Source organism: Hyperolius riggenbachi, chromosome 4 (genome assembly GCF_040937935.1).
Source record: "Hyperolius riggenbachi isolate aHypRig1 chromosome 4, aHypRig1.pri, whole genome shotgun sequence".
Lineage (NCBI taxonomy): Eukaryota > Metazoa > Chordata > Amphibia > Anura > Hyperoliidae > Hyperolius > Hyperolius riggenbachi.
This window is the reverse complement of record NC_090649.1, coordinates 92,816,551-92,888,639: the sequence shown is the minus strand read 5'-3', so window position 1 is coordinate 92,888,639 and position 72,089 is coordinate 92,816,551. Positions and strand designations below refer to the sequence as shown.

At 44.8% G+C, this 72,089-nt stretch overlaps 1 protein-coding gene across 1 annotated transcript; it reads left to right on the top strand.

The window, feature by feature from the left end:
• The first annotated feature begins 44,271 nt into the window (after positions 1–44,271).
• On the top strand, positions 44,272–61,227 carry HPCAL1 (hippocalcin like 1). The gene is made up of 3 exons (XM_068280304.1): positions 44,272–44,674; positions 49,990–50,095; positions 60,632–61,227. Exons 1-3 carry the CDS (start codon positions 44,297–44,299, stop codon positions 60,727–60,729), a joined length of 582 nt encoding a protein of 193 aa, XP_068136405.1. The 5' UTR covers positions 44,272–44,296; the 3' UTR covers positions 60,730–61,227.
• The last annotated feature ends 10,862 nt before the right edge of the window (positions 61,228–72,089 follow it).

Sequence of the window (72,089 nt, the reverse complement as noted above, 5' to 3'; positions counted from 1 at the left end):
TTTCTGCCAATCTCCTTTTATCTCTGCAGGGAAATCTTTGTCCTATCGCTTGTAAGCAGAGATATTGTCCGATTGTGCTGTGTTTAGACAGAGGTCTCATTCTACAAGGAGGGAATGTAATAAAAGAATAGGGTGTATTCCCTGGTAAGCGTCCATGCTTCCACGCTTATAGCCAAGATGCTTAGTGGTGATAATGATAATAGCGCTGTTACATCTGTGCGCTCTGCTCTCATAGGCTGTCACGTGAAATATGGCTTGTGTACAGAGAGATCTCGCAGGCATGCCTTTGAAGACTGTTGTCTAAAGGAAACGTTTTATTTCTTAAAATAAATGCTTGCCTCTTCCCAGCGGACGTGTCCCTCATATCTCACTTCCTTTTGGCCGCTCTAGGCAAAGTTCACTGCCGTTACCAAAATATGATCTATGAAGAGGCAACGCGCTCGTCGTGCAGAGACATTGGTCAATAATTCCAGCACACTGTCTTCTCTTACTATTTCACATTCATTCCAGCATTGTCAGTTTATTAAATGTCACTGACATTTTTCATTTACCGTTGCCTCTATCAGAACAACCCCTTGTTAGATATGTAATGTGTAGTAGTAAAACCTCTCGCCCATCAGTCAGAAAATGAAATACAGCCAGCAGCATCATAAAGATTATTTCTTAGACGGCATCCTAGTACGCTTCTCCGCCACTGGTAACATACCGTAATATGCCTTTCAACATGGCAGGAAATCCTCCTGATTCAACAGCAGCATTATACCTCACCTGCCAGCTGCAGCATGACCCCCTCTATACCTCACCTGCCAGCTGCAGCATGACCCCTCTATACCTCACCTGCCAGCTGCAGCATGACCCCTCTATACCTCACCCGCCAGCTGCAGCATGACTCCCTTTGTACCTCACCTGCCAGCTGCAGCATGACCTTCTCTATACCTCACCTGCCAGCTGCAGCATGACCTTCTCTGTACCTCACCTGCCAGCTGCAGCATGACCCCTCTATACCTCACCTGCCAGCTGCAGCATGACCCCTCTATACCTCACCTGCCAGCTGCAGCATGACCCCTCTATACCTCACCTGCCAGCTGCAGCATGACCCCTCTATACCTCACCTGCCAGCTGCAGCATGACCCCTCTATACCTCACCTGCCAGCTGCAGCATGACCCCTCTATACCTCACCTGCCAGCTGCAGCATGACCCCCTTTGTACCTCACCTGCCAGCTGCAGCATGACCCCTCTATACCTCAGCTGCAGCATGACCTCCTCTATACCTCACCTGCCAGCTGCAGCATGACCTCCTCTGTACCTCGCCTGCCAGCAGCAGCATGACCTCTCTATACCCCTTCTGCCAGCAGCAGCATGACCTCTCTATACCCCTTCTGCCAACAGCAGCAACCCCCCATACCTCATCTGCCAGCAGCAGCATAACCCCCTCTATACCGGATCTGCCAGCACACCGGCAGAACTCCCTCTGTACCTTACCTGCCAGCAGCAGCATGACCTCGCTATACCTCATCTGCCAGCAGCAGCAACCCTCCACCCCCCCTCTATACCTCATCTGCAGGCAGCAGCATGACCTCTCTATACCACATCTGCCAGCAGCAGCACGAGTCCTCTATACTTCACCTGCCAGCAGCAGCATGCCCCTCTATACCACATCTTCCAGCAGCAGCATGCCCCCCTCTATACCACATTTGCCAGCAGCAACCATACATAAAGAAGGGAGACTGCTACACTCACATAATATCCCAAATGGGAGCAGGGAGTTCCAAAAGTCCAGAAGTCGTGATAAAAATACCGCTGCTCTTTAATCATAGCATAACATGCTATGATTAAGGAGCCGTCTACTGCTCTGATACGCGTGAGCTTTTATCTGCAACATTTGACATGGATTAACAAAATAAAGAATTTTTCACTTTGCCCTACCATTTGGTGCAGCGGGATTTTTCACTACTTCACACCCTGAGGAAGTACGCAAGCGTGGGACCAGTCGGTGAGCGGAACTAGGAGACCCCCGACTTCACACCCCTGTCCGGCAGGCTGAATGGACATTTGGAATGGAGACTTTTTTTTTTTGCGTCCCACGCTATTCCATAGCCTGCAAGTAACACTGTTGCTGATAACTTATGCGAATGGGACTTGCAGATTATATTCATGATTACCTCTGCATGGATCCAGCTCTCCTTAGGAGTCTGCGAGTGGGACCCTTTTGTGCCTGGATTCAGTACACCCTATGGTTGTGCAACATTTAAATCCAATATATTTACTGAGGACTGAGGCTTGTATACCATAATTACCATTACAGCAACAGTATTCATTATTCTGGGGTGTGACCACATTTGTTGCGGGGCAGTCTCCCTGTTTTTAAGGTTTTGTGGGGGTGGGTGTTTTTATGGGCTTGACTCATCTATTTTGTATTAACACATTTTCTACTGGAACCTTATATACCAGATTGCACTCTTCTTCAGAAGTCTTAATATGGTTTGAGGTCCAAAAAATATGCACAATTACTAATTTTGTCTGATGTCCACCTCTATACCTCATCTGCCAGCAGAAACATTATCACTCACCTGCCAGCAGCAGTGTGAAACCTCTATACCACATCTGACAGAAGCAGCAGGACCCACCTCTATACCACATCTGCCAGCAGCAGCACGACCCCCTCTATACCTCATCTGCCAGCAGCAGCATGATCAGTCAATGACTGCAAACAGGAAAATACTGAACCAACCTTTTCTAATGGAGAAATTATTGTAAAAGTCAGTGTGGCTGGCTCATGTTAAACTTGACTCCAATCCTGGCTCTCATTCTTAATGTTACGGTGACTCCTGTGTCAAACATTATCCAGAATACCCATGTCCAAGAATCAACATAGTTCAATCCAAGTTCCAAGACCAGATGTGGAGGCTAATATCAAAAGATCAGCAAGTATTAATCCAAAGACCCATAACCTTGCCAAGAGCTGTTTATGTAAGGTGTTTTCTTTTTCTGCGGTAAAAGTACACTCTGTGTACACGGAGTGTTGTGGTAGCATGTTGAATATCCCTATAGATGTGCACATAACTTTATTTGGGGGGGGTGCTCCCTCCTGTTCAGGTACTGATGGAGAGAGGTCTTGGGGTTAGGTATCGGTAGAGGGAGGTCTTGGGTATCAGTAGAGGAATGTCTTAGGGTTAGGTATTGGTAGACTGAGCTCTTAGGGTTAGGCATTGATAGAGGGAGCTCTTAGGGTTAGGCATTGGTAGAGGGTGGTCTTGAGGTTAGGCATTGGTAAAGGGAGGTCTTGAGGTTAGGTATCAGTAGGAGGAGGTCTTAGGGTTAGGCATTGGTAGAGGGAGCTCTTAGGGTTAGGCATTGGTAGAGGGAGCTCTTAGGGTTAGGCATTGGTAGAGGGAGCTCTTAGGGTTAGGCATTGGTAGAGGGAGCTCTTAGGGTTAGGCATTGGTAGAGGGAGCTCTTAGGGTTAGGCATTGGTAGAGGGAGCTCTTAGGGTTAGGCATTGGTAGAGGGAGCTCTTAGGGTTAGGCATTGGTAGAGGGAGCTCTTAGGGTTAGGCATTGGTAGAGGGAGCTCTTAGGGTTAGGCATTGGTAGAGGGAGCTCTTATGGTTAGGCATTGGTAGAGGGAGCTCTTAGGGTTAGGCATTGGTAGAGGGAGCTCTTAGGGTTAGGCATTGGTAGAGGGAGCTCTTAGGGTTAGGCATTGGTAGAGGGAGCTCTTAGGGTTAGGCATTGGTAGAGGGAGCTCTTAGGGTTAGGCATTGGTAGAGGGAGCTCTTAGGGTTAGGCATTGGTAGAGGGAGCTCTTAGGGTTAGGCATTGGTAGAGGGAGCTCTTAGGGTTAGGCATTGGTAGAGGGAGCTCTTAGGGTTAGGCATTGGTAGAGGGAGCTCTTAGGGTTAGGCATTGGTAGAGGGAGCACTTAGGGTTAGGCATTGGTAGAGGGAGCTCTTGAGTTTAGATATCGGTAGAGGGAGGTCTTAGGGTTAGGCATCAGTAGAGGAAGGTCTGAGCTTTAGGCATTGGTAGAGGGAGGGTTCTGTATGAGAGTAGGGATAGGTTAAGACATAGTAAAATATCATATCGCAGTAGAGTATTGTACTGTGTTGGCCATCAGTAAAAGCAAAAAGTTTTGAATTGGGAGGATGCCCTTTATTGGCTAACTAACTTAAAAGAATAAAAGTAAGCTTTCACAAGTGCAGACTTCGTCAGACTTCACATGTGTTTGCATGCTATGGTCTATATATGTACTTGCAGTATTTTGGGTCCCCTTTCCATCGGTTTTGGATTTTCCCTGGGGGTCTATTTAGCAGCTAGTTTATATGCCGCATTCTGGTGTAGTTTTTTTGCCACTCCAGGCTCTTAATATTTGCTCTAAACTTTGTTGTCTGCAAGCTTTTTGGATCTACAACTCTTTATAATTTATAAATAAATTTATTTACATTTTTTGCTCATGTTATACCTGATCCATACAGGTTTGTACGTGCTTTGTTGTTATGTTTCACAGGCGCTCCAGTTTCAGGGCCCCTCTCCTCCTCTCCCGTGGTGTGTGCGCAGGTGGATGTATTTCCTGCGTTCCACGCGGCGGAGGCATATGGATGGTGTCCCTTTCGCCTTCCCTCCTTGGCCCCTCCCCCTCCTAGCCGCGTTTGGTCCATTGGTCCTCGTGTCTGGGTCGGGCGGGAGCTGGTGGGCACTGGAGCTGGTGGACACTGGAGCATGCTGTGCGTGTTATGGATGCATGACGGCATCCTATAAGGCAGTCCACTGGTTAGTTTGTTGCATTTACCACGCCTCCCTTGAGAAAGCTGGCCGCTTGCCAGCGAAACATGTTGGGTTTCCCGGCGTGGTGACTCTGAATCTGCTGCTGGCGCCTTACTCCCCCTAGTCGCTGCCACAGACCGCTCACGGCAACATTACTGGGTGCTCCAGTTTCCCTGCACGGACCACCGACCAGTTAGATGGGGACTTTTTTGCAACTGTAACCTGATGCTTATACACAGGACCATTTGACAACCCACTGGACGGTAGCCACTTATGGCTGGATCCTACGCATAGGCAACTACAGGATTTCCGGAGCTAATCACGGCATGCCATCTTGATTCAACTTGATATACCAGCGGAGGGTAAGAGCTATGCTTCTTGCATAGCATACCGACTGAACGTTATCGGCATTGCATCACTGTTTGCCTGCTTTGCTATTTACCATCTCCATATGGGCTGTTGCATGTTGGCTTCATCTGCATTGTGCTTGTTTCTTCTGCTACGTTGCATGGAGCACCTTTGAATTGATTCATCTCTGCTATTACGACCTGCATGTGCTACATGATGTTCATGTGCTGTTGCTATCTACATTAACTACCTTAAGTGACGACATCAGTCTGACGCTAATCAACTTAGTATCAATATATTATCCTGGATATTACCTGCGCTATGCGCTGGACTTTCATGGTCTATATTTGATAACAGGTCTAGTTAGTTGTATGAATGAGCGGTGTGTTTGGCGGTGCCTGGGGAGGATAGGTGGCCACCTGGCAGTTTTTTATATATATGTTTGTTAGTGTCTGTGTGTGTTTTGATAATAATAAGCAATTCATATTTGATATTTTTACATTCAGAAAAACCTTTTGTGGTCGTTTTTGATTCATATTGCCTCATTTTTCTATCCTTGACCTTTTGCCTTTGTCAGACTTCAGTCAACAGGATTGAAGTCTGACAAAGGCTGCACAGTCGAAAGCTCACGCTTATTATTTTAAGTTAGTAAAATATTAGTAATCGTAACCAATATTTTACTATTGGAATTCAGTCGTAGAATATCGGTAGTTTTACCGATTTACTCTAGGGGCTGTATGAGTTGTAGGAAGTCATGGAGGTCACACTTTTGATATGGCATTAATGGTATGTGGGGGCACCATGGGTGATGAGGATGTGGAAGGTAGAGGGCAAAATCAACATTTTGCTGTGGGTTTTTATTTTATGACCCTGGCTGGGTAGCCTATTGAGATGCTGGTGTTGCTAGACACCAAGTAAATGTCTCCTTCTAATAACACAACAGAGGATTCATGCAGTGAGATAATTATGGGCACTGCAAGCTTTACTCAAGTACTTGCCCTGCAGTGCTGCAGACTCTCTGAACCTAATGCTTTCAGTCACTGGCACAAAACTGGCATACATATTGGATTGTGTGATTTAGAAGCTGCTTTTACAAGTAAATCGGCCTTACAGCCAGATATTTGAGGTTTTTGAAAGGGAGTTTGCATGGCAGTCCATGGTGTTTCCTTACTGCAGGTTTCTCTAATATCTTGAGGAAGCCTGGTTATTCAAGTGTGACAGCCCAATGGCATGGAAAGCTGAGAAATGCCTGTCAGCTGCTCCCGTGCATTGTCCAGGTGATTCCTTGCACTTGGCACGAGTGGTGGAGAGGCAGCCACCACATAGTCACATCTGAGAGTGGTCAAAGCCATGTACAGATGTGTAACAGTTTTTAGTGCATATGAACACACTGCCCATATGTATGGCTCTATGACTATGTTTATATGTCTGCTTTGCATTATCCTAACATGTTTCCTACAGTGGCTTTCTATCGGTGTGTCAGTCTTATAAATGCGTTACAACTGATGGTTTGTCCATTGAAGTAAGTGCGCGTTACCCAGTGTTTACACTTGAGGCCCCTTGCAGACTAAGTCACACCTTGTAACTCTTCCCCACTGCATGGGCCATGCAAGTGTATGGAGACTTGCGTACTTCACGTTACCGCAGGATTCGTGCGTACCGCAGGGGTAATGCAGAATCAGAATCCTGTTTATTCGCCAAGCATGACTGGGTCGTGTCCGGCAATGGTTTTGGCATACAAGACTAAAAGGTGTGCAGTAGGATACGCGCAATATTCATACAGTAACCAACAAAGCAAAGTAGTACAATAAAATTTCTTTAAAAGGTAGTAGATATAAAAACCATAACTCACATACGGGGCCCATAAACTGGGAACCCCGGAAAATTAGCGCGCATGTAATGGTCAATCGTAGATCAATAGACAATGGTGCCGACTGTTACCTTCCCGACCGGTTTCGCAGTCTTGCGTCATCATGGGAGAAAAACTTTTTGATATATTGTAAAGAATTTATCATTCCCTATATACAATGACTTTCTAAACCTGCACTGACCTTTTGATGTATGCCTGACTTCTGAACTTTTGGTCATTGTTCTTCTCAGCGGCGGTTCCATTGTTCCTTGGCGCCGATATATTTGCTATTATAAAGTAGTACAATATACATCAAATACACAATATACAGATCTGTAATGTAAAATACGGTCTGTCGGTAAAAAGGAAAACCTAAAGGGGGTGAGTTCTTGTCTTGAGGCATTGGTGCAGCACTAACATAAACAAGAATGTTCTGGCTTTTTGTATCCAGTATGTCAACAATCTTCCTGCTTGCAAGTTAAAATAATCTTATAAGCTTTACAGCCTGGAATATGCTGAGATGTCACAAAGCAATATATTACAGAAGTAACCCAACTTTACAGTTTACAATGAAATTTTGCATAGAACATTAAAATTTAAAACCTATACATATGACCGCTTTTCCTGCATAAATAAAACCGCTAGAATTCTGACAGCCCCAAACCTCCAGGCTGATGGTAGCCAGCTAAAGAAGCAGTGGCCTGGATGTGAGGGAATGCAAGTCAATGGGTGACTCAGTGTGCATGACAGGAGCAGAGTACAGTGTGCATATGCGTGGATAGACTGGAATCCCAGTAACTTACTTCCTGCCCAGCAGGGAGTACGTCACTAGCCGGGGGTGGAGCTATGCATATGACCCTGGCGAAGGGTCGTATGTAAGCGGTTTTCTGCGGTGCTTACACCGCTTAGGTTGTCCACCTGGCATCAAAGATCGAACACTTTCATTCCAGCGCAGGAGACTTGGGCGCAGCAGTGAGTAACTTCAGTGCCGTCAGAAGACTGAGCTGAAGTTGCTCTTAAAACACTATAATTCAGCCTCCAGCAATTGCTGGAAACCGAATCATTTCATTCCCCACCATCCATAGCGGCCTGGAGGGGGAATAGTATTTAATACGGCCAGGACTTGTGCAGCAGCACGATCAGCCATATACGGGCTGTATCCTGCGCCCAAGTCTCCTGCGCTGATTCCTCTCATATGCTCAAAGATTCCTCTGGTTTTGTAAAGCAAGCGTACACCCAGAGCAGGAAACAATAAAACCATGATTTTTTTATGTATTTGCTTGTACCTTCCCTTGGTATTTTACTATGGGCTCGATTCACAAAGCGGTGATAACCCAGTTAAAGACTTTAGGCGTGATAACCATTTTATCATGCCTAAACTCAGTTTAGGCATGATGAGTTTAGGTGTGATAAGTTTAGAGAAGTGTAGATCGCAAAGTCCCGTACGCAAAGCAGCGCCATTAAACTCTATGCGACGTTTCGCGCACCAGACTTTGCTAGCGCAAAACTTTTGATCAGCTGTGCACTGTGGTGCTAACCCAGTTGGTGCTAAACTTATCACGCCTAAACGTATCACGCCTAAACTGAGTTTAGGCGTGATAAGGGGCATTTCACCAGCGTGCTAACAGTTTGCACCGCTTTGTGAATAAGGCCCTATTCCTGTAACCGCACGCCAGGTTCCTCTTGTCCTGCCGCATTCTGCATATGTTACAAATAAAGTAAACTTTCAACAAAGATTGGAACTAACTGTCCCAGGTGTGCAGACACTGTTAAAGTGTACCAGAGATGGTACACTGGCCATTATTTATACTTACCTGGGGCTTCCTCCAGCACCGGGGCTTTCCTCCTTGGGTCCCCCATTCTGGTGCTAGGACTGCCGATAATCCGGTCAGTCGCCGCCAGTCCTTGCCTTCTGCGCATGTGTGGTTTGGCCCCTGCCGCGTTCACGTCCTCTGGAGCATTCTGTGCCTGTGCAGAACGCTTTCGAGGACGGGAACGCGGTGAGGGGGTACGCGCGCGGCCAAGCCACACATGCACGGAAAGCCGTGACTTCCTGGATTATTGGGATTTAGGGCGGCAGAACGGGGGACTTGATGAGGATGGTGAGGGAAGCCCCATTGCTCATAGGGCTGGAGGAAGACCCAGGTAAGTATAAATAAGTGCTAGGAAACCATCTCTGGTTTCCTTTAAAGGGAAGGTCCAAGCAAAAAAAAAAAAAATGAGTTTAACTTACCTGGGGCTTCTACCAGCCCCATGTAGCCATCCTGTACCCTTGTAGTCACTCACTGCTGCTCCAGTCCCCCGCTGGCAGCTTTCTGACCTCGGAGGTCAGGGCCACATTGCATACATTTTTACGCATTCCAGCTAGTGCAGGAACAAAAATTTACGCGTTGCACCACTAATGCGTAAAAATGTATGCGTTAATGTTCCTGCACTAGCGGGAATGCGTAAAAATGTACGCAATGCGGCCCTGACCTCCGAGGTCAGAAAGCTGCCAGCGGGGGACTGGAGCAGCAGTGAGTGACTACGAGGGCACAGGATGGCTGCATGGGGCTGGTAGAAGCCCCAGGTAAGTGAAACTCATTTTTTTTTTTTGCTTGGACCTTCCCTTTAAACAATGGCTTGTTCTCTAATCTCATAAAGACCGAGGTGTCAGTTTGGGGTGGGCTGACTCTTATTTGTCACTCCGCCAGGATAAGCGTTCTGGAAATAAGATTTGTAACACAAAAGAAGTTTTATTAACTTAAAGTTTGTGATTGTTGAGCATTCACTGTGTCTGTATCTTTTTTTAGTCTCTGGTTTACATTCCATGGACAAGGTAGTCAGTTGGTATGACAACTTCAGTGTTTGACTCAGAACAAAACTACAAAACAAACTGGCCATCGCCACTCATCACATCGTGTTTTGTGATGCTGTAATCACACAGGATCCTGTGAGACGCCACCAGGCTGTGGATTCTTTTGTAAATTGGGTGGTTGTATCTTGTTGCTATAACATGCTTGGGTCAAGCTTGTGGCTGTCTGGGAGATAGGCAGAGGAGCTCCATGTGTCCCTGCTGCTTTATCCAGAATATTCAGGAGAATATTTGTCAGATACTGGAAAGAAAAAGTGAATTGAGGGAGGAGGATCGCTTGTAAAAGTGAACTCCATAGCTTAGTATTGACAGACCACCTCTTCTGCCATATTTCTGATGCTCTGGGACTTGTCATGCATCATATCCCATTCGTTGAAGGGGCACTGCGGCGAAAAAATGTAAAATTAGAAATTTATATACCGGTACTGTATAGACGTAAGTATAAGATGCACACTTTTTTTTCCCCCCCAATAAATGCTTATTTTTTCTCTCTTTTAATGTAAATGACCTTTTCAATGGGCCCCCAGAGTGCTGCATACGTTTGTCCCCCTTGGCGGTATCCCGCGTGTAGCTCAGGGTTACTTTTAGCAGAACTTAGTGTTAACTGCAAGCTGCACTAGTGGAGACCACTGTCTGACTAGCCAAACGGGGGGGGGGGGAGGGGGGAGGGCACTGTCAGGCTGCCTATGCTCTGAGGGCCTCTGTGGCTATCTGGGGGGGGGGGGGGGGGGGGAGTGCTGCCAGGCTTCATATACTCCAGGGACCTCTCTGGCTATATGGGGGGGGGCACTACCTATAATGGGGGGCACACTCTGGCTACGTAAACTCGGGGCTGCACTCAGACTACCTACACTTTTGCTGCCTGTGCTGTGGTCACACTCTGACTACCTGTATGGGGGTGCACTCTGCTACCAACTCTCAGGGTCACTCTGGCTGCCTAAACTTGGGGGGGGGGGTTCTGGCTCACTCCAGAGAAAACATTGTATCTCTTTTAGAAACTAAAATCTGCAAAGAATCATACCGATAAGGAGGTTAATAGAGCGTGCCTATGATTTGCAGCTTCTTAGAAATCCACACCAAGGCCGCTGAGCTTAGGCTCTTAATATCTGTGCTTCACCTATCATTTTTCCATCCCTGCTTTCCCAAGGGTATGGATTCCAATAATGTGGCTGTAACATAGCAAAGATCAATACACATCCACGAAGCACATACAGCCTGTCACATGACCTTCACAGATTTCAGAACCGCCCCACAATGGACACAGCATAACTGTATTCATTGGTGCAATTAACGTGATTCACTGCAACTCTGCACTGCCATCACTCACCAGTACACCAGTATGGCACCCATGCTAGCCTCATAGTTGCACTCTACGGTAGACTTTACGGCACTGTGTATAGTCTTGCTTTTTTCAGCGGCAGTATGAATGAGAGGTTTTCTGGGCGGAGCTGCTTATGACTAATAGAGCAGGTGTCACATTCATAATGGTGTCTCCATAAGCCTTGCTGGCTGCTGAAGTGCTCTCATCTCCTGCAGTACTGTAAATCCTCTGAGACAAGCAATGTAAAGGTTTGTTAGCACTCAACCATTACAGTCAGAATAGAAATTAATCACATCATTAATGGGACTTCCTGGACAGCATCTTCCTCTGCCAGCTGATACCCACTAGAACAAGGTTTGATCCTGAAGGATTAATTTTAGCTCCAGCGTGACCTTTCAGATTCATTTACATTTAGCTCCCTTTTGTCAATGTCTATTATTGGTGGTGATGCCTTAACAGACTATGTAGAGGAATGTCTCATATTTAAAGTGACCCTGCAGCGAGAGGGACATGGAGGCTGCCACATTTATTTCCTTTTAAACAGTTGTATACTTCCCAGTTGCCCTGCTGATCCATTGCCTTTTAATAGTCCAAGCCACTGGCCCCTAAATATGCAGATCAGATGCTTTGACTAGTGTCTGACCACATTGGTCACATGCTTGTTTCAGGTGTGTGATTTAGGCATTACCGACCACAAAAGATCTGCAGGACAACCAGGCAGCTGATTTGTTGAAAAGGAAATGTAATATGGCAGCCTCCATGTCCTGCTCAGGATCACTTTGAAGTATCAAGCTACCCATAAAATATTGTTTCATTGTAGATTTAAAGTGCACCCAAGGTGGCACATAAGTTATACTTGCATAGATAGAGGAAAGCCCATGGGTTGACCAGAGCCTTCCCAGGTCCTCCTCGTCTCCCCCCTCACTGTTGCCATGCACAGCCCCTCAGAACATTTCCAACAAGAGTTTGTCTGATATCAAGTGGCCCTGCTCCCCCTGCCTGTGCAATAAGCCGAATCTCACATGTGCAGTGTGGCCACACTCAAGCACTGTGGATAGCATGGCTGTGATCTTGGGTCCTGGGCAGTGGTCTTGAGGACACAGGAAGCCTCAGGAAGATTTAGAGGTCTCCTTCTGCACAGGCAGGGATTGCCTGATGCTGGATGTGTGTGCTTGCCAGTTACTTGAAGTCAAGCAACCGGCCCAAAAACAATACTAACAAAGACCTCACAGAGGCGCTCTGGCTCTTTGAATGATCAGTTTGGTGTTCTCCACACTTGATTGCCTGATGAAGCGGGCTGTTGGCCCGTGAAACGCGTTGCACATTTGGAGACTTGTTTTAATAAATGTTACTGTTATATTTATAATGGCTCATTTGGCCTGATCATTATTTACTTGAGGGAGGTGAGTCTACCCACCCCCTTCCTTTTAAACGCTTTTTAGACGTTTTTATCCTACATTGGCACCTCTGTTGTTCTCGTATTTATCATATATTTAGTCCATCCTTGGGTGGAGGGGGGTTTCCCCATCCTTTTTCTATCTACAGAGAGCAACTATTTTAGACCTGAGTGGGGTCAGGCTCTAATTCTCCCCACCTGCCTGATCAGTGGTTGCCTTTGAGGTGACCCACACTTGTGAGTATATTTCTTATACACAATTTTTTCAGTTTTATCAAAAATACTACGTTAGATCGGGCGCTTGGTTTCCATTTTTTTTGTCATTTAAGCATATATGATAAGGAAAAAAGCACATCTTAATGTATTCATATTCCAGTGCATCAGTGTGAACCAGCCCTTACTGGGAAAGCACATTTGTATGCATAAATATTCGGTGGTGTTGGCTTGGGCAAATTTATATTTATGGAAATTCTGAGAAATGTCAGCCCCATGTCAGAGAAAACAGTGAGTTCTCTCCCATCTGCTCCCTCCTGGAAATAATGCTTTTACTCTGGAGAAGCCCAGGAGAGACTGCTGGGTGTAGTTTAGTTTGGCTTTGGGATAATGCGAGGCTGGGTGTATTGACTGTAATTGCTTCATGTTGTGTACATTAGCAGTTGCATCTGTGTTTTGTGAATGGTGCTGCAGAGATACGTCTCTGCTTCCCTCCGCTAACAAGGTGAGGTGACTTTGTTCCGCTGATCTCTCCGCTCCCCCATTGTGTAATGCATTCCTTGCTGCATTATCTGCGCTGGATGTAAATAGAACTCTATTGGTCCGGGCATGAGAACGTTAAGCCTTAAAGAAGCTTTGTGTTGACAGTTAAAGGACATCTGGCATGAAAGGGATACTAAGATAACTATGACCTACTGAACAGATTATATTTGTACAGAAAAGTGATGCTCTGTGTGCGCCGGACGCTGCTGTTTGCTGGGAAAGGGTTTCCTTGGTCTTAAAATAATTTCTTGACCCCTCCGTGATGCTACGAGGGAATCAACCCTCTGGGTCTATTTACCTGACCCCACAGATCTTTTCAACATGTAGTCTCCCTTGCTGAGAAACACCTTGCTGCAAATTGGGAGACTAAGGCTTTGTTCACATCTGCAATCGCTGACGCCAGTGTTTTGCGATTTTGTGTGGGTTTTTTCGTTTTTCAGTGCCTCCCGGCACTTACTTGCCTGCTACAGTTTTTGTAAAAGCGCTTTTCTAAATGCTTTTGCAGAGCAATTAGATTTTTACTTACGGACACAAGTCAGGAAGTGAACTCTTTGATCCATAAAAGAATAAATACAATGTATACAATTCTTAAAAGCGCTGGGGAAATCGCTATACAAAGCGCTATAGATTTCCCTATACCTTCCATTGAGGCAAATCACCAAATGGTACGTGATGTGAACACTCTCTAAGGGCCCTTTCCACTAGCAGTCACTAGCGTTCACGCTGAACGCTAGCGATTGCTGAATCGCAATTACTGGCGATTCCCCGACGTTTGCGGCCGCGATTTTGCTATGCTATGCACTGCATAGCAAAATCGCGCCAAATATCGCTCCGCCACGCGTTTGCGTTCCCGTAAAAAACGAATCGCGGTAGTGGAAATGACCTACCGCGATTCCTATGTTAAAAAACAAACCGTAGCGATTGTAAAATCGCTAGCGGTTTGCGTCTTTGCGATTCAGCCAGCGCAAAGAAAAGGGCCCTCATAGGGAATCCTTGCACAAACGCTTTAAAGGGAAGGTTCAAGCAAAATAAAAAAAATGAGTTTCACTTACCTGGGGATTCTACCAGCCCCATGCAGCCATCCTGTGCCCTCGTAGTCACTCACTGCTGCTCCAGTCCCCCGCTGGCAGCTTGCCGACCTCGGAGGTCGGCAGACCGCATTGCGTACATTTTTACGCATTCCCGCTAGTGCAGGAACATTATCACATACATTTTTACGTGTTACTGGTTTAATGCGTACATTTTTACGCATTGAACCAGTAACGCGTAAAAATGTATGTGTTAATGTTCCTGCACTAGCGGTGAATGTGTAAAAATGTACGCAATGCTTCCCGCCGACCTCCGAGGTCGGCAAGCTTGCCAGCGGGGGACTGGAGCAGCAGTGAGTGACTACGAGGGCACAGGATGGCTGCATGGGGCTGGCAGAAGCCCCAGGTAAGTGAAACTCATTTTTTTATTTTGCTTGGACATTCCCTTTAAGGGCGATTTTGAAAATCGATAGCGCTTAAAAAAAGGCCCTAATAGTAGATAATGTCTTCGCTGACTTAAACAGGGTTTTGCTTTATAAACATCTTTTGGCAAAAAATGAACACCTCTGCCAACTTTATAAATCATGGAACCTTTGGGTAGCGTGTAAGGCCTCTTTCCCACCAGGACGTTGCATTTTAGGGGACGTTATAGGTCGCATAACGTGCCCCTAACGCAACGCCTGGTGGTGTTGGTGGAGGACGCTACCAAGAGCCGCGTTATGCAGCTCTTGGTGCGCCTTTTTTAAGCTATGGGATGCGGAGACCACATGATCCGCATCATGTTGTCCCGCCGGCCAATCGCCACACAGAGCGGCCGCTCCAGGAAGTAAACACTGCACGTCACTGAGTGCAGTGAATATTAATTAGCCATGTGGCTGGCCGCGGAGGAGGAGGGGAGACCTCCTCCTCCAACATTACTGAGCATGTGCAAACAGTCTCACGCTGCTTAGCCGCGTATGACACACAGCATGCAGCACTTTGTTTGAACATGCAGTGTTACCGTGTAACGCAACGTGGGCACTGTGAACAGCCCATTGATTTTTCATTACTGTGAGTTGGGCTGCGTTACAGGCTGCTCTAACGTGCGCCTGTAACGTCCCACTGTGAAAGCAGCCTAAAGGTATAAAGGTCACTCCTATGTCTTAAATTCCTTTTAACCTAATCCCCTGGTGGTAGTTTTAATTTTTATCAGCATTTTATGACTTTCATGAGCTGGCCTTGGAGACGTGTACATAATGCCCTACTGTAGTATGAAGACTACTTGCCTTAACTGCTTTTCTCTGCTTTCCTTTGATAGCCTTGGGCTCAATTGGCAGAAAGTTATTACACCCCAGAGCCTAACCCACGTACCCTTACCCCCTGTTGCATATACTGTGCTTTCTTTACAGTGTGCATTTGCTTATTGATATCTTTTGTGTGTGTGTGGTTGGGGGGGACAAAGGAAATAAATATGGCAGCCTCCATTTACCTCTCACTTCAGGTTCCTTTTAACCCCTGATAGGGGCTTGGAGAGTCCATCCCAGCCCACACTGGACATATGACTAGCAATGGTCATTGAAAAATGCTTGTAATTTTGAGTTGCAGCAAATCTTATGCAATTGTATGGCTTTTTTTTATTTATTTATTATTTTTAAGCTTTGTTTAGCTACTGCATTTTTTTAATTTATAAGCTGTGAAGCTTGCATCAACTTGAAACCATTAGCCTGTCATCGGCACATATGACTATGGCTCCTGGTGCAGCTGTGCGATCCTTAGCCATGTCCTCTAATTTATACGCCTTGATTTCAGATTCTACATAAAATCAAGCTGCAGCCTGGCAGCTCATTTTGTTTTTTATAATGCAGGATACAGTTTATATAACATTCTGCATTTGATGTTGTGTTTGTGTAATGATAACTTCCTAATCTCCTGGATGAAGGAAACATAACTGCAGTAATCAGACTGTAACTCGTTTGAAAGGGAAGTGGCCACAACTTAAAATTAGATTGCAGCTGTGCCCTTCTTAAACTCTTATAGCCTTCCATTACTTAGCTGGACTCTTTCAGCTGGATAATGAGTAGACATTTTATATTGGAAGTCTTGTAATGAAATTCAAGTCAGCATAACCAATCCGTGTGTCACCTTAGAGTTAAAGAGGAACTCCAGTGAAAATGTAGTAAAAAAAAAGTGCTTAATTTTTACAATAATTATGTATAAATGATTGTCAGTGTTTGCCCATTGTAAAATCTTTTAAATCCCTGATTTACATTCTGACATTTATTACATGGTGCTATTTTTACTGTTGGCAGGTGATGTAGCTGCTGCAAGCTTTTTTGGCAGTTGGAAACAGCGGTTTCCCACAATGCAGCAAGGTTTACAGACAGCAAATGACCTGGAGTACGTACTCAAGAGTTTCTTGTGGGAGGGGTTTCACCACAATATCAGCCATACAGCGTCCCCTGATGGTCTGTTTGTGAAAAGGAATAGATTTCTCATGTAAAAGGGGTTATCAGCTACTGATTGGGATAAAGTTCAATTCTTGGTCAGAGTTTCTCTTTAAGGTAGCCAATCCACTTTGCTGTTTTGTCTTTTTTTTTTTTGCCGCCACTGGAGGTCAGTGTTGGAAGAAAGATGGCTGTATATACAGTGTAGATCTAATCTAGCATTGACCTCTAGAGGCAGGTGGTAGCAGGTACATAGTAACATATGAAGGGAGCTAAACTGGGGCATAACAGTGGCCTCTGCAATTGCTCCTCTCCCTTCCAAGCCTTCCCTTTAACACCCCCACCCCAACAGATGCTGCCACCATTTCCCCCCCATAACTCGCATAGCCAATATAACCTTGTGGGCTGAATAAACGCCCACTGTGCTCACGTGTCAAGAGTGGCCACTATAGCACCACACCCCACCCCTTCCCAGAAAGTGACCCCTCCCAACACTCCCTCTCCATAGCGCAGAGTAGCGCAGCTAAGCTTTACCTACTCCAGCACCAGGTCAGTCCGCTCAGCTGTTCACCACAGGTACAGCATGTCTCCACTCCATACATCTCCTAAGTCATGTCACGTGATATGCATCAGAAGCATAGATGTGCTGTGCAGCACGGCTCTGGTGAGCAGGAGAAAGAACTGAGCAAACACTGGAGTAGGTAAAAGTCATAGACTAGCATTGATTTCTCCGCCATCAGCTGCATACGGCCAATCTGGAAAAGTTGTGCAGGACCCAAAGTTGCATTCCGCTTATCGCAAGGGACTGATGAGAATGAATCCTATTGCTCTGCATATAATCCGTTTGCATCTGTTCAATTAAACTGAACTTTATTCTGGTGTCAAGGAGTGCTGTAAAAAAACGCGCCGGAGATTTGGACGCTGCCGACACCGCCATGGCCGTAATAGGAATTCTGGCTATAGCGGAGCTCAGTGAGTAAATTAACACCGTTGGGACTTGTGCAGAATCAGAGTGAGCCATTTATCGGCTGTATCCTGCATCCAAATCTCCCAGTGGCATAATGGTATGTATGCCGGTGTCGGTGCAACCTTATGTCTGCAGCTCCCTCCGCTCCTCCATAGCATTAGCAGGTGCAGAGCCGAGCTCGTGTGTTTAGATAGCAGCAGGTGAGGGTACATGTCCAATAACCTCTGTCGCATGTTGTACATTTTCTTCTTGGTCTTATTTTAGTCCTGAAGAGTTAAACATGGAATCAGTATAAAAGTCACGCGCCGTGACTATGGCGGCCCGGTAGCGGAGCACGTCTCGCTGGTACTATAAGGGCTATTTATAGCGAGTCGGGTATTTTCCTGGAATTGGACCAGTTTGCTGTAGATCTGCTCTGCTTCATGCCTGCCTAATTTACTACCGTGATTTATTGGAGGTGATGCACAGAGCAACTCCTGGGGACTGCGCTGTACCTGTGTAGCCAAGAATCAAATGGTGGATAAACTAGATTTATTTACATTAGTCATACTTAAAGGAAAGTGCCACCTGAAGTCCTTTATTCCATGACGTGAGGCTTATTGTCGCAAAACCAATACTCTGATTCTGATCTGCAGAAACTGTGTTGTTTTGTCGGGTGACACATGGCAGATCTCGCTGCCTCTTATTTGCTTTTTAAAAATGTTTATATTGAACCTCTGAGAGGTTGAGTCGAAGCTTGTTTTTTAAAAAACCATCGACAATGGCAATCATTCTGATGCTAACTTTTCTACCTAGCGAATCACTGATCAGGAACAAGAATCCAGTCGATGAAGTCAGGAAAGTCTAAACCAGTGTTCAATGCAGGTCTGTAGCCTGGGGTGAACCTCTGGTCAAACGTTAAACACTTGCCTAAAAACTGAGAAGCCTCCATTCCACTGTTGGCGAGTGCGGACCTCACAAAGGAATCCAACAAGCTCTTGTTGGATTCTAGTCAGAACTGTTAGAAATCATTGTTAGGAGAAAATAGTGCGCTTCTGAGAGGAACTTATGGTGACGTAAGTATATGTAATATTCATTTGCAGGTACATCATGTGTTTATTTTAAAATGTACTCCGTTCAGGTTCCCTTTTAAAGGGAAGATCCGGGGTGTTAAAAAAAAAAAAATTGTACTTACCTGGGGCTCCCTCCAGCCCCTAGCAGCTGTACTGAGCCCTTGTTGCATCTCCGCTGACCGCCGGTGGCCCGGGGTCCACTCCGTGGCAGATGCTGACTGAAGCCTGCACAGAACACTCCAGACCACATGTGCGCGATCGCGAGCGACACTTGTGCAGATGTAGAAGATGCTGACGTGGCAAGGTTGGCATCTGTAACGGAGGGGACCACGGGCCACCGGCTGGGTAGCGGAGCTGCAACAAGGGCTCAGGGTGGCTGCTAGGCGCTGGAGGAAGCTCCAGGTAAGTAGATTTTCTTTTATTCTGCTTGGACCTTCCCTTTAAGCCAGTAACGAAGGTTTATATTGGAAATAATTTAACGGTTTCTTTAGCTGCACAGTTCACCACCCACCTCATCAATATTGAGATTTATTCTCAGAGATGGATAGGAGCCTGTGTCACTATCCATCACTATGCTGGCACAGCCTGCTGCACACTCGCACTTCAGAAAGTGAGAAATCCCATTTCCTGTTAACAGGAAGTCAGCAAACTGCAGGGGTTTTTCATCTGCATGGATGGGCGCACAGCTGCAGGCGAGTACAGCTATGAAATACATTTTTACATTTGAAATTGCACTGCCAGAAGTATTACTTGTAATTTACACTAAACATTGCATATTTCCAGAATTAAACAGCTTCGGTTTTGTCTTTGCGATATACAGTATATATCAAGTTGAACTGGAGAGATCGCTTTTCTTTCTTCCTCAATCCTCCTCCCCGACTGCAACGGTGCTATTTCATTTTAAAGGGTCACCATTGTAAAGAATTCAAAAAATGAAAAATACATGCATAGAATATGTACATTTTTCCTAGAGTAAAATTCAGTTTTCTTCCTATGCCACTTTACAGTAGGTGTTAAGTGTAAGCTCATGGAGAATTCTGTGGGTTCTCTTTTTTTTACCAAAACCACTTGCTGAACAGCAGTTGCTCAATTCAACTGGCAGAATGGTGTTCAGTGCATAGGCAGGCGGGCCGGAATCTTTGTGTAGATCTTTTTCAGGGAGTGCTTTTGTAAAGAATAAGGGAAATGTTGAGAATCCCCCATGAGGTGGTGGACTAGTCCAAAATCAGTCAGATTGGTACTACCTACGATAAGTGACAGCGACATAGAAATGAAAGCAAGTCTGAAGCCACTTTAAAAAAAAAAAAAAAAAAAGTCAGATACTCGCCTGTGGCTCTGTATCCCCGGTCTTCTGTGGCTTTGCTCCAGTGTTGTCCTCTATTCAAATTTGTTGCCTCTGGGAGCCCCCGGAAGGCTACAGATGCACTCTTGTCCCTGAGTGCTTCCGAAGATGGGCGGCTCCCTACTACTCATGCATGTGTGTACCCACGCATGCGCAATATGAAGCCACCCCTCTTTGGAAGCAGTTGGGGACATGAGTGAAGCACAAGCTTCCCCAAAGGCATACTCAGCCAGTTGGTCAATTGCATGCGGGGAGGGGGGGGTGACTATGCTCGAATGAGGACATGGAGAGAGGATCTGGAAAGCTCTATTGGATCCAGAGCCCTCCCTCTACGTAGGTGAGGATCTGACTTTTTTCATGGCACTTCAGTATCACTTTAAAGCAAACCTGATGCAAAAATAAACTTATGAGATGATATGTAATTGTATGTGTAGTACAGCTAATGCCTGGTACACACCATAGAATTTTCCTTTAGACCGGTTGAATCTATTATTTCAGACGGGTCCGAGTTTTTTTTTTTCTGGTCGATTTTATCCCTTCTATACAAAATCAATCAGAAAAACGACCAGAAATCAGATCGGAGCTGTCAGAAATTCTTGATTCGACGTCAGTGTGACAAATTGCATGGTGTGTAGCAGGCATAAGAAATAGAACATTAGTAGCAAAGAAGAGAGTCTCCTATTGTTTTTCAGAGCTATTTGACCAACTGGGTAGAAAACAGTCCTATTTTCTGAAGCACTTAAAGGACAACTGTAGTGAGAGGGATGTAGAGGCTGCAAAATGTATTTCCTTTTAAACAATTAGTTTTGAATCCGGATGATACCATTTGATGGCTAACTTAAAAGAATGAGTATGCAAGAAGTAAAATGCCCTGCTGCTTTCAAACAATACCAGTTGCCTGGTAGCCCTGTTGATCTATTTCGCTGCAATAGTGTCTGAATCACACCAGAAAAAAAGCATGCAGCCAATCTTGTCAGATCTGACAATAATGTCAAACACCTGATCTGCTGCATGCTTATTTAGGGTCAATGGCTAATTGTATTAGATGCAGAGGATCAACTGGTATCGCTTAAAGGGAAATATGGCTGCTTCCACATACCTCTTACTACAGTTGTCCTTTAAATAGCCATGAAACTATGATAGACAGCTTGAGATAAGGTTTTACTGCAGGAAAGTTCAAAAGGTCATTATTTCTACTGTTTTGTAGAGTGAAAAACGCAAAAGTGTGCTTTTAAAACTGCAACTGTGACAGTATATAACTGAAAATATAAATGAGACTCTTTTCTTTGCGAATAATGTTCTATTCATTATCCGTACTACACAAACCATTCATTATATCATAAGGTTTAAGTAAGTACCGTAATTTACAGAATAGTGCTTTTTACACTAGGGACATGTACATCTTGAATGTTTATGTGTACGTATGTATTTTACATTTTGCAGTTATGCCTAATTGCGATCCTTTAAGTCCACAGCCGGCCTTTGTGGTGATGAGCTGTGGCAATAAGCAAATCCTTGTTCCTGCAGAGGTGCGGCTGATGCGAGTGATTTCTCTGGAAGTGACAGCCAGCTACCCGCCAAGCCCCGCAGGAACACTGTGATCTGTGTGTTTAGCATGTTCTGAAGTGACAGCAAATTCTAAGCTGACAAGCCGGGACAAATGAGCAGCAGAACAAAGCGAATGAACCCAGCCATGGACTACAATCCCCTATTATGGCAGAAATGTCCAGTGCGCCTCACTCTTCTGTTCAAATAATTCAAATAAGTGTTGAGAGCCGCATGTAAATCCTACCCTATTTCAGGGAAGTCATTAATAGATCCAGACCAGACAGCCGATAGATCTGACATTTCCCAGTAGTAAAGTATGAGCTCCTGGTGGCGGCTCAACCTTGGGCAACCTTACCCTGGTCTAGAACAGCTCAATACAGTGAGAGATCCATCCCTCCCTAATGGCCAATTGATTGGTGAGCTCTTTGTCACATTGATCTCCAATACATTTCTGCAGAGATGTAACTGAGACGAACGGCTGGCATTGGATCACTCAGTGCAGTACATTGCTCTGTGGCCACATTATATCCCCTGTCCATAGAGAAAAAGGGGAACGGCAAGATAAAGAGCAGCGGTGTAGCCAGGGAGCTCTGGGCGCCAGTGCAAGTTTTATATTGGGCCTCCTCAAACGCTAGACATAACATTGATATGGAGCACCAAAACCGGCTGCAGAGGAGAGCCATAGCAGCCGCAGTGTGACGGGGGAGAGGGAACAGACTGATAATGATTATCATAAAGTCGTATGAAACTCTGCATTTCTTCTTTGCGCTAAAAGATTTACAGCATATAACATCTACTACCACAAAAAATGGTAGCAGAACAGCATTCAACCAGTTAAACACAGCACTTTCTTCTTCAGTGGAAAGCTCCTTGCTTCAGTGGAAAGCTTGTTGCCTCATCTGAAGAGGTGATAACATTCTTTTGTTTACATTCCTTTGTCTGCTGCATTCCTAGCTGTGCTGAAAATGATCTCTCTCTGCTGTAGAAGCAGAGAGCTGAGAAGTGATCACTAGATAGATTTTAATATATAAATACAGCAGCTATGCAAGAATATGCAATGGCAGCTTCCAGAACGGATAAACTGTACTTTGGGAACTTGTCATTTGTAAACAGACAATATTACTTGTGCACAAAAGCAAATATGATAACGGTATGGGCAATGAAAAGTAGGAACATGCCTTTTTATTGAATGCTATGTCAGTTTTATCCCACTTTAAAGCATATATAGGAGTGATCGTTACCAGCATAGCACCAAGAAAGAGCTAATACAACAGTTGGAGGGGGGGGGGTCCCTATTGGCCCCCTTTGGTCCAAGGGGCCCCGGTGTGGATGCAACCTTTGCATCCCCTATTGCTATGTCACTAGGCCTTGTCCACATCATAAATCGCAAGCGTTTGCGTTTTGTGCGCAATGTTTTTTGTTTTAGCACCTCCGGCGCTTACCTGCGCGTTACCACTTTTATGCTGGCGCTTTTCTAAGCGTTTTTATGAGCAAATTGTTTTTTCACTTCCTGATGTCAGTAAGTGAACTCTTTGACCCGGAAAAAAAAATACAATGTATTTATTCTTAAAAGCACTCGGGAAATCGCTATACAAAGCGCTTTTTCAAGTACTTAGCGATTTCCCTATACCTTCCATTGAGGCAAATTGCCCCCTAAAATGGTACAGGCAGTGCTTTGGTGAGCGGATCTGAATTGAACCGCTCAAATGGGAACTCTCGCGTAGGGAATCCTTGCACAAATGCTTTTTAGTGTGAACAAGCCCTCAAAGGAGTTATCAGGCTTTTTTTAATGAAAATAAGTGCTACTTACCTGGAGCTTCGTCCAGCCACAAGCTCCCAGCATGTCCCTCGCCGCAGCTCCGCCGTCAGCCGTTCACCACCACTGCCTCCCAGTCCCTGGCGATGACGGGCCGTCCTGGAGGTACTGTGCCTGCACGAGCGGCGCTGTCAATCACCGCCACGTGAACCGGAGCGTACTGCGCAGGCGCTTTTATCCAACTAGCAAGTACCGTAATTTTTTTGACGGGAAATGACATAGGTGGCTCCCAAAAGATAAGACGAGGCATTATTGTAGGGAAAAGAAAACTTCTCCGCTTTTATTTACATTTAAACAAAAAGTGTTCAGTCCAAAATTATTCATACCCTTCTCAATAATCAATAGAAAAGCCTTTATTGGCTATTACAGCAATCAAATGCTTCCTATAATTGCAGACAAGCTTTTTGCATGTCTCCCACAGGTACTTTTGCCCATTCATCTTTAGCAATGAGCTTCAAATCTTTCAGGTTGTAGGGTCTTCTTTTCATCACCCTGATCTTTAGCTTCCTCCACAGATTCTCAATTGGATTCAAGTCAGGACTGTAGGTGGGCCACTCCAAAACATGTATCTTGTTGTCTGCTAACCATTTCTTCATCACTTTGTTTTGGGTCACCGTCATGCTGACATGTCTACTTGTGACCAAGGCCAAGTTTCTCTGCAGACTGCCTAATGATGTCATTGAGAATACTCTTGTATTGCTCTTTCTTTCGTGGTGCTGTTTACTGTGATTAGGTTCCCTGGTCCATTGCTGAAAAATGCCCCCAAAGCATTAGATTATCACCACTATGTTTGACAGTCGGGATGGTGTTCTTTGGGTTGAAGGCTTCTCCTTTTTTATGCCAAATGAAGAATGCAATGCTACGGGCCAACCACCACTCCTACCTCACACCCGAACAACATAAATACTCCATCCTGCCTGATCGATTCTTCCAATCAGTTTTAGGTCAAATTTTGATTTGACATGTTGATGTGATAGCTATCTGCCAGATTTAATCTGTGATCGAATCTCCCAGAAGTATATGTACAGTGCCAAGCATACAAATAACTAGGCTGTTCCTTCTCTTCTTCTGTCTGAAAGCATTAAACTTTCAGGTATGCAAGTGACTGTTTCTCTCTAGTCGGGACCTAGTTCAGACTATAGCATTGCCCTCACTAATGAGGAATTACCGCCATAAAGCTCTTTCCTCACAGAGAACAACTTTGCGTGGAGGAGATGGCTGATAAAAGGCCTATATAGTTAATATATATTTGGCTTAGAACTCTTTAAACATGATACAACATTTTAAACATGAAATGAATGTCTAAAGTCCTTTATAGGAATAAAATATTGATTTAATTTCTTATCTCATCAGTTTATTTTCACCTCAGGTTCATTTGAAGTATACAAATTTTAAAAGGCACACATTATACATTTTATTTTCACTCAACATTCAATCCAATGACCGATTTGCATAGTTTTCCTTTAAGGCCACAGTGAATAAAGGCTGCTGGTTGTAAAGCATGTTGACAAACACAAGCGCATTTGCCAGTAAATCTGGCAGCCACATAAAACGATTATTATGACCACAAATCTGTGTATTTGCCTGGAAGGGACATGGCTACAGATGGATTCTCTGTATTCGGCTTTGGAAATGTTTAGAGGGAATTTTTAAATGGACCATGAGGCTCAGCAGATGTAGATCTCTTCTCAGAGCCAACGTCTCACAATGATCTGTGCTAAAACTGTTTACAAACAATTCTGTTGTTGATAGTTTTGTATTAACTTTCTCTTTAATCCCCTATGATTAATGAGGTGTCTCCGGGCTTGTTGGAGTACTCTGACGACATGAATCCAACCTTTGATGTTCAACATAGTATCCCAGTCAACACTGATAGACTGTTTATCTGTAATCAGACCTTTCAAAAAGGGAACTTTAGCGAAAAGGGGAAAAAAAATCAATACATTGCAAAGTGAGAAGTTAAAAAATATAAGAGATACAGAAATTATTGATATTCACCATGTCATTTGTTCATATTGTTTTTCACATTCAGCCTGCACGTGATCATATTTACTGCTGGCAGACATAAAAAAAAAAAAACAGCACCAACTGCCATTATCTATAACCAAACCCCTTAACAATGTGATAGGCTAAAAGTTTTATTTATTTTTTTTGTTGTTTTGTTTTTTTATAGATCTACATATGCAGAGGGATATATTTGTTGCTTGGCAGTTGGAAGCAACCATTATTTCCCACAATGCAACAAGGCTCACAGACAGAAAACGGTCAGGACCTAGGTCCTGACATCACACTGTGGGAGGGGTTTCACCACAATATCAGCCATACAGACCCACCTGATGATCTATTTGAGAAAAGGTAAAGATTTCTCATGGAAAAAGGGGCATCTGCTACTGATTGGGATGAAGTTCAATCCTTGGTTACAGTTCCTCTTTAACCATTTACAAAACACACATTTTTTTATAGGATCTTCAAAATGAATTTTGAAAACACTAATGAAGAGCTAGGAAGCAATTGGGGGACATGCACATTTGAGTCAAATCATTTTAGCGCCGGCTCGGTGCTGCTCCTGATTTGAGCGCTGTAGTAATAAAAAAAAATTCGCGTAATTCAGGTGCCGGCAATAGCTTGACCCCAAACTATGCGTCTATAGGAACAAATTAGATAATCAGTAGAGGAATATATTTAATCCTTCCCAATCTTCATTCCTGATCATCCCCCCCCCCCTCCCTCCCCCATATCATCTATTTTTTTTCCAGGGTGGGGTATGATGCTGAAAAGGGGTCAGGACCAGAGCTCCTGAGGCTCCATGCCTTTTGTCAGTTATTCTTATCCCGATATTGGTGCTACCAGGAAAAATGCCAATGCCGGAAAAATTAGACCCACACAGGCCTCTAGTTTGGATAGTCAGTGAGAGAAGTCTTGCAAAGTATTTCATCAATCAAATAACACTATTTCTTTGTGCTGTTCTGCATTCTCAGTCATAAGTTATCGGTTTTAAGTGTGTGAGCTCACAGTGGGGCGGCTTAGAGATTCCATGCAGCAGGTGATGCCTTAAAGAGGCTCTGTAGTGACATACAGTAGAATGCAGTACAATATTCAGGATACACACTATTACATTAAATGACCTGGTTTCCGCATCCAAAACATTTCCTATAGCTCTTGATTGCTGTGTATTGGCAAGTAGTCCTGCCCTCCTACTGAGGCTTCACTTTTTTTGCGGAATTCTCCCCTAAGCGCATTCTGAGATCTCTTCTACTGGCTTTGGAGCTGTTAGCAAACGAACATTCCACAGAGATTACCTGTCTGTGCTAAAGCCATTACCAAATGCGACGAAAGTAATTTTAGGGAGAGGAAAGATTTTACAATGGGCAAACACTACATGTTATAAAGGGATAGGGTTAAAAATTAAACAATTGTATTCATTAGGTTATTTTGACTACAGTTCCTCTTTAAATAACAAGACCATTAAAGTGAACCTCCAAACTAAAAATCGACTCAGCAGCACTGAAAAGGCCTGGTGTTTAACAGTTTCACAGCATCAGAACTTTGTTTTTCTTACCCAAGCTGCATTTAGCTGCACTGAAGAAAACTGCCCGGGCAGTCTTACCCAAGCCTCATTTAGCTGCACAGAACAAAACTGCCCTTATGCTGTGTAAAGCATGATGGGATTTCTGATGATCTCGTTCTGCTGTTTTGGTGCATTTTTTTTTACTTTTTTTTTTACATTTTGAATTTGACATTTGAAGCCTAGTGTGTGCAGCTGGGAGGGGTTATCAGGACACAGGACAGTTGGAACTGTGTCTCATGCTCCCTGTCACCTCCTTTCAACCAAAAAGATGGCTGCCCCCATGACAAAGATGGCAGCCCCATGAATCACAAACATTTGCCTGTTCTTTTAAAGCAGGGAATAACCTATTTTACCCACCCTATCTATTCTAATTAACATAACTAATGTAACTTAATAACAGTATGTTTGTTTAGGCCGAAGTTCCCCTTTAAGAGAGGTTTGAGGAATAGTTGTGAGGAATCCCAGTGATCCCAAGATTAATAAATTATTTTTTTACAATTTATGATTAGCGGAGGAGGAAGTGGAGCGGTATAAACAGAGTAAGCACTTTCTCTGCATGCTTCAATGAATACAGCACATTTACACCGCTGGGTCCAGGGCAAGATATTGGCATGTTCTCAATATAATATTCTACCACACTGCTGGGAAATAAGCCTGATGCAATGCATCAGTCTACGGCCTGGCTGGCACTGAAGAGCCTCCCTATATGTATTAATTTATACCCAACCAGGACCCTCTAATTACAAATACAGATCTACGTCGCCTCCTGATGGTTTTAATAGGCTTACCTGAGTTCAGTCCATGCCCTTTAGTCCAATTATATATTCATTCATATAAATGAGCTCCAGGAAGAAGAATTCTCTGGTTTATGGAGCAGGGAGCCCACTAAACTGAAATGGTGCAGCACTGCTTTTCATTATGGTTAGCAGCAAAGTATTGTGCAATAAAAACGTATACCATTTGGTGTGAGAATCCCGACACCTGGGCCCATATGCAATTCACTTTTTCTCCAAAGTTTTCTCCTAGGTGATATTTTTATGCCTCCAGCTAGCAAGAAAATGCTCAAAATAATTTGGACAGAACCTTTTTTCACCAACTTTTGGGTAGTTTTTCAATCAGCGCTGCGTAATATGTTGGCGCTTTATAAATACAATAAATCGTAAAATGCTAAAAATGTACTTAAAAGAAAAAAATATTTCCTAGTAAATAACTCATGTGAAAAAGTGAATTGCATATGGCCCCTGGTCTTTTTGGTACGGGGACACTCTGTTCAAATGAATGGAGCACCCAACATCACTGCAAAATGACATTTGCGGAAAGGAGGGTATTCTTGCACCACTCTGTGGCTGGCACCAGTATTACACACTGCAATCTTGGCTTGGTCTTCTTGGTACCAGTCTTTGGCCTCGTTCACATCTGCTGTGCTGAGAAACGTGTGAAAGCGCGTGGTAAAAACCGCATGCGCTTGTGTGCGTGTTTATGTACGTTGCGCTGCGCTTCTTTAAAGCATGTTTTGCTTATTGTGGCAGTAGCAGTTGTTAATAAAGCTTTGTTTTTATATGTAAATGTATTTTTTTCCCGATTAAAGATAAAAAAAAAACATGCGCTTCTATGTGCTGCTATGTGCTAAAAAACGAATCCATTCACTTGCATTGATGTGCGCTTTACAGCTCAACGCACAGAAATGCATGCAGCCCCACGTTTTTTGTAAGGCTGCTCAGCGCAGCGCATAGATGTGAACCAGCTACATTTATTTACATGGGGAAAAAAAAAATCAATACCTTGCTGAACACACAGGGCAGTGTGCTGTGAAAAGCACACAGAAATGTCCCTGATGCGCGCATCGAAGAACTGTCTTCCAAGTACTACCTATTTTGAACACACACACACACACACACACACACACACACACACACACACACTGTATACACACACACACACACACACACTGTATACACACACACACACACACACACTGTATACACACACACACACACACACACACACACACTGTACACACTGTACACACACACACACACACACACACACACACACTGTATACACACACACACACACACACACACACACACACACACACACACACACACACACACACACTGTATATACACACACACACACACACTGTATACACACACACACACACACACACACACACTGTATACACACACACACACACACACACACACACACACACACACTGTATACACACACACACACACTGTATACACACACACACACACTGTACACACTGTACACACACACTGTACACACTGTACACACACACTGTACACACTGTACACACACACACACACTGTATACACACACACACGCACACACACACTGTATACACACACACACACACACACACACACACTTATTGATCCATTATTTTTTTTAATTCTAAAACTCCCCGTTCTAGATTGACAAGTTGGGATCTCCTCTGTTCGTATGGATAGCCCTGTGCACTTGCTGAACGAGAGTATGAAGTGCTCACAACCCACCCCTGCGTACGACTCGCTTACTCATCTGACCTTTTACTTCAGCTGCGGCAGACACTGCAGTCACAAACTTATTAGCTATGTGGCAAGAGTCCATCCAGCGCTGGCCACTCTCATCCAGGCAGATGAAATGTTCCAAAGCTGTCAGAAGAAAGTTACGTGGGCGTTGTGCACCTATAAAGCTTCCCGCTCTCTCTCTCCCTTGTTCTTATGTCAGTGCTGGCAGTGAGCCTTTCCCACATCTACAGAAGGCTGCTTTCATGCAGTAGGATTTTTTTTCTTTAACTTGTTTTGTTCAACAAGTTGATATGAAGCAAGCGTACAATCACACATGATCTCAGTGGAATGCTGTGTAAACACTGTATGCTGACTTCAGCAATGCTGTAACATATCCAGAGGCCCTGTTCCCCTCAGAAATGCAATCGCAAACACTCGATGTATTTTCCAAAGTAGCTGGTATTTACAAGAGCTTTTGCCTACACAGAAGAGATGCAAACTAAACTGCATCCAGAGGTCTCCCATCCACAATGGTGAGATATGGAGCAACATGTAATCCTCTGCACTGATAGGAATATCCTTAATGCTGGGAATACACAGTCCGTTTCTGGCTCTCTATTCTCCTCTCGATCGGTTTTGTCGCTCGATCCTGCGGTCGTTTCTCTTATCTTCCGCTCGTTTTTCTTATCTTTTTCCATTCACTTCTATCAGAAATCGAGCAGCGAAAGGCTAGAGAGGGAGATCGGACATGACAGAAATTATCTATCGAACCATCTAATCAGCTTAAAAACGCATAATGCTGGGAATACACCATACATTTGTTTCGGCAGATAGATGGTTCGATAATTTCCGACATGTCCAATCTTGCTTTCGATCATTTTACCACTCGATTTCTCATAGAAGTGAATGGAAATAAGAAAAGATAAGAGAATTGAGCGGGAAAATCGAGCGGAGAATCGAGCGGACTGGAAAACCAACCGAAAAAACGCATTGTGTGTACCCAGCATAAGGCCCGTACACGCGCTCAAGGGCGGCACAGCAGTTAGCGCTCACACCGTGCAGCACTGGGCCCCCGGTTCATCCCAGCCAGAGCACTCTCTGCAAGGAGTTTGTATGTTCTCCCTGTGTCTGCGTAGATTTCCTACCACACAGGTTTCCTATCGCAGCACAAGAACATACAATTAAGTTAACCTCCCCGGCGTTCAGTTTCCACAGGATTTCTGTGCAAAAAGTGATCTAATTAATTTTCATAACCTTTTTTTACCAGTAACTTTCCTACACTGTATACTAGACCCTTGCTTGACACATTGTGGCGAGTATTGACGTGTATGCACATCAATACTGTTCACAGCGTGTTTTATATTGATGTGTATAACCGCCAATAATGCTAGGGAGGTTAATTGGCTTCCCCGCAAATTGGTCTTAGACTGATACATACACTACGAGATACATATATACACATAGGACTGTGGGAGAGATTAGATTGTGAGCACCTCTGAGGAACAGTTAAAGGGAAGGTTCAGGGACTGTATAAAAAAAATAAAAATCCAAATCCACTTACCTGGGGCTTCCTCCAGCCCATGGCAGGCAGGAGGTGCCCTCGGCGCCGCTCCGTAGGTTCCCGGTGGGGAGCCCGACCTGGCCAGACCGGGCTTCTTCTGCGCAGGCTCACAACTACTGAGCCTGCGTAGTACAGCCCGGAGGACGTCCGATGACGTCACCGCGCACGAGTGACACGCACTTTGGAGCGCAAAAGAAGCCCGACCTGGCAGCTGGCCTGGCCAAGTCGGGCTCGCCACCGGAGACCACCGGGAGCCTGCGGAGCGGCGCCGAGGGCACCTCCCGCCTGCCACGGGCTGGAGGAAGCCCCAGGTAAGTGGATTTGGATTTTATTTTTTTTTATACAGTCCCTGAACCTTCCCTTTTAAGTGACAAGAATATATGCTCTGTACAGTCCTGCGGAAGATGTTCTCGCTGTATAAATACTAAATAATAATCAAACCACATGATTGTCGTCTGATTTGAGTCTTTTAGACGACAATCATGCGTGTGTAAGCGTGGCACACTAGACGAGTGACTGATGACGGGCGGTTTGCCCAATCCTTCAGCGGAGCAATTCACATGACTGTTGGCCATGTGTGTACGTCATCTAAGCAATGTACTTGTTTTGAATGTGACCATGTCCTGCAGTCTTCATTTCTCTTGCGCTTGCAGTATGTAAATTAGTTGGTAGTACAGTTGGTTGGTGCGCGGAGAATACAAGTCTTGTAAACGGTTTGTATTGGGGTAGGTCATTTCGTGGACATGTATACGAACTTTTATACTGCGTTTCCCACAGTCAGAACAGAAACCTGCAGACATCAAACAAGTAGCCGCCACCAACAAAGAACAAACTGTGGTCAGGATCTGATTTTGAAAAACAAGGGGAACACTTTTATTGTAACAACCAGTTTAAAATATGCAAAATAAAACTACAGTACGTACATGGCGGGTCCATGCAAACTGGATCCGGGTGCAAAAAAAAAGCATCAAACTTGCACAGTGTCCCTGACGATGGCGCAAGGCCGAAACTGATAAAGTTCGAAAATGGGCGATGTGACGTTGGTACTACTTATGGCACTGAGCACTTTATGTGCCTGTTTGATACGTGTTTTTGCACCTGGATCCAGTTTGCCTGGACCTCTCGATGTTTTTATTCTGTATATTTTAAACTGGTTGTTGCAGTAAAAGTGTCTTTGTGACTGTATTATTTGTGGTGGGGCCACTTGTTTGATGTCTGAGCACTGGGTGGCTGCAGGTTTCTGTTCTGAGTGTGGGAAACTCAGTCCAAGAATATCCTTATCGGTGCTGAGGATTAAGTCTATGTATTTTCCACTACCACTCTTCCACTGTGACTATGCGGCTATAGTCTTGTGTAGAGTGCCATTGTGTTGCATTTTGGGTGGAAGAAAAAAAGATCGGGGAAGTATTTTGAATTCAGTTATTTCTTAAAGTGCTGCAGTGTTAGTGCCTCCTGTGAGAGTATTACACAAATCGTACATAAAGATCAATCAAAGGAATACAACATAAGCACCAGTGGTATGTGCATGGTTAGCCAATCAAATCCATCTAAAAAAGTCCACTTATTGCTCTATGCCAACTTCAGGTAAAGCCAAAGTTTTTAACAAATTTATATATGTAAAGAGGGCGCTCAACGTCATCTGGTTAGTCCACCACCATTTATGGCACCTCCTGGTGCCCAAATTTCCTTTTTTTTTATGCAAATTGCGAGGAGATGGTAGGGTTAAGGTTAGGAAAGTGGTTCAGTGTTGGATGCCATGGGGGGGGGGAGGGTTAGGTGTTGGGCACCACTTGGGGAGGGTAAGCTGGAGGTCTTAAGGTTAGCCAACAGTATACGGGGGTCTTAGGGTTAGGCATCAGTAGAGGGAGGTCTTGGGGTTATGCATCGGTAGAGGGAGGTCTTGGGGTTGGGCATCAGTAGAGGGAGGTCTTGGGGTTGGGCATCGGTAGTGGGAGGTCTTGGGGTTGGGCATCAGTAGAGGGAGGTCTTAGGGTTGGGCATCAGTAGAGGGAGGTCTTGGGGTTGGGCATCAGAAGAGGGAGGTCTTGGGGTTGGGCATCGGAAGAGGGAGGTCTTGGGATTGGGCATCAGAAGAGGGAGGTCTTGGGGTTGGGCATCGGAAGAGGGAGGTCTTGGGATTGGGCATCGGTAGAGGGAGGTCTTGGGGTTGGGCATCGGTAGAGGGAGGTCTTGGGGTTGGGCATCGGTAGAGGGAGGTCTTGGGGTTGGGCATCGGTAGAGGGAGGTCTTGGGGTTGGGCATCGGTAGAGGGAGGTCTTGGGGTTGGGCATCGGTAGAGGGAGGTCTTGGGGTTGGGCATCGGTAGAGGGAGGTCTTGGGGTTGGGCATCGGTAGAGGGAGGTCTTGGGGTTGGGCATCGGTAGAGGGAGGTCTTGGGGTTGGGCATCGGTAGAGGGAGGTCTTGGGGTTGGGCATCGGTAGAGGGAGGTCTTGGGGTTGGTCATTGGTAGAGGGAGGTCTTCGGGTTGGGCATCGGTAGAGGGAGGTCTTCGGGTTAGTCATTGGTAGAGGTAGGGTTTTGTGTGAGAGTTAGGTTTAGATATAGTAAAGTATCTGTAATAATTACCGATATTTTACTATTGGAATTTAGTAGAATATTGGTTATTTTACCGATATTGAAATTGCTGCAATGCCCTGCGCCCTTTTTCCTGGCGCCTTTCTTTACATGAATGCGTCTTTCACACTGCAATCAGGACTAATAGAATAATTTTGGGTAGAGTTCCCTTCCTGCAGTTTTGCACATTGATAATCGGATACTCACCCTCATCTGATTGAAAACCAGGAGATGAAAATCAACCAATGCGCTAATCAGAAGATGAATTGATGGACTGAGAGGGAACTGTTTTTAGAATCTCGACAGATTTTTCTGTGGCATGAGAATAGCTGCAGAATATTAACACTTCTTTAATCAGAGTAAAGTGGATGATATACAGTGATTTGTATTAGGTGTAGCCACTCAATCAGGAAAATTAAAGTTCTATTTCAATCCGGCTGAACTGTCTTACAGCCATGCTCAGGCTCTTAATGCATTTGCATATGCGCAGCTGGCTTCTTTTAATTAATTAATGGCCAAGGAGGGTCTAATTTCCTGCTCGTATGTTTTCTATTTTATTGATGAGCAGCTGTGTGTTTCTGCATTAAGCGCTGTTCTGCATCCCCTGAACAGGATGTGTATTTGGCAGCGTCTCACCATTAGAAAATTGAAAAGCAACAGGACTTGTTCCCAGCAAATGGATGGACCACAAACAAAACAAAACACTCAAATGAAGCCACTAAGTTGAAAGAGTGCATGAGAGCCATCCCCAGAAAGACAAGGCAGCCATTCACTCCAGTGCTGTGTGTGTGTGTGTGTGGGGGGGGGGGGGGGGGGGACCTTTGTGCTACTGTCACATCACACTGCTTAAGTGACAGTAATGTGGCAAATGCACATTCCAGTTATACGATCCATGCACTTTCTACTGATGGTGGTAGCAGCAATTTTCTTTCCTCTTCTGTAACAATGTTGACTTATTGTTACACTAGAAAAAAGGGTATTGTAGTAGCTGAGGGTGAGGGCTGGGAGTCTGCTGGATACTGCACTGGTAAAAGGAAACCAGAGGTGAGAGGGATATGGAGGCTGACATGTTTATTTCCTTTTAAACAATGCAGATTGACAGGCTGTCTTGCTGATCCTATGCCTCGAATTATTGTAGCCATAGACCCTGAACAAGCATGCAGATCAGATGTCTCTGACAAATGCTTGTTTCTGGTGTGTGATTAGACCCTGCAGACCAGAAAGATCAGCTAGGCTGCCAGGCAACTGTTATTTAAAAGGAAATAAATATAGCAGCAAACATAGGTCTCACATCTCAGTTTCCTTTTAAGCACCAACACTCAGCTATAGACCCACCTATAATCTGTATCCTCAATAAATTGCAGCACTTTGGCTATTATATAGTTTGCCGACCGCCTGCATTTGGCTATATCCTAGCTGAGCACCAATGCCCAATACAAATAACCGGCACCATGTGGCCATTGCATGGAACTGAACAGGCTGTGTGTGGGTGTGTGTATTTGACTGTATCTCAGGCCTGGGACCCACTAAAAGGAGTGATTGCACTTGGTCTTTGTGTACTGGGTTGTGCTGCATTTTCCAGCACAATTTTAGGTTGTAATGTGACTATTATTGCAGCGATTGCAATTAGAATTTTTCTTTTCTTTGTTTTTTTCTTTTTTTTTTCTTTCCATTCTAGGTAGAAAAATCGCTGCAAAATCGCTTTTGTAGTGATTGCAGTGATTTTGCAGCGATCCTATACTTTGTATTGGCGCACAATAGCTCCAAAAATGGTGTAGGACCTGCGATTGCGATTTGGGGAAATCACCCCTCTGGAATCACCTCCATTGAATTACATTAGCCTAGTGTTTTCGGAATCGCCAGCAAGTCCAAAGTACAGCGCAATAAGCTCCTGTGGGTCACTAAGCCTGATAGAAGTGTTCCTAAGCCTGTAATGGCACATGCATAGCTCCCGACTGTCGCTCTTTTGGAGGAACAGTCCCTCTTTGGGAACCCAGTCCCTCTTTCCCTCATTCTTTGTCCCTCTTTCAGGGCTGATGTACAGATCTATGTAAATATATATATTTTTCTACTGAGAGGTGTTTAACTGTCTATAAACTTTATTCCCTTTTAAGTTTATATATTATTTCCATTTGTTAATATAAAGGAAAATGAACCAGGATAGAAAGGACTAGAGTGATTTGTATTATAAACCATATTTTTCCTATGCAATCTCTATGGTATGTGTGACTAGGGGTGTGTTGAGGGTGTGGTAGGGGTGTGGTTTAAGCAGTGGCGGACATACGGCCGTGCAGGCCGTGCCGCCGCACGAGGGCCCTGAAGTTCCGCTGCTTCAGGGGCCCATTAAGTATTGCAGGTTTTTTTTATTTAATTTTTTTTTTTTTTTTTTTTTATGTTTTATTTTTTTAACCTGGGGGGCCCAACTCCTGTCCTCCCCCCTCACCTCGTCCCCCCCCCCCCCTCATGCGGCGGGAGAGCGGAAAATACAGGAAGTCTCCGGCCGGGGCGGCAGCTGCCGCTTGGTCTCCAACTTGGAGACATATCAGAAACTAAGCAGCAGCTGCCTCTAGCGTCTGCTGCAGCCCCGGCCGGAGACTTCCTGTATTTTCTGCTCTCCCGCCGGCCGCCGCGCATACCGGGAGGGGGGCCCCGAGGTGAGTGAGGGATAGGAGTCGGGCCCCCCACCCGGATAGCTACCCACCCGGCTACCTTACCCACCCACCCGGCTACCTACCCCGCTACCTAACCATCCACCCGGCTACCTAACCACCCTGCCGGCTACCTACCCACCCACCCGGCTACCTAGCTACCCACCCGGCTACCTAACCACCCGGCTACCTAACCACCCTGCCGGCTATCTACCTGGCTACCTACCCACCCGGCTACCTAGCTACCCACCCGGCTACCTAACCACCCTGCCGGCTATCTACCTGGCTACCTACCCACCCGGCTACCTAGCTACCCACCCGGCTACCTAACCACCCTGCCGGCTACCTACCTACCTGGCTACCTACCCACCCACCCGGCTACCTACACACCCACCCGGCTACCTACCCACCCACCCGGCTACCTTACCCACCCGGCTACCTACCCCGCTACCTAACCACCCACCCGGCTACCTACCCCGCTACCTAACCACCCACCCGGCTACCTACCCGGCTACCTACCCACCCACCCGGCTACCTACCCACCCACCCGGCTACCTTACCCACCCACCCGGCTACCTACCCCGCTACCCACCCGGCTACCTACCCCGCTACCTAACCACCCACCCGGCTACCTACCCGGCTACCTAACCACCCTGCCGGCTACCTACCCACCCACCCGACTACCTAGCTACCCACCCGGCTACCTAACCACCATGCCGGCTACCTACCTGGCTACCTACCCACCCGGCTACCTAGCTACCCACCCGGCTACCTAACCACCCTGCCGGCTACCTACCTACCCGGCTACCTACCCACCCACCCGGCTACCTAGCTACCCACCCGGCTACCTACCCACCCACCCGGCTACCTACCCACCCACCCGGCTACCTAACCACCCACCCGGCTACCTACCTACCCACCCGGCTGCCTACCCACCCGGCTACCTAGCTACCCACCCGGCTACCTAACCACCCTGCCGGTTACCTACCTACCCGGCTACCTACCCACCCGGATACCTACCCACCCACCCGGCTACCTACCCACCCACCCGGCTACCTACCCACCCGGATACCTACACACCCACCCGGCTACCTACCCGGCTACCTACCCACCCACCCAGCTACCTACCCACCCGGATACCTAACCACCCACCCGGCTACCTACCCCGGCTACCTACACACCCACCCGGCTACCTACCTACCTACCCACCAGGCTACCTACCTACCTACCCACCCGGCTACCTACCAACCCACCAGGCTACCTACCTAAAGACCCACCAGGCTACCTACCCACCTACCCACCCACCAGGCTACCTACCCACCCGCCTACCCAGCCACCCACCAGGCTACCCACCCGGCTACCCAGCCACCCACCAGGCTACTTACCCACCCGGCTAAGGGCTACCTACCTACCCACCCGGCTGCCTACCTACCCACCAGGCTACCTATCCACCCAACCACCCATGGGAGCTGCGCGCCGGATGGAGGCTGGGACAGGAGGTCTGCTGCTGCAGGTGAGTAAATGTTTTTTTTATTATTTATTTTAGCAGGTGTATGTTCTGGGCAGGTCTGCCACATGATTGCGTGTATGTTCTGGGCAGGTCTGCCACATGATTGCGTGTATATTCTGGGCAGGTCTGCCACATGATTGCATGTATGTTCTGGGCAAATTTGCTACATGATTGCATGTGTTTTCTGGGCAAATCTGCCGACATGATTGCACGTATTTTCTGGGCATATCTGCCGACATGATTGCAGGTATTTTCTGGGCATATCTGCCGACATGATTGCAGGTATTTTCTGGGCATATCTGCCGACATGATTGCACGTATTTTCTGGGCATATCTGCCGACATCATTGCACGTATTTTCTGGGCATATCTGCCGACATCATTGCACCTATTTTCTGGGCATATCTGCCGACATCATTGCACCTATTTTCTGGGCATATCTGCCGACATCATTGCACGTATTTTCTGGGCATATCTGCCGACATCATTGCACCTATTTTCTGGGCATATCTGCCGACATCATTGCACGTATTTTCTGGGCATATCTGCCGACATCATTGCACGTATTTTCTGGGCATATCTGCCGACATCATTGCACGTATTTTCTGGGCAAATCTGCTCACATTATGTGTATTTTCTTGAGAAAACCTGCACAATTATGTGAATTTTCTGGGGAAAGGGTCACCAAAACTTGGGCCCACTGTCTTTGCGTTGCACTTTTCAAGGGAACCTGAGGTGAGAATAATATTGAGGCTGCCATATTTCTCTCCTTTTAAGCAATACCAGTTGCCTGGTTGCCGTTCTGGTCCTCTGCCTCTTATTCTTTCAACCATAGACCCTGAACAAGCATGCAGCAGGTCAGGGGTTTCTGACAATATTGTCAGAACTGAGAAGATTAAGCTGCATGCTTGTTGCTGGTGTAATTCAGTTTATTACTGCAGCCAAATAGATCAGCAGGGCCGCCAGGCAACTAGTATTGTTTAAAAGGAAATAAATATGGCAGCCTCCATATCACTCTCACCCCGGGATCACTTTAAATTACAGTTAGCTCCGCCCTTATCTGGTCATTGCCACGCCCATTTTTTGACGCGGCGCTACGCGCCGCAGGTTCTATCCACGCCCATTTTTTGACGCGGCGCGCTTCGCGCGCCGCAGGTTATAGCCGCACCCATTTTTGCCGGCCCACAATTGATATTTTGCACAGGGGCCCACTGCTGCCTGTGTCCGCCACTGGGTTTAAGTGTTCCTCTTTCTTATCACAAAAAGTAGGGAGGAATGCACATGTGAAGTGTACGATTTGATGCATAGTAGTAACTGAAGTTGCATGCTTGGATCGAGGCTCTATACACCTGAGAAAAAGTGTTGTACGCTGTGTGTTTCAGTGGCGTAGCTATACAATATGAGACCCCATAGCAACATTATCATGGGGCCTTTAGATCTAGGCACTCTTGAGCAGTGCTACCTGCTACTACCCTGTAAGTATGAGTTGATTGGTCAATGTACATTCTCATGCAATGCACACTGTGTATAGTCCATGAGCACTGAGGCAAAGCAAGAGGATGGAGCAAGAAATCAAAGTTAATCTTGAACACATCAAGTACCATCTAGGCCCCCTCTTCTCCAGGGCCCCATAGCCGCTGCTATGGCTATTGCTACTCCTCTGTGTTGATTAGTGCTGTGTGAAGTGAGAGGGCTCAGAATCCTGCTCATGATAAGTGATGCCTGCTAGTAGCATGAAGAAACCTCCTGTCATTCCTCTGTTTACTCCTGGAAATCTCCTCTCTTCTCTCTGATCCCTCCAGAGAGAGCATCTGGGAAAGCTCCTTTAACCCTCCTGGCGGTATAAAAAAATCCGCCAGGAGGGAGCGCAGCAGTTTTTTTTAAAACATTTTTTTCTATATCATGTAGCTGCTCAGCGGCATCCCCCCGCCCTCTTCGATCGCCTTTGGCGATCTCCGATCAGGAAATCCCGTTCAAAGAACGGGATTTCCTGGAGGGCTTCCCCCGTCGCCATGGCGACGGGCGGGATGACGTCACAGACGTCGGGACGTCATTGGGAGTCCCGGGCCACCCCTCGGCGCTGCCTGGCACTGATTGGCCAGCCAGCGCACGGGGTCTGCGGGGGGGGGGGGCCGCGTGCCGCACCGGATAGTGGCGATCGGGCGCGCGGCGGCGGCGGCGATCGGGGTGCTGGCGCAGCTAGCAAAGTGCTAGCTGCGTCCAGCAAAAAAAAAATTAGACAAATCGGGGTTACCGCCAAGGAGGTTAATTGTTCTGTTTATATGTACAGAGTGTGGCTGGGTGATGCTGAGCCTGTCTCCATGCACATCACATGCACAGCACAATACCCCAGCCTGCACTGATGAGCAGGTGAGCAGGCCTGTCTGGAGACCAATGATGTGCATTGTGCTCCTGTAATCCTACAGTGAAGTATTGGCTTTGAATGTCATTAGGCGCAAACTTTCATCTGGGATGTGTCCTATTTATATGCAATTGCTGTAGCTTAATATGTGATTCAGAGATGATGAAAATGGTGGTAAAACGGTTGATTTTTTATTTATTTTTTCTGAATCCGCAGTCAAACGCTTTTAACATAAGTTCCCAGTTTAGTTTCTGTAGCTGATTATGGTAGTATTGCATGTTGTCAGGTAGACCTAATTACTGTTGCTCTGGTGACAATATTCAGCAGATTATCATATGCACTGCAATTAATCAACTTCGTATCGAACAGTTTTATTGTTTTTGCTCAATGACCCGTTCATTGAAGTATGCCAGAGCTAAAATCTATGAATTATTCAATTGACCCTTTTTATCTCCTACTCTCAGAAGCTATTTTCTGCTAGGAAAGTGTTTTATAGTTGGAATTTCTTATCCGTGAGGGTCACACTGTAGTCACTTCCTGTCGGAGTCGGGACTGAGTCAGCCAATTACTTACCTGATATTTAACTCTTTCAGTCCGAGAAAGAAAAAACACAGCAGTTATTTGTGTGCTAGGCACTGTACATACCCATGTCCATCTCAACATGTCACATGCCACCTCGGGTATCCTTTAACATGTAATGGGGCCCTAGGCAAGGCAGTAGATTTGGGGCCCCCTTGTGGTCCTTTTGGTAAGCTGGAGTGAAGAGAGGTCAGAGAAGGTGGCTGGTGGCCCCCTTGACACCCACTAGGCCCCAAGCACCTGCTTAGGTTGCCTGGCGGATGATCCTGCTCTGCATGGTACATTTACCCCAGGTGGTACTTTAGTTCGTTCCATGGGCAGTGGTGTAGCTAGCAGGGCTGTGGAGTCGGAGTCGTGGAGTCGTAGCAATTTTGGGTGCCTGGAGTCTGAATCGGAGTCGGGAAAAAATACTCCGACTCCCAATGAATTTGTAACTGTAATTAAAATAGAAAATATGATAATGTTCTATTTCTCAGATAATAGTCATTAAAAATAATGTATATATACAGCAATAGCTGTGCTTAGTCCACAAAAATGTGGACTAACCAATCAAAATTAGTTACTTGTGCTGCTTCAATAAAGCAGTCCCCGTATTTTTAAAGTCAGATATACATATCTGATTGTGACTGTATATATGATGTGTACAAAGGAATCTCTTATATATACTACATAACATCTATGCTGTAAGAATAAAGCCTGATGTGTAGCCGTGTCACTAATAGAGATGGTCAATGAGATGGAAATAATTCTGCATTGATGCTGATTTATGCAAATGTATGCACTCCCTCTGCTCATGAAATCAAATAATTTGATATGTTGTTAAAATTTGGTTTGGTGACTACAAATTAAAGGGTACCTGGGACGGATGAAAAGAAAAGTTTTATACATACCTGGGGCTTCCTTCAGCCCCCTTCAGGCTAATCAGTCCCTCGCTGTCCTCCACCACCTGGATCTTCTGCTATGAGTCTTGGTAATTCAGCCAGTCAGCGCAGTCCAGCCACGTGCCGCTCCCACAGCCAGGAGTGTTCTGCACCTGCACAATAGTGCTGCGCAGGTGTAGTACGCTTCCGGCGGCGGAGTGTGTGCATGTGCACTATGCCAGACTGGCTCAAGTACCTGGACTCATAGCAGAAGATCCAGGTGGCGGAGGAGGACAGCGAGGGACTGATTAGCCTGAAGGGGGCTGGAGGAAGCCCCAAGTATGTATTAAACTTTAATTTCATCTGTCTCAGGTTTACTTTGTTACACAGTAGTACTATACTCTACATATGCACTCCCCACAGAGCTGCAGGGAATCCACTGAGAATGTTGTGCACATTGAACACAGAGGTGTTGTCTATCACCCATAAACCTGGTTCAGATTGTGCATGAACAATGTGTAATAGAGGAAGAATCTCCTCATTCCCCTGCAGAGTACCTGCGCATCACTCTTACATGTACCCACACTTACATTGCCTAGGGCCTGATAGATGTTCTTTGTTCCAGTCTGTACCTTTTACAAGTACTCTTACCAAGGACTAGTTTTAGTCTAAAGGACATAAATATGACAGTCTCCATATCCTTCTCACTTCAGTTGTCTTGTAAAATTCCTAAGCGTTGGCAGTTAAGAGACGAATTTCACATTGCACACTTTTAATCAACAAAATTGTAATATGCAAATTAGAGGAGTTGGAGTCAGTGGAATCCTAAACTGAGGAGTTGGTGGATTTTTGGACCGACTCCACAGCTCTGGTAGCTAGAGGCCCTAGTGCAAGTTTTAGATTGGGCCCTCTAAAGCAATTGATATGGAGCACCAAAATCTGACAAAAAAGGCTGCAGTGACAGAGGTGTAAGCAGGAGGAGAACAGTTTGCTAATGATTACCACCATTCAAAATACATATAGAGGTAATAATTACCAGGGTAGAACCAATGGAGAGCAAATACAGTAGTTGGAGGGCTTTTGATGGGCTCCTCTGGTCCAGAGGCCCTGGTGTGGTCGCTAGCTCTGGACTAGCTATGGCTATGCCACTGTCCAGGGGTTTCCCTTACAGAGGAACTTCAGTGAAAATAATGTAATGAAAAAGTGCTTCATTTTTACAATAATTATGTAATAAATGATTTAGTCAGTTTGCCCATTGTAAATTATTTCCTCTCCCCGATTTACATTCTGACATTTATTACATGGTAACATTTTTACTGTGGGCAGGTTATGTAGCTGCTGCTTGCTGTTTTGGCAGTTGGAAACCGCTGTAAACAGATATTTCCCACAATGCCATAAGGTTCACAGACTGGAAACTGCCAGGAGTACCTCGGTACTCAGTTTCCTGTGGGAGGGGTTTCACCACAATATCCGCCATACAGCGGATGGTCTGTGAAAAGGAATAGATTTCTCATGTAAAAGGGGTATCAGCTACTGATTGGGATGAAGTTCAATTCTTGGTCACGTTTTCTCTTTAACATCTCATAGTTTATTTAGTTTATAAGTTAGTTTTGGGATGGAAAAGATAAATCCTGCATAAATAAACCTGAATATGATGTTTTGTTTTATACTTTTTGTTTTTTTATGTTAGAGGAACTGTAGTGAAAATAACCATGAATATCATTTTTATTTATTTTTTCAATATTTTTTTTTTATTTCCCGCAGTGTAATGAGGTTTACAGACAGCAAACTGTCAGGACCATGCTCCTAACATCACACTGTGGGGAGGGGTTTCGCCACAATATCAGCCATACATAAAGATCTCCTGTGGGAACGGGGGTATCAGTTCAGTACCTCTTTAAAGCATTAACCTCCCTGGTAGTCTGAATATTTGAGCATTTCTAAATGTAAAGCAGTACATTGTTTTAACGCCTTTATCCTAAAATCAGCCTCAGTATAGATAGCCAGCAGAGGGTATCCACCGCCACATCCACCAACACACAGCTTTCTTCTTATGTCACCAGAAGACGACCCAACATCTGGACACTGATGACCTGCAGGTGGCAGTGGCCAAAGTGAGAGGACCATTCTCCCTCCCTTTCCAACTCTCTCCATTACATATCCTGATTCGGGGGGGAGGGGATGGAGGTTGCAGTGAGACTAAATCTGTAATCAAATAAGTATGAATAATAATAATATAATCTGCATTATTGATCATTGCCTACCTGAAGTGAGGGATATGGAGGCTGCCATATTTATTTCCTACTATACAATACCATTTGACTGTCCTGCAGGTCACTTTTTGGCTGCAGTAGTATCTGGATCAAACACCTGAAACAAGCATTCAGCTAAATTAGTCAGACTTCAGTAACAAACATCTGATATGCTTGTTCAGGGTCTATGGCTTCAATTATTAGAGCCAGATGATCAGCAGGACTGCCAGGCAAGTGGTACTGTTTAAAAAGAAATAACCATGGCAGCCTCCATATCTCTCTCACTTCAGGTGTGCTTTGACTGTGTTTTTTCTTGTGCGCATGAACCATTTCCTATCTTGCTTCTGCACAGATTTCTTAGAATATTTCTTTTTCAGTGTTTAGGTCTGAAGAAGGCTCAGCATGGGGAAGCAGAACAGTAAGTTGCGACCTGAAATTCTGCAAGATCTGCGGGAAAACACAGAGTTCACCGACCACGAGCTGCAAGAGTGGTACAAGGGCTTCCTGAAAGACTGCCCCACCGGACACCTCACTGTAGAAGAGTTCAAGAAGATCTATGCTAACTTCTTCCCCTACGGCGACGCATCCAAGTTTGCAGAACACGTATTCCGCACATTCGACACAAACGGAGACGGGACAATTGACTTTCGAGAATTTATAATTGCGCTAAGTGTCACTTCTCGGGGTAAACTGGAACAGAAGCTGAAATGGGCGTTTAGTATGTACGACCTGGATGGGAATGGTTATATAAGTCGTGGAGAGATGTTAGAAATTGTCCAGGTAAGATGCACTAGATGAAATGATGGAACTTTTCTAAGAATGTCCAGTGGTCTTGTTTTAAATTTTAAAAAAAAGTAAGCAATTAAAATATGACAGAACCGACAGGTTTTGGACTAGTCCATCTCCTCATGGGGGATTCCCAGGGTTTTCTTTGCTTTTAAAAGCATTTCCTGAACAGAAGTTGATAAGTCTAACTGCCAAAACTGTAAGATACCTGCCAGCCTCCCTACTAACTTGTGCACTATTTTGGCAGTTTGACTTAGCAACTTCCATTCAGGGACTGGTTTTGGAAAAAAATAACCCCTAAGAATCCCCAGGAGGAAATGGACTAGTCGGAAACCTGTCGGTTCTGTCAGATTTTAACTGCTTACCTTTTTTTTGCTGGAGTGGTTTTTTAAGGCAGTTCTGTGTCTAACACTTCCCGCAGCTTGGAGGAGGAACTGGAACCTGAACTTAACCCGTGTAGCTCATTGGTTGATTGCTGAGGTTATTTTTAAACTGCTGAGTGTAATTACCCTTGCTGAGTTAAATCTGGCTCACAGTGGGAATCCCTTCACTGGCTGCTGAAATTAGAATAATGACAATGAGTGAGAGTGATAGGTGGAAAATCCTGCCGATAGCGCCAAGAGGATGAGTGGCTGGCAAGGCAGAATTAACATTAGAAGATGTCATGCTGGGAATACACGGCTCATTTTTGAGCCATTAAGATGGCTCGATAGATAATTTCCGACATGTCCGATCTCCCACCCGATCGTTTCGCCGCTCGTGTATGCCCAGCATAAGAGAGGTCCAATGTAGTTTCGAGCTTAAAGACCACTGTCGCAAAACACTTAACATTTTTAAATACTGTATATAATCGCATATAAGCCGAGGTACCCACTATTTCCTCAGAATCCAGGAAAAAGTAATTGACTCGCGTATAAGCCCGCCGCCCCAGTATAGCACCCTCCACAGTAGCCAGATGTGCCCCCAGTACAAGTCAGCACCCCTCCCCATAGCCAGATGTGCATGAAGGATGATACAGCGGTGTCTCAAGATGCTGCTAGATGGCATTATGGATATGAGAGCGATTGCCACACAATAAGAATCCCCGATCATTACACCGCTGACACGCTGCTTGCATGCTCCGCTTCACAAGCCGGGGGACACCGGTAGTTTTGAGCAGTGCACTCTGCACACCATGTTGCAGGGGATGGAGGGCCACGGACACAGCAGGGAGGCAGCTGGTAAGAGCAGGATCACTAGTGCACAATCCTTACACTCCTCTGCCAGTAACAAAACCTGCTCCACCATCCGTTCTGCTCCACTGACTCGCATATAAGTAACTCTTCAGCACATATTTGTGCTGCAAAATTATGCTTATACGTGAGTATATAAGGTACATACATATAAAATATACATTTCTCCCAGAGTAAAATGCACTATAAATTACTTTTCTCCTGTTCTTCTGGTGCTGGCTCTTACAGCAGGCAGTGAAAATCTGACAGGTTTTGGACTAGTCCATCTCTTTATGGGGAGATTCTCAGTAGAAACTTTCTCTTATCAGTTGCTGGACTGTGCGTACACGCTTCCAACTTTGTCGTGTAAACGACAAGTTGGGTGGACAATCAATACGTGTGTACGCACCTTTAGTGAATTAGTCTTGCCTCCTTTGAAAAGACCCAATCGGTGCGCAGATCTGTTAAACCCTGAAAGTATTTGATAACAAAGGTAAACGCAAACCATAATCAAATTATCTATCAGCCAAAGAACAGCAACAGGTAATACAAGATTGTGAAGTGTGAAGAAGTCAGCCAGCAAGTCTGACAAGACAAAGCAGCAGAGGAACATTTTTTTTTTTTTACGTTCTGCATGTTAATTTATGTCCAGGTGACAACCCTGCTTATTCATGGAATGAATGTGACCCCCAGGCAGGTGTAAGTTTACAGTGTTATTTGTCTACTAGACGTTAGCAATGATCTTGCCAAACCCATCATGGAAAAGTCCTAGGAGGAATACAGGTCTGTTGTACTCTACTGCCACCTAGCATTCAAAAAGATAACTGCATTTTACACACGCACGTGTACTCAATCGTACAATACTGGTAATACTTTTGCATATACAACCCACCACTTAGCAGAGTACCCAACTGTTACGTTTATATATCCCAATCAGTTTTATACAGATGAAAAGCCTCTTTCAAAAATGTTTGTGTTGGATGTACAGCGTGTACTGCTTGGTTCAGGATACTCTGTCTACAGGGAATGATTGTGGTCTGGAGTACCTGTCCTCCTTCCAGTGGGATAACTGGGAGCCCCTTATCAGGTAGTATGTAAAGTAATGCAGAAAGGAAAGCAAACAAAAACAAATGGGGGTACTCGCTTAACCGGGTTGCAGAGTAGCCTCCACAGATTTGCTCATGAAGAGAGGGTTGACTTGCATCAGTGTGGTTAGGTCCCACCAGGACTGTAGAGTCAGTCAGAGTTGAAGAGTCGGAGCAATTTTGGGTAGTTGGAGTTTTTATTGGATGATTTTCGTACCGACTTCACAGCCCTGGGTCGCACACCAAAAAAGGGACAGTAGATGGGAAAATGTAAAAACTATTGCCCAGACTAAAAACAGATTCCCATGGGGTTCTGAGGTGTAATACTGGGAGGGAGGCATCCCAAAGAAAAACTTACCCAAAGGTGAAGACTGATCTAAGATGCAATCACTTGATCTAAAAGCACCAAACAACGCGTTTCATGGCAATTCATCCACTTCCTCTTGGCTTGGAGTGCCTGTTTTTAATCAGTCTGCAGGGAAGCAGCATGTAGTCAGTGGTTCAAGAAGCTCACCACCTGCTGCTCAGAAAAGGATTGTTAAAGTCATCTGTTTGAGGCCCAGTGCACACCAAAACCGCTAGCAGATCCTCAAAACGCTAGCGGTTTTTGGAGCAGATTTCAGAGCGATTCTAGGCATGTTTAGAGACATTTTCTAAACATGCCTGGCGTTTTTGGGAGCATTTTTGTGTAGCAGATTACAAATATTGTTACAGTAAAAGCTGTTACTGAACAGCTTCTGTAACAAAAACGCCTGCAAAACCGCTCTGATGTCGCGTTTTCCAGAGCGGTTTGCGTTTTTCCTATACTTTACATTGAGGCAGAAACGCTTCTGCAAACCGCAGACGTGCAGCAGGAGGCATGTTTGCGGTTTACTAAAAACCTCAAACCGCTGGTGTGCTCCATCCCATTGAAATACATTAGCCAAGCGGTTTCACAGGCGAATCGCTGCTAAAACCGCTCGGTGTGCACTGGGACTGACTCCGCTAACCTAAGTGTTTGACTCAGGAACTTGGTGCTTACGAAGAACCAGGTAACAAAATTTGACTGCAGATGGGACTTAAAGCTTCTGTTCTGCTTCTTGTTGCTTGTCATGGGCCCTTTAACCCCATACTAATTATCTGGTTGGAAATGAAGAGTGTGTTTGTCACTTGTTTTCAGACAGCAAGCGTTAAGCTTGGCGTTTTCAGTACAGTAATAGGCCTAATAGCTGTGGTACGGACGTTAGCATGGTGTGATTTAGAGTGGATTGTGTCTGTTGCTTGCAATGATCATAGTATGATGAACAATCTAGTGCAGGCTTTCTCAACCAGGGTTCCTTTAGTACTCTGCGGGGGTTCCTTGGCATTTTCTCCCATCGTGGGGGAAGTATAATAGAGCACACTACAATAGGTGGTACTGTAACAAGAAGCACTAAATTGGGGTTCAGGAACCAGTATAATGAGTGGCAGTGTAATGGGGGTAGTGAAACAAACAGTCACACATACTTTCAAAGACCAAGCCTCCTGTAAAATAAATGCAGGGGTTCCTCTAGATCAAAAAATTGTTTGGTGGGGTTCCTTGAGATCCAAAAGCTATTTGCAGGGTTCCTGCAGGGTAGAAAGGTTGAGAAAGGCTGATCTAGACTCATTCCTAGAATCCCCAGAACACTCAGTGTTTGGGTACAAGATTTGTGTGATTTGCTGAGGTTGATGTCTATGAAGGACTGCCAGGGAAATAGTATTGTTTAAAAGGACATAAATATGGCAGTCTCCATATCCCTCTCAGTTCAGGTGTCCTTTAACCTATCTGGCGGTTTGATGATTTCCAGATTTTGGGGTCTAAAAGCGGTGCAATTTTTTTGCATGCTTTTAGACCCTAAAATCATTTTAAAAATGATACAGCAGAGAGATCTGCGGCAGCCCCTGCTTTTGCTTACCTTCCCGAAATCCAGCTCTGCAATTCTCCCTCTGTCCTCTGGGTGGCACTGTAACACTATGGTGAGATCGCCGTCTCACCAGAGGGATGCAGAGCCTCCAAAGACAGGAAGGAGGATTGCTGCCGGTGTTGTGTCTGATTACGCTGCCTTTGGATTTGCGCTGCCCGACATGCGCAGTAGGGGACTGTGCGGCCACAGTTCCTATTTAATTAGGCTGCTGATGGTAAAATACTAAATATCTCTGCTTCACATCCTACACTCCCCAAATTTTCAGGGTAGGGAGGGGACCCCCCTCACACCCCCCCCCCCCCCCCACCCCCGAACTACCTCTATGCCAAATTGCAGCCCCCGAGACCCACTGGTTCCCGAGATAGGTTTCTCTTATCTATCTCCTGAACCAACGGGGCTCGGGGGCTGCAATTTGGCATACAGGTCGTTCGGGGGATCCTCTCCCTACCCTGAAAATTTGATGAGTGTATGATGTGTGGAAGCGGAGATATTTATTATTTTACCATCAGCAGCATAATTAACTTCACACTGAGCATGCGTGCTACTCAGCGTGGAAGGGAGCTTTCGGGCGGCGCATTCAGACATTACATCGGCGTCGGGATCCCGAGGGGGGTTGAATTAAAACACCTGTTGCGCATATGGCTCTGCACAAACCTTCTGGCGGCTACCCCGAGTCAAGCTTGGGATTACTGCTCCTGGCTGTTTTTTTCCACCCCGAGCCTGACTCAGGGATACCGCCAGAGAGGTTAAGAAGCCCAAGATGCAAAAGATTCTGCACCAACAATACCAGAATAGCGTGCTAGGTCAAGAGGCGTTCTAGCCATGATTCCACCCACTGGAAGGGTGAAATATTTCTGCACATTCCCCTCTTAGTTTCGAGTATCCCCAACGTTCACTGGTGATTACACTCCACTTAATTTGATCATGCCAATAGTAATCGCCATGTACACTGCAAAGTTGGTTGTCCTTGTCCCATTACAAGGATTAGAGGATCATATGTGACAAATAAGCAATACAATGGGTCAGAACACGCCTATAGGAACAGAACACTTCAGTGTATGTAAGCTGATGATCTGCTCTCCCTACAGGCAATCTACAAGATGGTGTCTTCAGTGATGAAAATGCCAGAGGATGAGTCCACACCAGAGAAGAGAACAGACAAAATCTTCAAGCAGATGGACACAAATAATGATGGTATGACCTGCAAGAAGGGGGGGGGGGGGCACAATTTATAGCTCCGTCTTAAAGAGGAACTGTAGTGAAAATAACATAATGAACAAAATGACTTTTGTTTTCTTTACAATATTCATTTATAAATAATTTACTCAGTGTTTGCCCATTGTAAAATCTTTCCTCGTGACCTCTGCAGAATGTTCGTTGCTTAGAACTCTATGCAGGAAGGGAGATGCCGCGTGTTTGGCAGTTGGAAACAGCTGTCATCTCCCACGATGCAACGGGGGTCACTGACTGGGAAATGGCAAGGTCCTGACATCACACTATGGGAGGGGTTTCATCACAAGGTGGTATCAGCTACTGATCGGGGTGAAGTTCAGTCCTGGGTCCACACTTGTCTGGTTCCAGATCGGATCCATGTCAAACATATCAGTTTATCTGAAAAACGGATCCAATTGATATAGATTTGATCTGGATGCCTACGCACGTGCCGCGTCCACATCGGCCGCTCACCTGTCTCGCCGCTGCCGCTCATCCCTTCTACAGCCTGGAGGTCAGCAGAAGCTTGACTCTCCATAGGCTGGAACAGGCCAGCTCTGCTTATTAACATGGAGAATTTTCATTGTTTCAACATGAACCAATGAGAATTCTCTGTTGCCGAGGATTCCCATTGGTCTATTGCAGCCCAATGGAGAATCCCCATGCTTCTGTTGGCCTCCGGGCTCTTCAGGATGGACCGAGCAGTGGTGCTGGACTGCGGGGTGCGTGAGTATGATGTCACAATGGTGATGGGATGCAGCCAAAACGGGCGACATGGATGCGGCGACTAGCCTAGTGAGGGCGGACAGTGTCCGTTCTCAGGGGTTTGTTTTGGACACGTTTTCCTGTCCAGTCCGGGAAAAAGTGTCAAATCCGGACTCTCCGCTACGTTCTCTTTCTGTGCAACACAGATCAGTATGCGATGCGTATTTCTGCACGAGTAGAAGCGGGCGTTCTATTTTTAACATAGGATCCGCTTCCAGCGTTCCCGCAGAGCTTTAAAACTTATCCCACAGATACATTTTTAAAACAAGTGTGAACCACCCTTTAAAGTTCCTTGTTTCTTAACGTGGCCATAAGCTATTCAATGTTTTGTTTTTCTTTCAACCAGAGAAATTTGATAGTTTTTTTTTTTCACCGCTTGAACAAATCATTTATAAAAACTAACCCATATACCATACCTATGATCAATTTATTTATTTTTTTTCTTTGAAGTTTGTAAAATTGAAAGTTATTTTTTTCAATCGTTTAACTATCAGCTGACCTGCACTTTTGGTTGCTGTGGGTTTTCATACACATTCCTATGTACTGGAGTTATGACAGGGCAGTTTCTAGGCTAAATTGCTCCCAGGGCGAGGGTGTAAAAATTGCTTTCCAGTGCCCCAGAACCCCCCGCCCCCCCCCCACCCCGTCGTGGGATCAAGAATGTTATTTGCGATGTGGTATTTAGCCCCCAATATATGTATTCAGGTATAGGTGCCCCAGTATAGGTTAGCCAGGTATAGGTGACCCCAGGATAGGTTAGCCAGATGTACGTGTCCCTGGTATAGGTTAGCCAGGTATAGTTGCCCCAGTATAGGTTAGCCTGGTGTAGTTGCCCCAGTATAGATTAGCCTGGTATAGTTGCCCCAGTATAGATTAGCCTGGTATAGTTGCCCCAGTATAGATTAGCCTGGTATAGTTGCCCCAGTATAGGTTAGCCTGGTATAGTTGCCCCAGTATAGGTTAGCCTGGTATAGTTGTCCCAGTATAGATTAGCCTGGTATAGTTGCCCCAGTATAGATTAGCCTGGTATAGTTGCCCCAGTATAGATTAGCCTGGTATAGTTGCCCCAGTATAGATTAGCCTGGTATAGTTGCCCCAGTATAGATTAGCCTGGTATAGTTGCCCCAGTATAGATTAGCCTGGTATAGTTGCCCCAGTATAGATTAGCCTGGTATAGTTGCCCCAGTATAGGTTTAGCCAGTTATCGCCGCCCCCAGTATAATTTAGCCAGGTATCGGTGCCCCCTATGTGGGGCCTAGGCAAAAATTGCATGGTCTGTTCCACATGGGGCCCAGGTAAATGCCGATTTTGGTTTTAGTACTCTGCTTAGGGTCGGTCCCTTTAATCTTTTTTCCTCTGTTGAAGATCAGTTTGGCTGGAGTTCCACACTTCACCGTTTGAACAGAATTTGGAAAGGTTGGAGCGTGGTTTTATTTGTATCTTTATTGCGGTCTCTCATTTTATGCTGGGCCTGTGAAGTGATGGGATGATTCTTGGATAATAAGGCAATAAGAAAATGCACGTCTTCAAACTTTCCCTTGCCACTAAAATATTTATTGCTCCTTGCTCCTTCTTTTCCTGTTTGAGAGATTTGAGAGATTTTATTTCTGTCTGTCCTCACACAGGAAGCTAGGCAGCAATAAACCCCAACAGAGGTTATAATGACTATACGGTAAAACCTTGTTTGGCAAGCAACTTCATTTAAGAGCGCTTTGCAAGAGAACGACGAGTGTGGTATAAGTGCGTTACGTCAATACAATTGAGCCGATGGGTCTTCTCCCGTTGATGCTACAGGATTGCACCTAAAGGGAATCTGAAGTGAAAATCTCCGGATATGATTTGTATGTGTACAACTGCTATACACCAGCGGTTCTGGATGCTTGCTTGGCTTAACAAGGAGGAAAAGGGATAATTTGCATATTCAGTAGCAGTGCATTGTGGGTAACCACAAATGTTTACTTATAGCTGAATTATTGCAAATTTCCTTCTGTTTTAAGAAGGCAATTTGCACAAAGCTTTGCTTTTTTTTAGTAGGAGGGCTTTTTGGTTCCTTTATCCCCCTATACATTCCTAGTAGTTTGGGTCACCCTGAGCTGCTTGGTTACTCTGCTGTACAACTGCTAATAGAACATTAGTAGCAGAGAAAATAGTCTCCTTTTGTCTCCAGTACTTTAACCATTTGAGAAACGGTGGAATCCCGACGGATAACGACAAATCGCTGCACATATCTGACGCAATCGCCATCACCACCACACGTCGGGAACCTGGGCCACCCACTAGAGACAGGCAGAGAAAGTGAGCTGCGACGAGAGACGTCAATATTCAGCGGCGAGATCAGCGGGAGTGACGGAAACAGCGGATGCGTGCAGCAAAGGTTGATTTAAATCTACGCCCTGCCAGCCAGGTATCCACCAAAACAGGGCGTAGATTTCAATATGCTTGGTACTAAAGTAGTTAAGAAACTTCAGTTGTTATCTATGCAAAAGAGCTTCTCTGAGCTCTTCAACACAAATTGGGTCACAAACAGTCCTGTTTTTTTTGAAGCACTTATACATCAAAGTAACAGAGGCAGCTTAAGATGAGGTTTTACCACATAAAGGCTCAAAGGGTTACTAGCTCTGCTCTGTTTCATAGTTTAAAACCGTGTGGTCTGTCATTTAAAATGACAGAATGATGCAAAGTTTTATATATATATATATATATATATATATATATATATATATATATATATATATATATATATATATATATATATATATATATATATATATATATATATATATATATATATATATATAAAATCTATGTAACGGAAAGTATGAGACCTTAACCCCACCACACACACACACACACACACACAGACACACGCACACACACACACACACACACACACACATTCTATTCATCTCTGTACTATACATACAATTCATTATCTGATACGTTGTTGTTGTTTTTTGGGAGGGGGGGTACCGCTTCAGTGTCACTTTAATCAGATTGTAGTGACTGTCCAATGTCACATTTCCGTGATATCCTCAAAAGTAGGAAAAAAGATGTTGTCATTGGATACGTTTCTTGTTAAAGCCACACATGAGTCTGAAAGTCTATTTTACATTTTTACTTTATACAGTGCAGTGCTTTGTTTTGAATATTTTTCTATAAAGTTTGATTGTGGAACGAATCATGTGAGTTTCCTTTAATCTTTATGGGGAAATTTTCCTTGATATGAGTGCTTTGGATTACAAGCATGTTACCGGAATGCAGGGCTGTGGAGTGGGCACAAAAATCATCCGACTCCAACCCCTCAGTTTATGAAACTGAAACCACCTACTCCGGGTACCCAAAATTACTCAGACTCCTGGACTCTCCAACTCCACAGCCCTGCTATGGAGTCAGTACAAAAATCATCCAACTCTGACTCCTCAGTTTATGAAACCTCTATCTCCACAGCTCTGCCCAGGGCTGTGGAGTTGGAGTCGGGGCAATTTTGGGCACCCGGAGTTGGAGTCGTTGATTTCATAAACTGAGGAGTCGGAGTCGGATGATTTTTGTACAAAATCCACAGCCCTGTTAAGTATTAAGCTAAGGAGTCTGGGTCGAGGTCTCTGAGTCGGAGCCATTTTGGGTACCCAGAGTCTGAGTTGGAGTTGTGGTTTCATAAACTGAGGAGTCTGAGTTGGAGTCTGAAGATTTTTGTCCCGACTCCACAGCCCTGACTCTGCCAGCATGCGTTATGCTCGCTAACCAAGGGTCAACTGCGTTCCACAAAATTGAAGTCCTTTCCCATTACAAGCCAGTTTCTTGGTTATTTCAGCTTTCAGAGCTGGCAGCTTTTGATTTGGATGAGCATGCTTGGCTAAACATTCACCTTTCAGCCAGTTTATTATCCTTGAAATCGGCCCCATTGAATATAGTCTGCCCTTCAGCCCTGTATTGCCTTTTAAAAAGCGCTCTGACAAAGGGGCTCGTTAGCCGCGTTCGGGAGCTCCGCGAATAGCATTTCGGTTACTCTCCCAGTGAAAATAGCATTATAATTATAACTGTCTCCAGGAACAGCACTTTCCTATAATTATATTTTTTTTGCCATTTATCCTCTTTTGGATCTCGAGAAGCATGTTGCCATAGAAATACACTATTAATATAAGATAATGACATGTCATTTAAGAGGACCCGATACTGCAGTGCTCTGCATGCTGGAGAAGTATAGTGGATGGATGACTGCCTGGTGCTCTGCTTTACTGGAGGTTAACCCATAAGCTGTACTATGAAGTACGCTTAAAGCAAGTAAAAAAAAAAATATTTGCCTAAGAGGGAAGGCTCTGGATCCTATAGTCTTCCCGTTTTGCTCACGGTGTCCTTCTGCCCCCGGCCGCAGGCTCCTCTGTTTGAATCTCCCGCTGCGGGAGACTTCAAAAGTCTTCAGGCTCCCGAAGACCGGCGGCTCTGTACTGCGCACGTGCGAGTGAGTGCGATCACGCTTGCACAGTACAGAGCGGAACGTCTTCAGAAGCCCGAGTGCTTCTGAGAACTCCCGAAGCCAGCCCAACGTGAAAGAGAGCTGTCTGCGACCCATGGGTTGTGGACTGCTAACGGGGGAACCTGCGGGGACCGTGAGGAGACTGGGAAGGCTCTATAGGACCCAGAGCCTTTCCCTCTCCTTAGGCAAGTATCTGTTTTTGGTTTTTTTTTATTTTCCTTCAGACTTGCTTTTAAGCGAAGGTTGTTGGAGGACCAGAGGGTATGGCCTGGGGTATAAAAATCAAGGCCTTCTCAATCATAAACTAATTGAAAAGGCCTTGATTTGCGCTCCAACGAAATCACACACTTTAAGCTTGCAGTTTAAAGTGGGAAAAAGCTCTGACATAACATTCATTAAAAAGGTGTTTTCCTACTTTTTATTACCCATACAGTTATCATATTTGCTTTTGTGCAGAAGTAATATTGTCTGTCTACAAATTCCCAAAGTATTTTATCTGCTCTGAAAGCTGCTATTGCATTTTATTGCATAGCTGCTGTACTTAGATTTTAAAATCTATCTAGTGATCCCTTCTCAGCTCGTACAGCTCAGTTTTGGCAGTTTGCTAATATTTACAAAGTGTATCTGATAAAGGAATGTAAACAAAAATAATGTTATCACCTCTTTGGATGTGGCTAGAAGCTGCCCACAGAAGCAGGAAGCTTTCTACTGAAGAACAAAGTGCTGTGTTTAACAGTTTGAATGCTGTTCTTTTTTTCCTTTTTCTTTTTTTTTGCGGTAGATTTTATGCTGTAATTATCTTTTAGCACAAAGAGGAAAAGCTGAGTTTCGTGCCACTTTAAAAGGAATCTGAAGTGAAAATAAACTTATGATATAATGAATTGTATGTGTAGTATAGCTAAGAAATAGAACATTAGTAGCACAGATATGAGTCTCATATTGTTTCCAGTACAGCAAGACTTAAACTGCAGTTGTTATCCATGCAAAAGAGCTTCTCGGAGCTCTCCGACAAGCTACAGTGCTCTTTTATGAAGCGCTTATCTCAACCTGTCTCTTACTATTTCTTATTTAAGTTTTTACTGCAGGAAAGTTCAAAGGGTCATTAGATCTGCTCTTTCATAGTTTAAAATACAGAGTGTAGTTTGTAAACTGCAAATATTAGTTATAAAAAAAAAAGCTGTATAACAGCGGCCTGGGAGTTAAAAAAAAAAAAAAATTACAGTTTACATACAGTAGTTAAACACGACCGCCTGTAATGGGGTCCATAATTTACATCATCCTGGGACCATAATATATTGTTTCATCTGTTATTTAATTTGAAGGAAAAGTACGGACAGCCATGTGTCGTTTGGTTGAGACTTGTAGTGAATATTAATTGGCGTTTAACAGGGGAATGATTCATGGGCAAACTAACTTGCAGAAAATCAGCTCTCATGCATATGGATGGCCTGGCAGCATGGGAATGGAACTGTATCACTTACAGGAAGTGCTCCCCAGAGGCAGGGTAACCAACAATGGCTGAGAGGACTCGAGTCAGGGGCGTAGCAATAGGGGGTGCAGAGGTAGCGACCGCATCGGGGCCCTTGGGCCAGAGGGGCCCCGAAAGGGCCCTCCCTTAACTGCAGAATTAGCTCTCTATTGCTCCTGTGCTCATAATAATCACTTCTATAGATATTTTGAATAGTGGTTATCATTAACAAACTATTCCCCATCCCCTTCTTGCACCTCTGACACTGTAGTTGCCATTGGTAGGTTTTGGTGCGCCATATTAATTGTTATGTATAGAGTGCTTGGGGGGCCCCATTGTAAAACTTGCATCGGGGCCCACAGCTCCTTAGCTACGCCACTGACTCGAGTGGTTTCCCATAGTAACTAATCAGGCTGCTCCTCGCATTTCTGGGACAACATATTAAATCTAGCGTACTTTAAAATGAGATGTTGTTGGTGCATAAGTAGAGGGATGATGAGGAGTTTACAGAATTAATTTACAGCTGGAAAACCAGGGAAAAGAGGAGGTTCAACAAACTTTTTTTTTTTTTTTTTTTTTGAAGGGGGGTAAAATTCAGTATGAACACACTGAAACCACTTATACTGTGTACATACCGGGGTTGCCAGTATTTTTTTTAAAGAGGCAAAATAAAGCAAATTGCGAGATTGAATTGGACACGACGGGCAGTTAGGCTGCTATCACTGTGGGACGTTACAGGCACAGGTTAGAGCAGCCTGTAACGCAGCCCAACTCACAGCACTGAAAAATCAATGGGCCGTTCACAGTGCCCACGTCGCGTTGGAGTATAACGCTGCACGTTCAATGAAAGTGCAGCGTGCTGTGCGTTATATTCGTATTTCACTGCGTATGGATGTTTGCACGAGCTCAGTACTGGTTTGTTTGTTTAATTTGCCGCATGCGCCGTTTTCGTTCGATAGTATGCGTCAAAAAGTAAGCATCACGGACGCATCAAGAGACTCATAACGCGGCTCTATATAACGTCCAACTTCAATACTAACATGCGTTGCATTAGGGGCACGGCATGAAACGCAACGTCTTAGTGTGAAAGAGCCCTTAGGGCAGCTTTAAAGGGATACTGTAGGGGGATTGAGGGAAAATGAGTTGAAGTTACCCGGGGCTTCTAATGTTCCCCCGCAGACATCCTGTTCCCGCGCAGCCACTCACCGATACTCCGGCCCCGCCCCCGGTTCACTTCTGGAATTTCAGACTTTAAAGTCTGAAAACCACTGAGCCTGCGTTGCTGTGTCCTCGCTTCCCCTGATGTCACCAGGAGCGCACGGTGCAGGCACAGACCATACTGGGCCTGCGAAGTATGCTCCTGGTGCCATCAGCGAGAGTGAGGACATGGCAACGCAGGCGCAGTGGTTTTCAGACTTTAAAGTCTGAAATTCCAGAAGTGAGCCGGAGGCAGGGCCGGAGCATCGGTGAGTGGCTGCGCGGGAACAGGATGTCTGTGGGGGACCATTAGAAGCCCCGGGTAAGTTCAACTCATTTTCCCCCGACCCCCCTACAGTATCCCTTTAACTGAGAATCTAGTGTGTGTACAGCTGAATTTCCCCAGATTTTACCCCCCTCCCCAGACTTAATTGAAAGACAGGGGCAAAACTAGCACATTGTTTGCCTGGGATAGTATGGCTGTCCCTGCTGTTTTAAAGAGGAACTGTAACAAAGGATTAAACGTCATCCCAATCAGTAGATGATACCCCCTTTCCCACTAGAAATCTTTACCTTTTCTCAGACAGATCATCAGGGGGTCTGTACGGCTGATATTGTAGTGAAACCCCTCCCACAGAGTGAGGTCAGCACCTACAGTCAAAAATGCAGCATCTCCTTCCACAGACCTCACCTGCCAGCAGTTAAAATGTCACCATGTGATAAATGTCAGTGTAAATCAGGGAGAGGAAAGATTTTACAATGGGCAAACACTGACTAAATCATTCATAAATAATTATTGTAAAAAGTAAGCACTTTTTTCCATAAATTTTCACTGCAGTTCCACTTTAAGGCAACAGAATGTGTCAGCTTTCTAGTGTAGGTCACCTATTCCTCTTACGTATGAACAGGTTTCAGCATCTTCTGTAATGTAATATTCTAGCATCTTCTATAATGCCCACTCTTGTCCTTGAATTCCACAAGCTGAGACGTGCATCACATCCATTTCATTTACTTCTCTCTATTAGCCATCCAAGCTTAATATAAATTGTACATAATCTGTCCTCTGACTGGAACATTATCTATTAATGTGCGGAACACATGACATTGCTGCAGCCTCGCTATACTGTAACTTATAGGGCAACTTTGTGTCCTCATTGTACTTGGCCAGAGAAGGAAGATTTGATGGTGACTGACAGAAGGGCTAAACAGTAGTTAACCCCATCCTGAACCGCCTAATGCCGATCGGTGGCGGGAGGGTGGCAGCCCCAGAACCGCCTAATGCCGATCGGTGGCGGGAGGGTGGCAGCCCCAGAACCGCCTAACCCCGATCGGTGGTGGGAGGGTGGCAGCCCCAGAACCGCCTAATGCCGATCGGTGGCGGGAGGGTGGCAGCCCCAGAACCGCCTAATGCCGATCGGTGGCGGGAGGGTGGCAGCCCCAGAACCGCCTAACCCCGATCGGTGGTGGGAGGGTGGCAGCCCCAGAACCGCCTAATGCCGATCGGTGGTGGGAGGGTGGCAGCGCCAGAACCGCCTAATGCCGATCGGTGGCGGGAGGGTGGCAGCCCCAGAAACGCCTACTGCCGATCGGTGGCAGGAGGGTGGCAGCCTCAGAACCGCCTAAACCCGATCGGTGGTGGGAGGGTGGCAGCCCCAGAACCGCCTAACGCTGATTGGTGACGGGATGGTGGCAGCCCCAGAATCGCCTAATGCGAACGGTGGTGGAAGGGTGGCAGCCCCGAGACCGCCTACTGCTGATGGGTGTCAGGTCCTGTAGGTGGGGTTTAGCAGGGAATGCGCGCACACATGCGCGATCGTTCCCTGCAGAGTCGCGGAGCTCCGTGATCAGCTTGCCAGCCCGCGGCTGGCAGGCTATTAACAAAAAAAACCTTTGTTTACATCTGTACAGTGCTTCGATCTAGCACAGCACTGTACAAGGGACACTTAGATGTCCCTTCAAGCGGCTCACAACCAGATCTCTCCCATAGGCTGATGCCTATGCAAGAAGAAGTGGACGGCTAGCTGTCAGGGCCATTTCAGGGGAGGGAGGGGGGACTACAGTAATTTATTTTTTTTTTAAAAAGCTTTTTTTTCAATAAAAAAAATAAATAAATAACAATCGCAGCAGCAAGAAGGAGGGCAGATTCATTTGTGTGCGAAGTTGTATGGCTGTGCAACTCACTGTTAAAGCTGCAGTGTGCTGAATTGTAAAAAAAAAATGGCCTGGTCACTAGGGTGTAAGCCTGCGGTCCTCAAGTGGTTAAGGCGGGATTGTCCGCCACAAAATCAAATTCCATTTACCCACTGCTCTGTGTTATTTAGGTAGTCTACATGCAGTCTGCATTGCAAGCATTCCAATATAATTGTAAATGTTTCTGCTGCAATAAATCTCACTCAGCGTTTTGGGGGCGATTGCACTGTGATTCTCGTTCTATTGAACAGGAATCACAAGCGCAAATCGCGGCAGAATTGCGAGATTTTAGTTAAAATCGCAGGCTAGCGGCGCTTCAACTAGCCCTTACTTCTAAAAGGTCAACATCCTGTGTAAAACTTAAAAAAAAAAAAATCATACCCCACAGTTCCAGCTTGTAACTATATTTTTTTTTCTCTTTTAGGTAAACTTTCCCTCGAAGAATTCATCAAAGGTGCCAAGAGCGATCCCTCAATCGTGCGATTGTTACAATGTGATCCGAGCAGCACTAGCCAGTTCTAACATTCCTCCATCTATACGGACAGCCGCAACCAAACACTGGCTTGTCAATCAAGCTTTGCTTGCAAGTGAATGCCTTCTGAGTCATTCTCGTCCTGTTAGCGGATACCCACCCACCCCTGCCAGATTGTTTTCCATGTATTAGAGAGAAAACAGCCTTGCTCCCCAGTCCATTTACCAGCACACACGACATTCCTTCCCTGTGTTGCGTCCGGTAAGTTTACATGTGGAGACGGGAACACATTGATGCGCGGCCGCTGCCCCTGGACTTCCACATACGCGGCATTATTCCGACTCTGACGTCATGACACTATTCCGAACTTGGTTCTACTAAGATAACAATAGATAGCTGTTTCACTTTGTAACAAGCTGGAAAGGAAAGAAGGACATTACAATGGATGCATTGAAAGCACAAGAGTATAAATATATATAAAAAGATTTTTGGGGTTTTTTTTTTCCTATGGCTTGAAATTCTGTAATTAAAATCCTGTCATTATCCTGCTTATGTATGTATTTGTGTATAGACGCACATATAATTGTAATCTATATTGATCTATGATGAGCAGGAGGTTCCTCCATTGTTGACTACTCAGATGTGGTGGATGCAGGAGGTTTATCTGCCTATCAGCTTGGCAAAGTAGAAGACCCAACTCATTACTGCCACCGCCAGGATGGACTTTGCTTGGTCTCTCTTCACTTGCTGGATTTGCCATATTCTCATATGAAAAATCCAGAAGGGGGCGAGCAGCACTGTTGCGGTGGTAAAAGGGAACATGTAGGAGTTTTAGAACATTATTAGGTGAAAGTGTAGTCACAGTTTGGCATACATTCATAATAAATGCCCGTCCCACTGTGTCCTTATTGGCCACATAGTTATCCAATCTGCCTTTATCCCATAAGTCCTGTTGATTGTGTGTGAGTGAGGAGTTTCTATTCTTCCTCCCCCGCCCCCCCAGCTAAAGTGGTGCCTGACAGGAAAGACATTCTGCTGTTTACAATCAGTGTAGCTGTCAGTCAGCCAAATTCCCTTTTCTGTTTGCTAAGCAAACAGTCTTATCACCTGCTCTGAGTTGGTCAAAGAAGCAATCTTCAGCTCCAGGAGATGGTGAAAGTGCGTTTCATCAACCATTTCAGAAACTTTGTAAAAGGTGGTTCCGTTCATTGTAGCTGTAATAGCTTGGCCGATCTTTTGGTGAAATTTTGATTGTAATTTTTGTTTTGTGTCATTCAAGTAAAAGTCTTACTTTTTCCACAGTCACTGGCATTCATTTAGAACCACAGGCCCCAGTGTCCCTTTATCTTTGGCCCCTCCAACACTGTGTAAATTACAAGCCCCATATGTGGGGCACCAAAACCGGCTTCCCAAAGACAGCCACACTGGTTTAAGCAGGGAAAGGACGTTTAATGATTCTCACTATTCAAAGTACACAGATGAACATTACTACTAAAACACCAATGAAGGGCTAATGCACTGACTGGGGAACTTTACATGGGCACTCTGGTCTAGTGGCTGAGGTGTAGTTACAACCTATGCACCAGTGGCGTAGCTAAGGTCCCCAGTGCAAGTTTTACATGGGGCCCCCTGCAAAGGACAACAACAGTGTCAGAGGTGCAAGAAGGGGATGGGGAGCAGTTTGTTAATCACTTCTATAGATGCTTAAAGTAGTAGTAATCATTATTACCAACACAGGGCCAATAAAGAGCTAATATTGTGCTTGAGAGAAGGCCCCTCGGGGCCCCTCTGACCCAAGGGCCCTGATGTGGTGGCTACCTCTGCCCCCTCTATTGCTATGCCCCTACTCTGCACTTACTAGAGTGGGAGGAAGGGTTAGAACCTCTGTCACATTACTGGTGGCTGGATTCCTGTCACCAGGATGGAAAGTTGGGCAAATCTTCAGAAGCGAAGCATGAAAAGACAAAGAACCATCATTTTCCACCTTTTTTTTTCTTCTCTACACCACTACAGAATTTCATTGCCATTCAATAAAATTCACCTTCTCACTGGCCCATAAAATGAACATCTCTCCTCCCAGAAATTGGACACTGATAATAAACAGATGTACCACTCTGTGATCCACTTTGCTGGTAAAAAAAATAAATAAAATCCATGGGCATATGGCCAGCTTTAAACTACATGCCAAAGTTAAGTCAGCAGAAGTAATTCCTATTGAAAAGAAATGCATTTTAATAAAGGTGTTTTATACCAGCTTTGACCAGTAGGTGGTGTAACAAGAGGTCTCTGTAACAACTTCCTCCTGTATGGTGGGGATTTGGTATGTGAATAACTACATAAAAGGGTACCAGGCCACGCCGGATTTCCTATTTCTTAGCATGGCAGATGATCAGACCCACCATACTCTATCCAATACTGAGTAAACCTGCCTTTCTAATGTATTATTATGGTACATATAATCTACACGCATGCTACATATTCAGGGACGGATCTAGGGGGGGGCAAGCGGGTCTCTTGCCCCAGGTGCAAATTGTTGAATTCTTAAAAAGGCGGCAAAATTTGGATGGGGAATGGCAGTTTAGGCGCCAAAACCTGACCTTGCCCCAGGCGCAACTTGGGGCAACTTGGTCTAGATCCGTCCCTGTACATATTTAATGCATGTATTGAGACCTATAATATATAGTAGTGTATGGATTATGATGTGTACATGGGTATTTCTAAACCCTCAGACATTGGCCTCAATTCACGGAGCTTTATCAAACACTTTATCAAACGTTTGATAATTTACCTTATGGGTAAAATCTCATTTTGAATTCACTAAGGTATCATAGATTTATCGAATGTTTTAGTGATGAAATGATCAATAAATCTATAACACCTTAGTTAATTCAAAATTAGATTTTACCCATGAGGAAAATTATCAAACGTTTAATAAAGTGTTTGATAAAGCTCTGTGAATTGAGGCCATTATAATGAAAATGTATTGAGCTAGCTAGAATCCGTTAGCAGTGTTGTGTGTAGGTGCCCGGAGCTAACACAGACCACATCATGTCCCTGGCTGAGAGCGGCAGAAAGTAATCAGGTTAGGTTGTCTCTTGCTCAGGGCAGGTTCTAGACTTTCTGCCACCTGACACAAACTTTGAAGGATGCTCCGGAAAAAAATAAAACGCACACTCACTCACTCACTCTCAAGTGCAGTGACTGTGCCATTGTCACTCCCACCCAAGAACATCGGCAGCAGTTAGCAAAAAGAGTAAAGGGAACCTGAAGTGAGAGAGATATGGAGGCTGCCATATTTATTTCCTTTTAAGCAATACCAGTTGCCTGGCTTTCCTGCTGATCCACTGCGTCTAATAACTTTAGCCATAGGCCCTGAACAAGCATGCAGCAGATCAGGTGTTTCTAACAAAAATTTGACAGCCTCTATATCCCTCTTGCTTCAGGTTTCGCTACAAAATGTCCTGTCCTATCAGTTTATGTTCCCTGTCAATTAAATCAATTCTTCTTTCTAACTGTTATGAATCTGCACTTAGTGGGTTGCTCTGCAATGACCACAGCAATAGTGGAGCAGCTGCTCACAGACTTCTGGCTCAGGGCTGGTACACACCATACAATTTCCCATCAGATTGATCTGCTCCTGATCAGTAACGGTATTGACTTTCTGATCACCACTGCACAAAATCAATTCAGTTATCGATCAGGAGCTGATTGCACCTGTCGGAAATGACCGATTTAAAATGTCGATCTGACAGAAAATTGCGCTGGATGTATCAGGCCTTTAAGAAGATCTGGACTCTGAGGATTATGGAAGGAAACAAACCAGTACGGACTTCTTTTTTTATATGGTGAAATCTATTGAACGTTTGTGTCCATTCTATGAGGAGATTTGAGCCCCCTCTGCTCTGATTCAGATCAGAGAGGGATTGATCTGTTTGCCACATTGGGTGGAAATCTAAACCTGTATGGCCACCTTTAGCTTGAGAATGGGAAGGTTAATGTGGCCATACATCTAGCAATTTGACCATCGATTCGATATTTATCAAATGGGATGAAAATTGGGCATACTTGTGGCGACATCAATCTCGGGCTGAAATTGGTTGAATGTATTGATCAGCCATGTTGAGAACTCTTGGGACAATGTGGTCAGTTGGGTGTGTGGCAGTAATGTCGTGCAATATCGTGCACAACTAAACCCGCTGTCCCTCCCAAATGTTATATCTACTTCCTGGTGCCCCTTGCATTAAAATACTTAACCTGTTATGCTGCCCGCTAGTGTTGCCTCTGTGTGCGCTGTACTACCAGCATACAGCTCATGGGGCGCATGTGTGGAAGCAGTGTGGACACTTGGAGGTAGCGTGACAGGTAAAGTATTGTAACACGCATAAAACATTTGGGGGCATGTGGCCGGGAGCGGTGCCGGTGAGCCAGCGTCACAAGGTAGATTCTTAAAAGATTGTATACTGGAATCAATCAGGAGTCTGCCTACAGTCTATGGGCAGCCAACAGATCTCTCTCTGATCAGATTCGATTGGTCTCTTGGTCAAATTTGCCCATACATCACTAGATGTATGGGCACTTTAATAGGGTATCTTTTCAGGGTATTTTAGAGAGAAATCTCCCAGGACAGACACAGGCTAAGTTATTACTGGGATAGCAATCTTTATAATGGTGGCAATACACAACAATCCTTCAAAATGATCGGTTATTAGCAGGGCTGTGGAGTTAGTACAAAAATCATCCGACTCCTCAGTTTATGAAACCTCCAACTCAAACTCCAGGTACCCAAAATTGATCCGACTCCACAGCCCCGGTTATTAGATCCTCTTGCTGCAAATCTATTCTAAATTATACTAAATTGATTAAATCTATACTAAACTGATTGACTCAGAGCATACTAATCATCTTTGCGAATCCAGAATGCCAAAAAGATTGGAGCAAATGGGTTGACTGGTGCACATTTGATTTATTTGTAATGTCAAATGCAAATGACACCAGCACCTCTTAATTGTATCCGTGATAAATAAATAAAAATATGCTGCCGAAAAATACCAAGTCCATGATTGTGCTAGTGATATGGTACAAAAAAGTCTCATCGCAGTGCTTGATCACAACTAGGTGCTCCTGGCAACTTGGGGGAGGTTACCAGCCACTGACAACCCACATTATAAAGTAGTGTCAATGCAGGCAATTCTTCTGCCGATCAATCAGTCGGTAAGGGTCTCCACCAGGTACCGATCCTCTCAGAAAGCCTATTTCTTGAACTTCAACAGGGTTATTTTAGTACCAGGGTTATTTCCATGTTTTGGTAGTCCTTATTTTGCTAACTGACCTCCTGTGCTGAGTGGTTAAAGGAAACCTGAGGTGAGATGCATATGGAGGCTGACATTTATTTCCCTCCCTACCTCCTGCCGCTCATGCACGCCGACGGCCGCTCGCCCAGAGATCAATGAACGGGAAAATCCATCCCCGTTCGTTGATCTAAGCCCCCGCAATGATCCGCTGCTTCTATCAGAAACAGCGCGATCATTGTGATTTTTCCCAGCCTCGTACTGCTTCCTGTAAGCGTCCTTCCGGATGCTTACAGGTCGCATGTAAACAAACTCACTTGTGGCCATCTTGTGGCCAAATAGTAAAACTACACCCTAAAGCATTTTACATATACAAATACATTAGTTTTACACAATAAATTAACTCATTACCTCCCACACTCCCCTATTTTTTATTTTTTTTTTTAATTAAAAAATACAATAAAAAAAAAAAACCTTAGGGACTGAACTTTTTAATGTTTATGTCAAGAGGGTATAACACTGTTACTTTATAAACTACGGGCTTGTAATTAGGGATGGATGCAAAACTGAAAAAAATGCACCTTTATTTCCAAATAAAATATTGGCGCCAAACCTTGTGATAGGGACATCATTTAAACGGTTTTATAACCGAGACAAATGGGCAAATACATTTCATGGGTTTTAATTACAGTATTATTATTTATTAAGCGCCAACATATTCCGTGGCGCTGTACAATGTAAGAAAACAAACAAGGGATACATAATGATACAGACAATGATATACATCAAATATGAACACTGATACAAGATACAGCACTGCTGATTACAATTTGATTTAACATGATGACTAAAATGTATAAATGTCTAACAGTGTGCAAGCAATTAAATTAATAACATTCCATGACACAAAAGGGCGAGAGCCCTGCCCTTGCGAGCTTACAATCTAAAGGAATGGGGTGGAAACAAGAGGTGGGGATGTATACGGTATATGTACAGGCAGTGCGCAATTAGGTTATTTGGTGGGTGCATGGCCTAAGCTAAAGAATATGCTTGTCGGAAAAGGTGGGTTTTGAGGGAGCGTTTAAAGATTTCAAAGGTGGAAGAGTGGCGCATGTGTTGTGGAAGGGCATTCCAGAGGAGGGGTGAGGCACGTGAGAAGTCTTGTACACGTGAATGTGAGGAGGTAATTGTAGAAGAGGATAGAAGAAGCTCGTGTGCAGATCTGAGATTGCGGTTGGGTTGGTATCTGGAGACTAGTGAGGAGATGTACAGGGGAGATTGTGGAGAGCTTTGTAGGTTAGGGTTAAGAGTTTGAACTGAATCCTCTCATTAATTGGTAGCCAGTGAAGAGCTTGACAGAGAGGCGCAGCAGAGGAAGAGCGAGAGGAGAGATGAATGAGTCGAGCAGCTCTTAAATAATGCATGTTTAAATAACATGCATTATTTAAAAACTATAATGGCCGAAAACTGAAAAATAATAATTTTTTTCCCACATTTTTCCTATTTTTCCATTAAAACACATTTAGAATAAAATAATTCTTGGCATAATGTCCCACCTAAAGAAAGCCCAATTGGTGGCGGAAAAAACAAGATATAGTTCATTTCATTGCAAGTAATGATAACCTTATAAACGAATGAATGGAAGGAGTGCTGAAAGGTGAAAATTGCTCTGGTGTTTAAGGGGTAAAACCCCTCAGTGGTGAAGTGGTTAAGAAGCTAAACTGTCACTTTTTTGGGGTTTTGTTTAGTATATGTGAATGTTTTACTTTTTGACAAGATGTCCCAGCACTTAATCCTTTGTACTGTGAACAGTACACCGGAAGTGTTGTACAGTAGAATATTGTTATAGTAAACCCCTGGATATAGTAAACTCAGTCCTCAGGTCCCAGCAAATGCGCCTGTATAAATATACACAATATACAATGTATGACCAATTCTGACATAGTAAACTACTTTTCCTGGTCCCTTGGAGTTTATTATAAAGGGATTCTACTGTATATTTGTTTTACTTTCACTTTGTGAATGACCACAGGCATCTCACTGTAGCTGGTGATCATTTATTACTTTGATCAGCTTTGGGGACACATGTTCCCATTCACTGATCACGGGACAGCAGCGCTTCCCTGCAGCCAAACTAGCTTTCTTGGCCAGCAGCTGGCTGAGAACAGCGGACTGTCCACAAAGCAAATGTCGCTGCGGAAAACTGCACAATGCTCCCAGTGCACTGCAATTGTGCATTGGGAAGCATTATGTGTGTTTTCAGGTGTGTTTTCCGCAATGCCAAGTGTGCAAAGTGTGACCCTAGCCTCAGACACTACTGGCCAGAAAAATTAGCAGGACTGCCAGACAACTGGTATTGTTTAAAATGAATTGAATATGGCTGCCTCCATATCGGCCCGAGTTAAGAGTTCCTCTTAACTCGATGGCCAAGCTATGGCTCCATCCCTTCCCCATTGGTCCTCTGTGTTTGCTTGCTGTCCCTGTCTCTGCCTCTACAAAGAGGAAAGTTGAACTTTCAAGAAATACTTAAGTTTGGTGGACAATATTTGCAAAGCTAACAATTTAAAAGGTAGGTGTACTGCTGTGACTTTACTGCATGCTGAACTGCTTTCTTTTCGGACTTTGCTGGAAGACAAAAATCAAATCTAGGTTGTGTCACACATTTGGCATTGATACAAAGGCTGTCACTGCTACTTCTTCAAATGTGGCCCAACAGCGATGCATTTCCCTCTGGCTATAAAGTGCTCACCTGGAGTGAGCACACAGATCAGGAAAATCCAAACAAATGATTGCCTCAATGTAGTTCAGCTTGAGGACCAGCATTCAAGCCAGGCTGCTGGCAATTCCAGAGGGTCCCTCACAGGAGTTTCCATCTTCCTGTTATGTCCGTCTACTTTACAAAAATCTTCTACTCTGGGAGATTAAGTTGAGTCTTGTGTTCGTTTTGAAGCAATTAATGTGGGCGCTAACCGGGAACTAGTAAGCAGCCAGAGGTTTCCAGTCCACACGTTGAACATACAGATAACTTTGCAATCCTCGGCGCTAATACTTGAAACCTTTGGGTGCTAAGTACAGCCTGCAGCCACCAGTGCTCAACATCAAAGTGGCATAGCTACCACATCAAGGATACATGCAAAGCAGGATCCTAGTTGCATCACAGAGCCTTTAAGATATATGCACAGATTTGCAGTATCTAATGCACCTTATGAGTGTTAAGAAATCGTTCTTGGTCCTTTTTAAGTAGTGATGGTTAAGTAGATGCAAATAACTTCCAGTTGATGCAAATTTATACACACAAAAAAGGGAGAAGGTCCGCACCAGTCCGCTACAATTCTTTATTGTGTGGACATATCCAAAGTATAGACACCATCACATCTCAAGCTGAGGTAAAACTTGATTGGTTCATGTTCAAACTGCATTAAATTGCATCAACTCGAAGTTATTTGCATCTACTTTCCCATCACTATCTTTAAGGCAGTGTTCCCCAACCCTGTCCTCAAGGTCCACCAACCGTGCATGTTTTGTGGAAATCCAAAGAGATAGTTAATCAGCTCTTCTGAGACACTAATTACCCCACCTGTGTGTGTGGTTTTCTGCAAAACGTGCTGTTGGTGGGCATTGAGGACAGGTTTGGGGAACTCTGCTTTAAGGGAAAGCCTGTTCTTTACCTACCAGGTTTCGGGCCTTCACCATCATCAGGAGATCCTGTACATGGCGAAACATGAATAAATAAATAATTTACTTTTGTACAACTCTGGATTTGGACATCTAGTATAAACTGTTTTTAGTTGTTTTCAGTGTGCTTTAAAGTGTTTTAAACTACAACAGTTTATACAATACTGTAACTTTTAACAAAAAAAAGTAATAAAAAAGCACTGTGTATTTAGTATCTCTGAAACATAGCTGGAGTAGTGTGTCAGTATCCAGAAGGGATTTATCAGTTGCCAGCTTGTGCCACTATTGACCCATGTACGGCTAGCTTAATTCAGGATGTAAAGGGCACTACATGCTGTTAGATTTATGGTCAACCATCTATATGATCGAAGTTTCCCAGTTCAAAAAATGTTGGGTAATATTGAACGTTTTACCACACTATATTTATCACGCCATGCATCACTATTGGCTTTGTACTATGAATTACAAACTTTTCTCTCTCTCTTTCTTCTCTTTTTCTTCTCTTTCTCTTTTCTCTCTCGTTCTCGCTATTTTGAGCTGGTTAGGTAGGCTCAGTAATAAAAGTACCAGGAAAGGAGCACACTTCATGTAGCTTGCGATCTAAGGAGAGGGGGATGAACACACTAGGTAGGGCTGTAGAATAAGTATTCAGTACAAAGTTACTGTGTGGTAGGTGGGTAGGCCATCTTGAAGAGGTGGATTTTGAGGGCTTGCTTAAATGTGTTGGAGGGGACAAGTCTGATGGGTGGTAGGAGTGAGTTTCAGAGGGTGGGGGCGGCTCTTGAGAAATCCTGCAGGTGCACATGGAAGTGGGAAATTCACAGGGCAGTTAAAGGCAGTCTGTCAATAAATAAAAGAAAAAAACATATCTAAGGAGAGGAAAGGCTCTGGGTCATATAGAGCCTTCCTGGTCTCCTAACAGTTCCTTTGTTCCCCTGTAGACTCCCCTCCGTACCTCACATGCGCGAGTGTGGTACAGAGCCGCCAGTCACGGAGGAGCCTGCGGCCGGAGTAGGACACCGAGAGGAGACCGGGAAGGCTTTATAGGACCCAGAGCCTTCCCTCTCCTTAGGTGAAAATCTGTTTTTGCATTTTTATTTTTCTAATTTTCCTTCAGAAAAAAATCATGGTCTTCTCAATCAAAAACGTATTGTGTAGGCCTTGATTTGTAATAGATTTTCATTAAATTCAATGGTTTCTATTTTTTTTTTCTTCCTAAACGATCTTCTACTCTGTTAAAGACGTTTTGGTCTCTCCAGTTGGGACAGAGTGGGCAACCCTGTCTACTGCTCATGCTCTCCCCGATACCAAATAAGATTGTGAAAAGGGCCTCTGACAGAAGTGAGGAAAGGAGTTTGTTTAGGCTACGTTCACAAAGCAGAAAAGTCGCATCACGTTGGCATACGCTGCGTCACATATAGAGAAGCATTCAGTCAGTCAATGAAAAGTATGCATCACTGTTAACTAGTGTTGGGCAACATGAAGTGCAAATAACTGAACTCCCCCTGTCCACTTGTCTGGGTGCTGAATATGCAGTGCATTGGGATACCGTTAGATGGCACCAGCCGAACTATGAACGGTTTTACATTGCAGTGCGACATTTGTGCACTATAATGCCGCCGTTATGTTTCACCACTGTGAACATAGCCTTATTTCAGTGGGTAAACATTGTCATCCTGCTGGATTTTACATTATTACATCAGTGCTGAGTGCTGACTCAGGGCCCTGACACTCCAAATAGCATTTTGCATTTTTTTTTTTTTAAGTTTTTTTATTTACATTGAAATTGCGGTACAATTGTCGCAAAATCACATCGATCGTGATTTCTTTTTTTTAAATTGTGATTGTGGAAATTTTGCCACAATTTTAATGCAAGTGTTTTTGCAAAAACGAAAATAACCTGCAAAACGCTATTTGTTGTGTCAGGGTCCTAACAGCTGAGCTATTTCTACACTTTACATATTTTCTGAGGTATAACTGAAGTGCAAATTTTTCATGGTACCTTTTTACCATTTTAGGTGGCAAATGATGGCTATAATTGCATTTTTTTTTTCATCAAAATGTAAAGAAGCCACGTTTCAACTTGTACTGTTGTAAAAGCCCTTTACTATGATGCTGTAAGTAATCAAACGCTTCTTCCTTATTCAATGAGACCCACTATATTATTCTAGCATATATTTGACTATAAAATGTTTATCTACAGCCTACTGTATAGGATCTGATGTCTGACATTACGCTCTGGGCGTGTATCATTTTTAGTGTTGAGCGCCCTCTTGTGATGGGAGGGTAGGGCCCCATCTCTGAGATGGGGGGGGGGGGGGGGGGGGGAAATGGAGAAGTTCCTGTGATCTCATCCACACTCTGAGCTTCTTCATGTATCTGTAATTTTATTAATGATCTGGAATGGAATGTAATCTCTGTATGACCTTTATAACTCTAGTGATGAA

Bases quoted from the DNA above. Each gene is read 5' to 3' on its own strand.
- HPCAL1 (XM_068280304.1), top strand. From the start codon at position 44,297: ATGGGGAAGCAGAACAGTAAGTTGCGACCTGAAATTCTGCAAGATCTG. The intron at 44,675-49,989 runs GTAAGATGCACT...CTCTCCCTACAG, and splicing joins AGATGTTAGAAATTGTCCAG to GCAATCTACAAGATGGTGTC. The intron at 50,096-60,631 runs GTATGACCTGCA...TTTCTCTTTTAG, and splicing joins GATGGACACAAATAATGATG to GTAAACTTTCCCTCGAAGAA.